The sequence below is a fragment of the Schistocerca cancellata genome, chromosome 9, assembly GCF_023864275.1.
Source record: "Schistocerca cancellata isolate TAMUIC-IGC-003103 chromosome 9, iqSchCanc2.1, whole genome shotgun sequence".
NCBI lineage: Eukaryota > Metazoa > Arthropoda > Insecta > Orthoptera > Acrididae > Schistocerca > Schistocerca cancellata.
This window is the reverse complement of record NC_064634.1, coordinates 219,680,677-219,752,765: the sequence shown is the minus strand read 5'-3', so window position 1 is coordinate 219,752,765 and position 72,089 is coordinate 219,680,677.

Sequence of the window (72,089 nt, the reverse complement as noted above, 5' to 3'; positions counted from 1 at the left end):
AACTGAAAAGCATTCTGTGACAAATGTAATTTATAGAATACGTTGTCATTTTGGGCTTAGTTTTCACGCTAATTTATTCTCCAAAATTGAGCTGCCAAATTTGGAAATTAATGTATGTAAAAATATGATTGCTTTTACTGAAACGTGTTTCTGTTTTGTGAATGGGAGACGGATGGCATGACTACATGACCACTATGATGTCCCTCGCCCCCCTCCCCCTTGGATCCGTGTCTTATTAAACTGTATACGCACAATTCATACAATTTCATTGTAGACGAAATATTCGGTGCGAGCGAATTCAGCAATGATGCTGATACTTAAATATTTTTATATGTCTTTTAATACATCAGGAAATGACTTCCATGGTACTAGAGTACAAGAACGGTAGAGGCAGACAGAGATTAGAATACTTACAGCAAATATTTGAGGACGTAGATTGGGAGTGGTACTCTCAGATGAAGAGGTTGGCACAGGAGAGGAATCCGTGGCGGGCCGCATCAAACCAGTCAGAAGGCTGATGACAAAAAAAGGTCGTTTATTTTTCCATATCAGTTGCACATTTTTACGGTACGACTAGTTTTGATTTGCATTCAAGTTTAACGTGGCTACGTCAGCATCCTGTCGTGTCTATAAATGAGCCACACATCAGAACACTTTTGTTCAACAGTTGTGGTGTGTATTCGTTTCGTCAAAACAAAAATCATTCGTGCACTGACGACTGAGTATCATTTTGTCCGCCGCTCGTGGTCTCGCGGTAGCGTTCTCGCTTCCCGAACCCGGGGTCCCGGGTTCGATTCCCGGCGGGGTCAGGGATTTTCACCTGCCTCGAGATGACTGGGTGTTTGCGTTGTCCTCATCATTTCATCATCATCCAGGAAAGTGGCGAAATTGGACTGAGCAAAGGTTGAGAAATTGTACGGGCGCTGATAACCACGCAGTTGAGCGCCCCACAAACCAAACATCATCATCATCATCAGTATCATTTTGGTGAAAAGGACTTTCGTAGACGCTGCACCACAATCTCACTACTGTCAACATCTGAAGTTAATGCTTTACGTTCAGTAGTAACTCGACCTCTCCACAGTCGTTGTAACCTTCTTGTTGCCCTTATGATTTACGCGACTTCGAAACTAGGAATACTTTAAAATCACGCCCTCGCTATAAAAGTGGTCCCAAATCGAACAAATTTGTTGGTTTAGAAGTATATAGAGTTAAATGTAATGAATGGAACCAACATTGGCTAGACAGACCGTTCGTTTGAAAGGTGTGCTAGGGAGCACACATACTTTCAGAATAAGACTGTCTTCGGTGAGCACATTGCTACAGAGATATTAATCATATTGTGGAAGTGTTGAACACCTCACCCAATGGGAGACTGTTCGATGTAGTGAAAAAAACAGAAATTTATAATAAAAAGAAAAATTCTCTGGAAGAAACACTCAATGAGCAACATGAGTTCAGTCAGAACTATTATTTTAATATTTTCGAAGAACTATTTAAAACAATGCAAATTTAGTGTTTTAATATAAGTGATACTCCGATTGACAAATCTTTCATGTGCTCTACATGGAAAACTGCGAACACAGACTCGCTGTCTTCCCCACGGCTCACTGTGTTCGCGCTTGGACATCTCTGCTTAATATTTATTCAAAATATGGAAATTACTCTTAATGATTTGGACTTCCCACTCTTGCATTTACCGTATTTCCAGTTAAAAATTATTGGACATAAAGTCCACCTGTTACGTAAAACACTGTTTTTTCATGTGACTCAAACCTGTCCCAGCGCCTCTGTGCCATCATCAGTAGGTATTCTTTATGCGAACCTGAGTAATGTGAAAATATTTGAAGTGATAGCTAATCCACGAAAATTAGACCTATGGAAAATTCTTGTTCGTTTTTTTATCACCTCAGTTTTACGTTTCACGTTTTTTCAGGACCATTTGTACATTACCCCTTAGTGATAGCTTGCCATCTGCAACCAAAGATGTGAATGTGAAATTTTTTGGCTAGTTAGAACATCACTTAATGTTTAAACGTAATTTTGTTGTGTCAAGATATTTCGCATATATATTTGCTAGTGATTACGTTTTGCTGTGACAGATTCTTTTTCTTTTGCGCTCTGGTGAGTTTTTGAGAACAACACACAAATACCGCACATGTTTTGCAGAGTTTTGGTTGTGACGAACGTTTCTCACTTCACCAAAATAAAGTGAAATGTACTGTGTGTCCCAATCCAGTCGGCATTCATTTGTTCTCAGGTGAGTATTGCTTTCTGTATGTGGAAGTATTCTTTTGTTGTTAGTTTACGACATAGCTTGTGGCTGGATTTCAGTATTTTGAAACACATTTCTGTTGTACAAGGGGCAGTCAATTGAAAATGGAAAAGGTGAAAAAAGTAACTAAATTGCCTTTTGTTTCAAAATTAATAGCCGTAACTGTTAATAAATTTATCCCACTGTGAGACAAGACCGATAATGCCTTCACAAAAAGATGTTTGCGGTTGCCTGCGAAATCACGATTCAAAAAAAATGGTTCAAATGGCTCTGAGTACTGTAGCACTTAACATCTGAGGTCATCAGTCCCATTGAACTTAGAACTACTTAAACCTAACTAACGTAAGGACATCACACACATCCATGCCCGAGGCAGGATCCGTACCTGCGACCATAGCGGTCGCGCGGTTCCAGACTGAAGCGCCTAGAACCTCTCGGCCAGACCGACCGGCCGAAATCACGGTTATACCAGGCTTGTACCTCTACGTCTAAAGCATATCGGCGGCCACTAATATCTTAATTCAGGACTCCAACACCATAGAAATCACGTAGGGAGAGATACGGATTGTATGGAAGATGTGTAAGGGCCTCTCCCCAGAAAAACTGCTGCACCGTAGTCGCAACAACATCGGCAACATGTGGGCGGTTGTTATCCTGCGTCCGTTAACATTCCTGTGCGTTTGGACTTGATGGCGCGCTTAAATATTAGCCTAGTGTTCATGTACAGATGTGCGTTAATTGTAGCACCATGTTCCATGAAGTCAATGAGCAGCTCCAAGGAAAGAAAAATGTCATCATGACTTTCCAGAAACCGGCGTGCCTCTTGTTTCGGCCACGCTGCGGGAGTTTCGCTGGGAAGCCCTTACACATTCTCTTTGCAGTCCAAGTATTTCTCCGTGCCATTTCAATATTTTTGGAGTACTAAAGAGAGACTTACGGGGTCGTCAATTTGCTTCAGGCGAAGAGGTGTACGCCTGGGTACAGTCGTGCTTCCGTTCACATCCACAAACATTTTCCCGTGAAAGCATTGACTACCTTGTCCCACAGTGGGATAAGTGTATCAACAGTTACGACGATTGCTTTTGAAATAGTAAACAGTTTACTTACTTTTTTTTCCATCTGTCTCTTGTACATTTGATTGACCTTACAGTTGGGTAGTGGTTGCGGGCTATTAGGCGGTCATAAATGTGTTGTGGGAGCAGTTACCTTTTAGAGTCTGAGGTGTTCTGAATATCTTGTTTTAAAGTTCCTGCATGTTTCTTCCTATGTATACTGATTGAAAAGTGTTGCATGTGATTTTAAATATTCCTGATCTGTTGAATTTATCTGTGGCTATTTCTTGTGTTCCGAGATTTTTCTATGTTATGTTGTTTGTCCAGTAACCTACCCGCAATTCCTATTTCTGTAATACGTTGCCTATTCTGTGAAATATTTGGTTGTTATAAATGAGTATGTGCCATTTAGTTGTGTGTGTGTTTGTGTGTCTGCGTGTGTGTGTTGTTGCTCTGTTGTGTCATGCACGTAGTGATTGTGTATTCTGATGTGTAGACTGTTCCGTGTGTGTGGCCTATTCATTCCTTCTCCACTTACATATTTTTGGTTTAGTTTATCATATGGGCATCTTAACCGTTTTCCGCTGCCATTTGTTTTATTGTGTTTAGCTCCTGCTCTAGTTCTGCTTATTAGCTTTTAGTTTAATCTGTGGAGCATGAATCTGAAGCGTACTTGGTTGTGTTCCATCGGGTGGTTGTCGGTTTGCTGAATATTATGAAGTCATGGTTGTTATTTATTTTTTGTGTGGTGAGATCCAGAAAATTTAGAGTCTTGTTTGTTTCTCTTTTTAATGTGAACTGCATATCTGCGGTTAAGCTATTTATTTTACTATTTAGGTGTTCTATTTGTGTATGCAGTTCGTCGATTTTATGCCATCGACATAGCAATACCAGTATATAATGCTGTATATTTTTGATTTTATTATTTGTCTGAAGGTCTCTTCCTCTAAACTGTTCATGAATATGTTATCTAGGAGGTCACTAATCAGTGATGCTAATGGCAGTCCTACATATTGGGATTAAAATTCTTTGTTGAACACAAAGTAATTTTGTACTGTTGTGACCCCGTGTATGGTTGCCATTTACTCAATGTGCGTGGCTGGTATGTTTCCTTATGGCTGTTTGTTTACTGCCATTCTATAAACATGATATTTCCATTTCATTCTATTCTCGTGTATCTCACCGTTAACTGAAAAGATTTTTAAATCTGATCTTATTGCTCCATCTGTAACACCATATTTCTAATACTCTACTGATTTATTTTGCCTTTTGCTTTGGTTTAATGTTACATCGTTGAGCTTCTGTAAATGTGTGTGATTGAATCGATAACATAAAACTCCTTTCTTTGTACAAACTTTGATGTCATGGTTTGGTTGTATGCAAAGTAGTGTATCTGTCATTTAAATTCTTTGTCCCATTTGGAGGGAACAAAACTTACTGTATATCATTGTAATTTTGTCTGAATAATGTTTGGTAGAAATGTCAATACGTGCAAATGTTCTGTCTTATTTAATGTATTTGGTTGCTGTTATGTATACTGCTGATCCTCACTTAGGGTTCTTAGTTAATTTGTATGTAAAAGGTGTAGTGGTTCCCCTCGGGAACGGAACTGTGTAGCGCGCGCAAATTGTGGTTAGCCTAGGTAGGAAAGGTGGAACAAGAGTCAGTCGGGGACGAGCTACGAGTCGGGGACGAGCTACCAAACTGTGCACTGCCATGTAAAAGATGCAATTGTGCTGGTTCCGAGAGAGGCTTTTTCTGCTACTTTCCAATGCCTCGGATGGATGGATAAATAGCTGGTACTATTCTGGACTTTGTATCTATCATCGCCACCAAGAAATGACAGAGTCCAGCAATTCTACCTGCAATTCCACCGACCAACATGCAATCGCCATCTCATTGCGCAATCACTGAAATTGAGCACTGTAGTAATGTACAGTGAAGGATCAGCTTAATGGATGTGTTAGTGTGCTCAAATATAAGGTAATTTATAACTGAATTTATGTACCTACCTTGATTTTTTCCTTATCATAACACCTCTCAGGTTCCTCTCCGTTTGAGCTAAAGTGATATCCGAGTGTCCTTACTGAAAGAACATTAAAGCCCAGTGTTTTGCTAATTGATGCCTCTTGAACATAGTAAAAAGAAAGTTAAAGTTAATGTGGCTTGCTGAAAATAATTTTCCTAGTAAAACTGCTTATTAATGTTGTTGCCAACTTCAAAATTAAAAGTTCTTAAGATTGAGGCTTATAAAGTTTTGCTTAGTGAATGATCATATTACTGCCTGTTGTAAATCGCAGAAGGTGAGTCAGTATTTTACATTTATGTTAATTTTGTGTCTCACGGTAGTAAAAGTGGAAAACTGCAGTTGTGAAACGTTATATACTCATGTTTGCTAAGTGTTTGTCTCTCTTGTGTATTAGAAGTGCATATTAATAGTATAACAGGATCCACAGTTTGTCTATTGTGTTAATGCTCGGTAACAAGTAATGGAAAGACCACTAATTAGGAAAACCATAGTATCTTTATTCAAATGATAGTGAGAAGCAACCTGTTAGTAGATTCCAATTAACTTTCATTTTAAATTGTAAAGTATTTGAGAGAGACTTAACCTATATCCAATTAATGATTCTGCATTGAATAGTAATAACGTTATAAAGACCATTCAGTTTGTGTAAGCCCTGAAAGTAATAGTGTGTTTCGGTACCTGTTAAAATTTTGCAAATAGTTTCTGTTGCTCTAACTGTTAGTTTCAATCTCACTGTAAACATATGTATGTGTCAGAGTTCGCTGCACTCGCGGTTGACAAAGTATAGCTTGTGTTTATCCATTAAAGTTACTAATAACTATTTTCTTGGACGAGAATGTTAATCATTCTCTTGCCTAGTTAGGCTGGCGACCGTTTTCTTTATCAGTTAAACAGTGTAGATAGGCAAAATTTTGTTTGTACTGTTCAAATATTTACGTAATTCTGACTTTCATTTCCGATAAGCTACCTCCGTTAGGTACAACACGGTCAACATAACAAAATCCTCTCAGAGGGTAACACTGCTCTGTTGCTTTACACCATAATTGTTTTAACTAGATAATTATATTTCGCCACCTGCCTCCTACTTTAAGGTTATGGTATAGCAGTAGCAGTTAGGAGTGTTATACATCCTTATTTTATCCATTTTATAATACCCTCTTACATATCTCCTTAACTTCGTCTCTGTTACTTGCATTCGTGATTTTTCTTTTTTTCTTTTTTGTTACTATCCATGATTCACACCAAGTACAGTAGGTAGAGACATAACTTTATAGAATTATGGTTTCTGCCTCTTTACTTATTTTTATTCCCAAAGTTCTTCGAATTGTTCCGCAGATAGCTTGAAACGTATTAACGTTCTTCTCAACGTCTTTGTCATAGATAAAACTAATATCACATCTAGATAACTGAAGTAGGATACTTGTTCTAAAGTTTTCTCATTTTTTGTTATTTTCTATTTGGCTGGATTCTTTCCTTTGAAGGTCATTATCTTAGTCTTCTTTGCAGATATAGTTAAGTTGTAATATATCGCGTTTTGGCTCGATCTATGTAATGTTCTGTGTAAATTATCCTCTGTTTCTTCTATAATTATCTGGTTATCAACATATAACAGATTGTTTAGTGGTACGTTAGATCCTATTTTAATTCCTAACTTTATAACTGGGTCGTCAATATACAAATTAAGTAAAGTGGGTGACTGACTTCACCCTTCTTGAACTCCTTGGTTTATAAAAATTTCGTCTGACATTTTCGAACCTGAACATCTAACTGTTGTTGTACATACATGTAGACTCTTTACGATATTAATAAGGTGTGTAGGAGAATATTTAACAACCATGATTTTCCACAAAAGGGGTCCTTTTATTAAAAAAAATGCTAAATGTATTTCTAAGCACAGTTGCCGATGTATTTCAATAATTTGCCGTGTTATAAAGGTATTATCATTACACAAACGTCCCTTTCTGAAGCCTGACTGTTCTTCAGAGATTGTTGTTTCATCCTTAGTTTATCCATTTGCAATCTTTGACTAAGAATTATATGTTGCATCTAGTAAAGTTATTCCTTTATAATTTCCTGCTTCTTTCCTACTGCCTTTTTTAAAGATAGAAATAACAGAGATATCAAATGCTATAAGACTAGCTGTGTCTCGTATAGCTATGTGCTTGATTCTATTAATTCCTTTGAGTTTTTCACGTTCCTGTTGTTTTCAAAAGTGTCCATTTTGGGTGTGTTTTGTAATTAATGACTGGTCTTAATGAAAGATTTTCTATGTGCACTAATGGTAGGCAATTTAGAGTGGGAGTCTTTCGATTCGTCTGTAATTATTTTTATTTGAGCTTTTGTCAATGTACTTTTGATGTTTATCAGTGTTGGTTGAATGTTTTTCTGGTATCTTGCTGTTGGATCACTGGTAAATTTTATGTTGTTGTCATTCAGAAAATCTAGTGTTCTATCTATGTATTTCTTGGTTTCACCCTTAGTTTTAATAGCCACCGTCCGATTATTTATTTCTGTTCTTAAGCAGTTTTTATAAATTTCATAATCATATTTGGATTACCACCAATTTTTTAAAAGTTACAAAGTTGTAACTGTGCGTCCTCGTATGCCACCTGTGAGTTCTAACCAGTGGACCCGGCATACACAGCCAGGCACTTGAGGTGGTTAGTCTGCTGCTGACGTCATGCATTGTGCTGCTGTGACTAACCTTTTGACGTTGACAAGGTAGACTTAGTAACGATGTTGTTGTAGTCAACACAACAATTACGTATCAACTGTGGTTTAGGCGCGGTAGGTTTTTTACTATTTTTTATTCATACCTTTATAGAAGTGTATGTTTTTTAAGCAATATTCTTAGATTACCGAAAGACGATTCTTTTTTTCTAAAAATATCAGGACTACTGCCAGTAAACCAAAACCGACAGTCACCAAGTTGTGATTAAATTCATCTTGATCAAGAATATTGTAACGTATAATCTATAAATTTCATAGACTTGTCTTTTAACTGTTTGTGTATCTTATAATCTGAGGCGGAAATTGAGGAACAGCCCAGCATTTGCAAAAACGAGCATGGGAAACCATCTAAAAACCACAATCCGGTCAGCGCACCAGCTACAGCCGTTAGCTCGCTGTGTATATTCGATCCTGGTCTGGATCAGTTTCCTGTCTTGCAAGCTAGCGAGTCCATTTACATGCAAATTACGCTCTTTTCTCAGAATATTACTTTAAAGATGTGTTCTGGGTGCTATTTTTCATTGGCGCCATCTCCGTGTTCTCTAAGAAAACTTGTTTGTGTAATATGTATTATTTATGAGGTACAATCTATCTTGGACAAATTACATTTAGTTTTAATCCACTGGAGGAAACACTGTTCGTCGTTTGTTGATGCCTGGTAAATGTAAGCCCAAGCTCGTTCGTCTCCCATTTCATGTGTGGAAGTCTTTTGTGATGTGCAAAACAGATTCGTGGATGAACTCACAAGTCCAGTAAGGATATCCTATTTTTAGAAATATCTTCTTATAATGACCCGACCTATATTACACTGATACTCATCAAAGTGGCGATTTGAGCGTACGCAGGGAGTGAGGTTTAATTCACAGAGCTGACACCTCTGGCAGGAACATTGGCTGCAAACCTGCTGGTCCTCGCGTCTTACCTTCTATTACATATATAGCTACGTCATTTCATGCTGCTTCAACTCTGTACCGGAGCTGGTTGTAATGGCTGGTGAGTAGTGGCGACAGCCCATGATCACATGTTTTTAGTAGGAGAGAGCTGCAGAATTAGCTGGCAGCGGCAAAATTCTAACACTCTCTACTGAAATAGGTCAGGAAAGCACGGGCATTACGTGACCTCGCACTATGTCCTTAGAAGATAATGTCACGGTGATCTCGGCTTTAGGGCACAGGCACCGGCGTTAACACATAAGAAATGTAGCAGCAGGTGTCAGAATTATCACCTATGCGAACTGTTTCACGTTTTGTACTCAACGGTACTCCATACCATTACATTTGGGGCTGTGGACAGTTGACGAGGAGTGTAGTCTGGCATTGTTCGTTCTCCTCGAAGCCTCTACACACGTTTATAGCCATCGTGATGCTGTAGGCTGTTTTAGTCGTTTTTCTGATGGTCTGTGGTCTCCAGGGGATTCACACTATGAGTTTGTATATTGTCTTGGTGCAAGCTAGCCTATCTCATGATTTTAGATATGTGACGGCCGGGCGGACAATATGTCTATATCGTGCGGTAGCTACGTGGGGCTAATTCTCTGCTGAACGCACCGGTTCCATATTCGAATGGCTTGGGACTACAATCAACTTGAGCAGCACTATCGCGGATCGATTAACCGCAATTTCGATAGTCTACGATACTAACGCTATCGAATTCCGATACGTGCTGGTAGATGAAATATTACACGATCTTCTCATAAGCAACGAACATTCAAACGTTATTTATGAACTCGAAACCCAGTGCATTAGCTTTCTTTACACTATTTGCAGTAAATAAGTTTTGAGACTGACGCCTGAACAGTAGGGACGCTGAATGTCTCACAAGATGCTACATAATACGGCTCCATTTTTTTTTTCAAGTTTCTAATTGGCTTTTGGTCTGTAGGCCATACGGCAACGGCGTACTCTTAAACAGGTCGACATTCTCAAATTGTTCGAATTTGGCCTCTATGCATGTGTGCCAATATCCGTATAGCTGCAGGAAGCATCGCTGATACTGGCAGGAAAGTCCCGTAGGGCTTCCGTTCCGGCAGTCGTGACCTCTTCGGCCTAATAAAATGTACAGCCACTCAGAAGTGCTTTCATACGAGGAAAGAGAGAGAAATCGCAAGGTGAGAGAGCAGGTGAGCTTGGAGGGTGTGGCAAAACGGTGACCCGTTGCCCTGCAACTTCCTCCTGGACGAGGAGAGAGCGATGTGCAGGGGCGTTGTCGATAGCAGCAGCCAATTCCGCCCGTGCCAAAGCTCAGGACGTTTACGAAGAACTGAATTGCGTAAGCGGGCAAGGATGTCTTTTATCGGGTGTGTTTTACTGCTGCAACGTCTTGGACGAGTTCCAGGTGAACACCTCCATTTGAATAAAAAGAAACACTAATTTTTATCTGCCTTATCGCCGTTTTTCCTGTGGTGGCGATATTATCGTTTTCCTCGTGGCGAATTGTCGCTTCATTTGCGGATAGTACAGGAAACATCATATTTCGTCTCGAGTTATGATCCGGCTGAGAAATGACGAATCATCGTCCGCACTTCTCATCAGGTCCCCGCAAATTGTCATGCGATCATCACGTTGGTCTTGCGTCAGTTCGCATGCCACAGCTTGCTGGGTAACAGGTGACATGTTAATGTCATCAGTCAGAATTTTGTAGCACTTACATTGCCTCACCGCTGCCTTTCCCGTGAGATCATTTACCGTTTCGTAGCGACTGGCACGCTCCAACACTGCAACCTCTTCAATTTTCTCTTCATTTAGAACCATTTGTTGCCGACCACTAAGCACATAACCCTCCAAACTGTGTCTCTCTTGTGAAATACGTCTTTGCCACCTAAACTCAACAATAAGAGTCGATGAGTTGCCACCGTAAACTTTCTATATCATTTTAAATGTTGCGGTAGCGGTTTTTCCTAATTTATGATAGAACTTGACATTTGTCCGTTGTAGCGACTGCGACAAGCTCGAGTTCCGAAATGCGTGGTCAGATCATCGTCACAACAGCAAGCATAGTCCTGCTTGCAGCACATGCACTCAACTGTCACTTGCTGGGACGATAGGCTAACTGACGAGGTACCATATCACGGTGCCACCTAGGCGCTCTGGTGCACCTGACCGCCACTAGAACCTAACGACGGTGCTACATATATCCAATTCCAAACAAAATGCGGCACACTCAAGAGCAAGGCCATTTTACTAACAAGTGTTGAGGCATGCAGTTCATCATAGTAGGAGTATATAATAACAGATGCAAACCAAATGAAAAACGTATGTAACAGTAAGAAGTATCCAAACACTCGCATCAGTGAACATTGTACCTCACGCTGACGAGAACGCAATGCCTGCATCTCGTGGTCGTGCGGTAGCGTTCTCGCTTCCCACGCTCGGGTTCCCGGGTTCGATTCCCGGCGGGGTCAGGGATTTTCTCTGCCTCGTGATGGCTCGGTGTTGTGTGCTGTCCTACGGTTCGTTAGGTTTAAGTAGTTCTAGGGGACTGATGACCATAGGTGTTAAGTCCCATAGTGCTCAGAGCCATTTGAACCATTTTTTTGACGAGAACGCAGGCCCGTATTCTAGCACGAAACCATTGTAAATCTGCCCAGTGGCCTCTTGGCGATAAACTGGCTCAAGCACCTTGCACCTTTTGTTCGGTAGTCGTTTCTTGCAGGCACTGGAGAACGCGTAAGTTCCAGTTGACCATATCCCATACGTGTTCGCTTGGCGGGAGATCTGCTGATCTTTATCCGCTGATCTTTACGCTGGATCGCATCAGCTGTATTCGGCACTGTCCTGATGAAAAAGCACATCGGTTTCCTGCCGAAGAAGTGGCAGTAGCACGGGGATAGCACTGTATGCAATGTAGCGGCACTGGTTGCTTTACACCGCAGAAACACCATATGTTGTAACCGAGCACCTCCACACCAAGAGGCATACAGTGGGACCTTCGTATGGTATGACAAATACTCTCCGGACTGGCCGCTCACCAGGTCTACTCCGTACGCTATGAACATCCATCATTCACATTTAGACAGAACCGACTCTTGTCATTGAAGACAACATTGTCATTCTACCCTCCAGTCGACTCCACGATGCCACAGAACCCATGGTAGTGGTAGCATGGCCAGAAGCAGATGTGATCTTAGTCATGCTGCAAGCAGTGGCTAAATTTCTTCCCTGGATGATGATCGGTCGGCCACTGCTGATCTCACAGTGCCTCGATCTTAATGACCGTCTGCACTATGCCGACATCCAGAACCTGGTCTGCAGGTGTGAGAATGTTCCACGGGCCACTGCTTAAAGCAGCAAGACACCACCGATACTTTGTGCTCAACATGTGCAACCACCCGTCGAAACGTCCATCCGGGTTCCCGAGAACCTATAATTCGACCTTTTTCAAATGGTTCATAAGGAGTGCGTACTCATCGGTGGGGCTGGGTTGTACACACTATTCAGCTCCAAACTCAGCACAATTACTACTGTCAAACTAGAGGGCACCAGAGCGCCATCTGACCGCCGAGAACGTCACGAATGAATCACTAACACAACACTTCAGTATGCACATACACTACTGGCCACTAAAATTGCTACACCATGGAGATGACGTGCTACAGACGCGAAATTTAACCGACAGGAAGAAGATGCTGTATTATGCAAATGATTAGCTTTTCAGTTCATTCACATAAGGTTGGCGCCGGTGGCGACACCTACAACGAGCTGACATGAGGATAGTTTCGAACCGATTTCTCATACACAAACAGCAGTTGACCGGCGTTGCTTGGTGAAACGTTGATGTGATGCCTCGCGTAAGGAGGAGAAATTCCTACCATCACGTTTCCGACTTTGATAAAGGTCGGATTGTAGCCTATCGCGATTGCGGTTTATCGTATCGCGACATTGCTGCTAGCGTTGGTCGAGATCCAATAACTGTTAGCAGTATAAGGAATCGGTGGGTTCAAGAGGGTCATACGGAACGCCGTGCTGGATCCCAACGGCCTCGTATCACTAGCAGTCGAGATGACAGACATGTTATTCGCTTGGCTATAACGGATCGTGCAGCCACGTCTCGATCCCTGAGTCAACATAGACTATCAGCTCGGAGACCATGGCTGCGGTTACCCTTGACGCTCCATCATAGACAGGAGCGCCTGCGATGGTGTACTCAACAACGAACCTGGGTGCACGAATGGCAAAACGTCATTTTTTCGGATGAATCCAGGTTCTGTTTACAGCATTATGATGGTGGCATCCGTGTTTGGCGACATCGCGGTGAACGCACATTGGAAACGTGTATTCGTCATCGCCATACTGGCGTATCACCGGGCGTGATGCTATGGGGTGCCATTGGTTACACGTCTCGGTCACCTCTTGTTCTCATTGACGGCACTTTGAACAGTGAACATTACATTTCAGATGTGTTACGACCCGTGGCTCTACCCTTCATTCGATCCCTGCGAAACCCTACATTTCAGCAGGACAATGCACGACCGCATACTGCAGGTCCTGTACGGGCCTTTCTGGATACAGAAAATGTTCGACTGCTGCCCTGGCCAGCAAATTCTCCAGATCTCTCACCAGTTCAAAATGTCTGGTCAATGGTGGCCGAGCAACTGGCTCATCACAATACGCCAGTCACTACTCTTGATGAACTGTGGTATCGTGTTGAAGCTGCATGGGCAGCTGTACCTGTACACGCCATCCAAGGTCTGTTTGAGTCAATGCCCAGGCGTATCAAGGCCGTTATTACGGCCAGAGGTGGTTGTTCTGGGTACTGATTTCTTAGGATCTATGCACCCAAATTGCGTGAAAATGTAATCACATGTCAGTTCTAGTATAAAATATTTGTCCAATGAATACCCGTTTATCATATGCATTTCTTCTTGGTGTAGCAATTTTAATGGCCAGTAGTGTATTATACCCTGGTGCACTGAACTCGTGAGGACGTGTAGAATCTAGATGAACTGCTCCTACCTACATTGTGGGGGCTGTATTGTGATACAAATCATTTGGATATGCGAGCGGTACACTTCATACCAATCGGACGTTTCCCGCCAGCGACCTTCCCGGTGTTTCAGTTTTAACAGCTAGTAGTGTAGTTATTTTTGTTTTGCCATTTTCTGCAATTTTATGATTAGGTTAAATGGCTAAAATATTGTTGAATGAGAGTGCACCTGATAAAATATCAGGACCCATAAATGAAAGGAGTTGGAAAGACATAAACGGAAATGCTGCCAGCTAAGAGTACGACGTCCTAACTGTGCCACCATAAGTCGAACCCAGCAGGTAAAAGGTATTGAGGATAGTGGGAAGACTGTGGAGGCTTGCTCCTAGTGGAGGACGGTACCGGGAACACGGGCCAGTGGCGCAGCTTAACCGGTCTCTCGGTCGGAACGGCCGCAGCCTCCGTCCATTCGGCGCGCCGCCACACCCACGCTTTCTCGCCGGCCGCATGCCTGTGCCCCTACTTGTAGGCGGTGTTATGTGGAGAGCCGCCAGCAAGTGCCGCGTAATGTTCGTTAACGACCGGTGGCTGCTCTGCCTCCCAACCGATACGTCCCCTTACGTAACAGCGCGCCTAGACTGAATGCAGCTGTTTCTGGAGTGTACACTTCCCTCGCCACGGTTTGAAAGTAAGACGGGCGGTTCACTCTGCAATTACCGTGCCTGAAAAAAAAAAGTGAATCGCTCGAATCGCATGGTCGGATGTAAGTTTACCTTCGTTCCAGTACACACTGTCGTCGGGCATGTAAATGATTTGAGTTGCAATCCTCTTCGACAGACAGAACCGTCACCAAAATGCACTAACGTTGTTCGTGTTTGGTGTTGTTATGACGCCTAGTAGAGTATATAAGGGGCATGAAAGGCGTCAAATGTTGAGTGACACTGTTTACGACACGGAGATGCTCAGCATACTTGTGAGACAGCGTTATCAGTACCTCAGTCTCCTGCCAGGTAGTCAGAAACACCACAGTAAATTTAGAAGAGGAATTTATGCCGTAAATGACAACAGATTTAAGAAATTAACATGAAAGGAATCCAACAGAGACCTTTCAATGGATTCCGAAAGGGGCCTTATTGTGAGTCTCCATTTGCCTAAGTGGTCGAATCCCGCAATATCAAATTTGTGGAGCATTCGGATGTTGTACTGCAGGTGTGATCGTGGTCAAGCTTTCGGTCAGTCACACCTGACCACGACAAGGGGTACACCGTATTGTACATCAGGTACATCGTAACCCCTCACAACTGCAGCTGCCATCCGAGAATATGTAATGGATACTTTACAACGTTCTGTGTCATCTTCCAACAATTTTCGGAGACTAGAGACTAATTGCAAACAGACTAAGAAATGTACATCCCGTGTGTAAGTTGCAGTTAACATTCCAATGAAAAAATCTGCGTTTGGAGTGGTGCCATGTGACTGGGAAGTATGTCCTAGTGTTGGATGGTGTCTCATTCTGCTCTTCGACATATCGTGATTTAGCGCTACGCCAGATGACAATCGTCGGTGAATTTGGAGGCGACCTGAGCAGAAGTCCATTCTTATAGCACTTTGCAAAGGCACATTGGTGTTATTTCTGGCGTAATGCTGTGGGGAAGAATCGATTACGACTTAAGGTCACAACTGGTAGTGATCGAGGGAGCTCTGACTACACAATGGCACGTCACGGACATTCTGCTTCCTCAACCTCTAAAGCAACAGTATCATGGCGCAATTTTTCAACAGAATAATACTCTTTCATATATTAGATGTGTCTCTCTTAAGCGTGTGCTTGATGTTGAAGAAGAATTCCCGTGGCCAACAAAACCTCCAGGCCTGTTTCCGGTAGAGCGTGTGTGGGGTCTACTCCGATGTCAAATCCGCCCCATTGCCAATATCCAGCATAACGAGGACCAGTTACAGTAGGCCAGCTAGGTTTAGAACTGAATACAACGGATTTATGACATCCTTCCCAGTTGAAACAGTGCACGCATCCAGGACAAAGTGAGCGCAGCGTTGCACTGATAAGCGGACTCTCACTGCCAAGTTCTTTGTAAATTTGAGTCGATAATGTAATCACTGAAATAACATCTCATACCCTTTCACCCCCTGAAATCCCAGTTTGTCTCCGACTCTCTTTCAGGGTACCCCACTTCTTCTTCCCCCCCCCCCTTTTTTTTTTGAGGCTGTGTACTACAGACTCTGCATGCAAAGTATTGCAGGTTTGCGAAGTATATTGCCTTATATGGTGTCCTTCTCGATATTTTTATATTTTTCTAATCTTAAGGATACGGGGAGGAGCTGAAGCGCATGAAGAGTTGAGTTGGAAAGATGGATGAAGGAGTAAGTACGGGGGGGGGGGGGGGGCGGGGGGGGCATACGAGGTTAGAGAAAACCACGCTACCCAGTACACATGAAAAACAACTGTTGCCCTATTCATCTTGTGCATGAAGCTCACTTTTGTACATATTTGCTTTCAGATACGTAATTATAGAAGCAGGGTTCTGATTTTCAATTTGTGATTGCTAAAGGCTGAACCATCTTTCCGTTAATGTGCGTTTAATCTCGCTAAGCTAAGTCTGCGATCGGTGTGGTAGCGACGGAACAAAAGATTGAATTATGTTAATGTCACGTAGCACAGACCTACTACAGAATATTAAAGATACACACATCAGTTGTCTTCTATGTTAGAAGGCCTTTAGCATCTCCATTTCTGATAGCCCATCGCTTCCTGCTTAATGCTGCGGTGCTGCAGTATGTCCTACATTCCAGAACATTGTCCAGGATCTGTATTCTCTTCCTCCCTCACCTCTCCTATTATATACTCTTCTAAAATGGTTTTAGTAAGCTCCTCCTTCTCTCTTAATGAATGTCCTGTCCATTTTCTTCTCCCACTTTTTATTTTCAGCAACTGCATAGCTAATTGTTTAGCTCTCCCACTCATCTTAGTACATCCTCATTTTCCACTTTGTGTATCAAACTTATTTTTTCCCGCGCTCTGCCACGTCCAGCCTTAGCTTAGCTTTCGTTATTGTCCCATTTTCAGCATCATACTGAAGGGCACTCCTTACAAAACAATTTACCAGTCGTTTCTTCAAATCTTTGACCCTATTCAAAATGCTGCCCTGGTTTCACAATACTAATTAAAATTAGAATCTAGAAAAAATCCAGCATGGAGAATAAAAAATACGAAATTTACGTGAAGCGCCGGTATAATTTGGTTGTGAATCATACACCGTCACTAAAAGAGACCTTAAGGTCTGGTTTTCTTCCTCTCTTGCTGTGTGTGGCCCTGATCGTTCTCAAGTTATTAATTTTGCTCCTGATCATTCTCAAGTTAGCATACATGTAACGTCTCTTCGTTCGATGTAACAAACTTAAAAAAAAGGTCTGAATAGACATTATTGTCTGTTTGACCGATTGAAAACAATTACATTAAGACAGAAATCAGTCTCTAAATTTATAACGTCTTTTCGATTGCTGCCATCATCGCGCTTGTAGTTAAGACTAAAGAAGGATAAGAATAAGAATTGTTTATCATACAAAAGCAGGCTGTACAAGATACAGACTGCATTATTCACAAAATATGCCCTATTAGCGCAGACTAATTCTGGAAATTTATTTCCTTTGTTAACAATAAATCACCTTTGCTCGCGATACTTGCAATTCGATCCCAGTTTGCATTTCTGCTCTTCGGGCAATGGGGATTCAACCAGGCCCAGAAGACGAATGGCAAACCACGCAGCTTGATCATTCGGTCGCAGCAGAAACGTGCCACCAGAGATAAGACTAGTGCCACTTACGCCTCAAAGAAGTCGGTACACACGAACAACCTACAAAATATTTGCCTCGTAGCATAGCAAGAAGGTAAGACATCAGGACTCTGTGCACGCATAGTGTACAGATTTACAGGTTGGCAAAAAGAGAGAAAAATGGACCAGATACCTATTAGTTGTAGCTGTAGGCCTTACTAGTGGCTTCACCAGAAAAACGCGGGGATTTAAAGTTTATCCTTCCGTTAACACAGAGGTCACTAGAGGTGTAATAGGAGCTGATTTGGATACTGTTGAGCCAGGAAACCTCATGACACTGAACTCGCGTTGCGGAAAGAAATATTTTAACCAGTCTCATTACAGATGTTCTGTAAGTTCTGTGCCACAATTACAACAAGAGGACTTGGGGTCTGTAGAGGTCGCACAGACAGTATCAAAGTCTGATGGAATGCTAAACATATACTTTTATGGTTCAAATGGCTCTGAGCACTATGGGACTTAACAGCTGTGGTCATCAGTCCCCTAGAAGTTAGAACTACTTAAACCTAACTAACCTAAGGACGTCACACACATCCATGCCCGAGGCAGGATTCGAACCTGCGACCGTAGCAGTCGCGCGGTTCCGGACTGCGCGCCTAGAACCGCTAGACCACCGCGGCCGGCATATACTTTTAAAGAATACGCTTGTATGACTATAAAATCCTGTTTAAGATCATACAATACAGGGTTTCACGACTGGTATTTGCATCCGTGGTGAATTTTTTAATGGGTAACAGGTCGTAGTCCGAGGTATTTGCTTCGTCATTGTGTTTGCGATACTTGGGAAAAGATCGATTGTTTAAGGTACCGAACCATGAAAGTAGATTCTACGGCATCAGTTGGTAAAAGAGGGAGAAATTCGACAGTTTACCTAAGAAGAGAGTCACTTTCTTGTCTTCGTCAGGAGCTCGTGGTTATGTGGTTAGCGTTGTTGACTTGATCACGGGGCCCCAAGGTTTTCCCAGCCGGGTCGGGGATTTTCTCCACTCGTGTGTTATGTTGTGTGTGTGTGTGTGTGTGTGTGTGTGTGTGTGTGCGTGTGTGTCTGTTGTCCTCATCATCATTTCATCATCAGCGACTCGCGAGTCGCCGAAGTGGCGTGAAATAAAAATACCTGATACCAGGTGGACGAAGAACTCTCTGAAAGGGGACTTCCGCCCAAAACTGTCATCCGCACATTTAAAATTTTTTTCTTAGTTGCAGATATGATCACATTGTTATTAATAGATACTAGAAGTGAGTTCAGTCTAAGAATGAAATTCGTGTGCATGCCAACAGGAGAAACCTTACAACTGCGCATTCTAGAATATCAACAGACGATATTGCGGCTAGCATTGTAGCTGTAATATCTTTTTACCTAAACCAGCTGCAGATCAAATACGCACGGAATCAGCCAGAATACTGCTTAGGAGCAGACCACCTACAAGCAACTTAAGGAATGGTGAGATGAAAGGTCTTCGAGATTTAAATTCTGATAAACTTAAATTCTTCCAGCCGGAAAGGGCAATGATAGAGTGGTAGTGAGGAAAGAAGTCTACCGCAGAAAAAATCGATACATCTTAAAACCAGGAAGAGAAAGAGAAGTTAAGAAAGAGACCACGGATTACGTCATTAGGGTGACGGACAAGGTAATAAAAGCCTCTTTCAACTTCTCCGATTAACAAAAAGTGTCTCATCAAACAAAAAGCTTTGTCACCAACATAGTATGGCTTAATAAAAATTGAAAAACCTGATATTCCATTAAAATCTGCTGTTAGCACTATTGACTCTCCGACTTATTGGACTGCAAAACACTTGGATACTCTGTTGCAGACATGTGCAGCAAAACTTAAACTAAAGCTCTGACCATTTTATGTGTACAATAAGGCCTTCGACCAAGGCCTAGTACCCATAAAACAAATCTGACGTATTTTCAATGTTTCTGCAAACGACATATGTGATGACACAGGAAAAATATGTGAGCAGAGTAACAAGGAAATTGAGAAATTAGATGCAAAGCAAAAGAAAAAAAATTGGATTAGCAAAGAAGAAGTGCAGCTGACATCAGAAATAAAATTTACGTTGTTGAACCACTGAATGCAAAATTTCGATGAAAAATGTCCAAGGACACAAGCTATTAATGGGCCTAATAGCCGGCCGGTGTGGCCAAGCGGTTAAGGGCGCTACAGTCTGGAACCGCGTGACCACTACGGTCGCAGGTTCGAATCCTGCCTCGGGCATGGATGTGTGTGATGTCCTTAGGTTAGTTAGGTTTGAGTAGTTCTAAGTTCTAGGGGACTGATGACCTTATAAGTTAAGTCCCATAGTGCTCAGAGCCATTTGAACCATTTTTTGGGCCTAATATTCCAGCAAGGTAATTTTGACTATCAAGGGGCAAGGGCAGAAAGCAAAAGCAAACACCGCAAATTTGCAGAGCTGGCTTCGTAGCTTTCTCCTTCCTCACTGAATTTTTTTTGTCTTTGTGCCCTGATGGTCACGGAACCATTTAATTTCTTCAGTAATAGGCACGTCACGATTCAGTTTGAAATCCCTGTTGGCGCTGCCGAGGGAGGCAACTGGGCTCTGTGTGTTATCGCCGCCTTGGTCGAAGTACAGCTGCTTCTGTGGAAAGCCTACCACTCGATTTCTACTGGACGGCAAACCGGCAAGCCAGCGTGATCGAGGCGCACGGACTGATATGACACAGCGGATCTCCGAGTGTCGCGTGATATTTTTATAACGTCTGGAATGAAGCTATTGCCCTACCTAATCGTCTGCATGAGGTTATGTTGCAGTTATGAAAGACTAATTCTCATTTTGTAAAGCAGTGATGCAATATTGTACTCCGTATGTTTTATTTTAAATCTTACAAAGTTAATTTTGAATCTCAGAATGGTTTCAGTGGCATAGAATTTATTAATAGTAAATGAGGTTTATGACATCCTCAGTGTTACATATTATAGTTTATTCACATATTGAATTCTTAGTTTGAATAAAATAAAGCCGATCAGCATAATTGCTTTAATCATCTTTTATTGAGTTAATGTTTAATAAATCAGCTGTGAAAATGTATAGCTCGCCATAATCCCTGCTGGCCTACTCACCTTCTGCCCAGAAACGGCTGTTTAGTCCCTTACCCTCCAGGCAACCAGTCCTTCTGCCCTCTAACTTCAATGTTGTGTTTTTGGAGCCACAATTACCTCTGCTATCGCTTTGTTTTTGTTTTGATCTTCCGTCAGATCGGATATCAAGTATTTCCAGCGAGGAAAATCTTCAAAGTCCATTTCACTGCTGCAATCGTGACAACAGTCGCAATGTGGTAGGTGTATCTGGAGCTGCTGAAAAACTAGAAAACTGAAGCGCGGTGAGGGAAGACCTGCAGAGGATCAACGCATTGCAGTGATCGGCAGTTGAACTTTAACACAAACAAGTGTAACAAATTGTGCATAAATAGGCAGAAAGACCGATTATGATTATATGATAGAAGATCCATCACTGAAAAACATCACATCCGCAAAATATCTAGGAGTATGCGTACAGGGCGATTTATAGTGAAACGACCACACAAAGCTAATCGTGTATAAGGCAAATGCCAGGCTGACATTCAGTGGAAGAATCTTCAGCAAGTGTAGGCCGCCTACATAGGAGGTAGCATACGAAACCTTAGTTCGACCAATACTGAAACGTTGCTCGACAGTCGTCGATCAGTATCAGATGGTAATGACAAGGAAAATAGAAAAGATCTAAAGAAAAGCAGCTCGTTTCGTTGTAGGCTGATTTAGTAAGCTCGAGAAAGTCACCGACGTTATCAGGCAACTCCAGTGGGGGTGCTACAACACAGGCGTCCTGCATCACAGTGTGGTTACAATCAAAACTAAGAGAGCGTGTGCTACTCTTGAGAAAAGCTCATCAAGATAAAATTGGAGAGATTCGAGCTCCCAAGGAGGCTTAGTGATGAGCGTTCTCCTCACGGAGCTTTCGCGACCGCCCGACTGCAACAAGGAAGGAGGGAACTGACAATAGTACGCACCCTCCAACGCACTCCATAATGTAGTTTTCAGAGTACAGAAGTTTATTTAACTCGGTTGCAGTTGCTCATAATGAGACTTTTTTATGTCCAAGATTGCGTTTAAAGCTATTTTTATTGGCCGGTTTCCACAGGTGAGACTGTCTGTCATCTTGAGATCTTCAAAATCCGTTTTGGTTGGACGTCATGTTCCATTATGCGTTCGTTACTCATGCCACTGTACCGATATACTGTACAAAATATTAAAACGTGCACCGAAAAGTCAGACACAAAACAAAGTAAAATGAAAATAGTAAAAAACGCTGAAAATGCGAATCTATTAGCTCTCATAAAGGTAATTTATAATAAAATGAAATAATAATGGAACAGACAGACCCCATAAGATAGCTGTATAGGATCGCTGTACTAATTATTCTTTTACTTGCTGACGAAAGAAACGAAAAAGACCAGCGTCATTACTCACTCTTTGTTCTAGTCTCGAAGCTAACACACGCTACGGCGGCCATTACGCATTATAAGTTGCAAATTTTAAATAATATCTGATAATTTATGCTAATTGTGTATTTTTTCGTTCATATGCCAAGTGACCTTCATGCAGAAATAAATATTATTTGTAAGGTTTTCAGCGCACTGGATGAACGACAAGAACGGTCGAACAATCGATCATTCTTGGCAGACATCTTGCGTAGGAAAAATTTCATTGTAAATTTTATTGCGTTCCGTCATCAACGGACGCTTTAGAAGACTTGCACCATAATTATTAAGGAAAAGAAAGTGAATACACTATTTTATGTTGTATAAGAACTACGAACATTCTATTAAGTTCAGATATTGGTCGCTTCTCGGCAAGACGAAGATTATTACGTTAAGAAAAAGGGAAATACTTTCTTTCAGTACAAGATTTCTTTTAATTAAATTTCACTACAGTGAAGATATCCTGTAGCAATATTTTAATGTGATAACACGTAACACAGTCCCTGAGATTAGGTTTACGTTTTTTTGTCAGTATGAAAGCTTCACGTAGACCTCTGAACTACTTCTAAAAGCACCTCATGCAATCCTATATTAACAATGCGGTGAGTCGCTTGCTGTTGAATAATCAGAGATCAGAGAACTATCGTACGAAAGTATAGATTCGAATCCCATACATTTTCATGATTTTTTCTTGTGTCAGCTCCGTCAAATAAGTGCTCTATTCACGCTCTTGCCGAACGTAAAGTTAAGTGGTAAAATCTTACACTCTTTTCGTCACATTCGTTGAATACACCGTAAGTACACTTAAGACGGTGTACGGACCTCAGCGGTAGCGATACACCACCTTTACATTTTATTGGAGAGTGTTTTGCAAATACCGGACAGGTTTGTTAAAAATCAAATTACAAACAGGTTAGTCACAAGTAAAAATGTGCGCAGCTAAAATGCACCATGTGGAATTCAGCATGTCGTCACATGTAGCACTCCTTTGATGGTTGTCAGTTGTTAAAATGTACAAGATTTAGTATGGGTGCACCTTTCTGCCAGTGTTTACACTTACATGACGAGTGAAACATGTCTTGGAACCTTCACAATCGAAAAAAATATTGCGTAGTGTGCATTATGAATTTCTTTTAAGTCATCAGTCTTCTGTCTGGTTTGATGCGGCCTCCACGAATCTCTCTCCCTTGTCAACCTTCTCATCTCAGAGTAGCACGGCCAACCTGCGTTATTAATTATTTACTGGATCTGTTCGACAGTCTCTGCCATCCTCTACAGTTTTTACCCTCTACAGCTCCCTCTAGTTTCAAAAAGGTGACCCCCTCATGTCTAAACAGATGTCCTATTATCCTGTCTCTTCTTATTGTCAGTGTTTTCCATATGTTACTTTCTTCGCCGATTCTGCGGAGGACTTGCTCGTTCCTTACCTTACCACTCCACCTGATTTTCTACATTCTTCTGTAGCACAACATCTCCAAGGCTTCGATTATTTTCTGTACCGGTTTTCCCACAGTCCGGGTCTCACTGCCGTACAACGCTGTCCTCCAAACGTAAGTTCTCTGAAATTTCTTCCTAAGATGAGGGAGTATGTTTGATTCTATTAGACTTCTCTTCGCCAGGAATGCCTCTTTTGCCTGTGGTAAGTTCTCCGAAATTTCTTCCTAAGATGAGGGAGTATGTTTGATTCTATTAGACTTCTCTTCGCCAGGAATGCCTCTTCTGCCTGTGCTAGTGTGCTTTGTTATGTCCGCATTGCTTCGTTCGGGGTGGGGTATTTCGCTGCCTAGGTAACAGAATTCCTTAACTTAGTATCTTTTGTGAGCCCCAGTTCTGATGATAAGTTTCACATTGTTCTCATTTCTGGCACTTCCCATTACTTCGTCTTTCTTCGATTTACTCTCAATCCACATTCTGTACTCATTAGACTGTTCATTCCATTCTGTTCAGTAATTCTTCTTCACTTGCACAGAGGGTAGCAACGTTATCAGCGAATGTTGTCATTGATATCCTTTCACCCTCAATTTTAATCTCACTCTTGACCCTTATTTGATTTCCATCTTTGAACAGTAGGGACGAAAGATTACACTCTTGCCTTGCACCCTTTTTAATCCGAGCACTTGGTTCATGGTCTTCGACTCTTGCTTTTCCCTCTTGGATGATGTGTATCACCCGACTATACCGCACTTCTTTCTTTTCAGAATTTCAAATATCTTGCACCATTTTACATTGTCTAGGTCTTTTTCCATGTCGTCATATCTTATGAATGTGTCTTTCATTAGGAAGAATACATCGTTACGTTTCTAAGTAAGTAGGTGATATGCAGAGTGTGAAATTTAGTTCACGTCGTAGCTGCAGCTAACCATGCTTGGCTGACAGATACGGATATGTCATTTCACGTTGCTCTATCTCTGTGCCAGAGTTCTTCAGTCGTAGTGGCTGGAAAGTGAGGGCATGCCAATGTCGGCACCGTATAAGCAGTTGTTTTCAGTGGCTGAGGTACATGGAAAAGTTGCTGACAGCGCAACAATAGAATGCCGTCTGTATCAATCTAGGACCAAAAAAAAAAATGGTTCAAATGGCTCTGAGCACTATGGGACTTAACATCTATGGTCATCAGTCCCCTAGAACTTAGAACTACGTAAACCTAACTAACCTAACGACATCACACAACACCCAGTCATCACAAGGCAGAGAAAATCCCTGACCCCGCTGGGAATCGAACCCGGGAACCCGGGCGTGGGAAGTGAGAACGCTACCGCACGACCACGAGCTGCGGACAATCTAGGACAGAGCAGCAACGACTACATACAGTCTTGCGCTCTCTTGTTAAAAGATGACATCGGGAGGACTTCGCAGATGCAGGCTCAACTCGTTAGAAATGTAACGGCAGCTGTCCGAGTTACGGGCTGCACGAACAAGAGATAATCGTGTCGTGTACCCAGTATCTCATTTCTTCACGCCAGTTGCCGGACCAGTATGACGATGATGAATAAAGTCTAGCAACTTTCGTTCTTCTGAGCCTACACACACGGATACATCCTTCGTAATAGTGTATACAAGATTCGTCTGAAGACGTGGCTGTGCTCAACACCGTTGGTGAACCTCTCTCTCCTGAACAGTAGGGAAAGACACAAAGGTTGTAGGTGTCCTGGCATTCTTGGTGCTCCAGCTACCCGTCTTGCTGCAAACAAGCCAGTTTCCTTACTCAAGGTACGAGACGTTTCAGCACGAGACTGCAGGCCCGAATGAGCAACCCGTCTCTCCTCCAGTCTGGCCACTTAGATGCTGCCTTGTGCTATGACCCAAATATAGGGTAGAACAAATAAAAGTGGCCCCGACGAGTGAATACGATTCGGTGTGAATGTTGGTTTACCATCACACCGAGCGACGCTTACACCACGTGTACGCCCGCCAGTGATCCAAACCGGTCAAGAGTATAGTGGGGATCCCTCAAGTATAAGGTGTATGGTAACATAGTCTTCAAGAACTACAGCAGAGCGTTGCGGATGACACTGCAGAAATTCCAGCTGTCCAGCTTCGATCTACCTTTAGTAACATGCTGACCAGTGTCCAAAAGTGCCAACAGATGAGTAGTGGTCACTTTCAAGATCTGCCATAGGCAGGTTAATACTGCATTTCCTTTCCTCTGCTGTGTTTCTTTGTATCCTAGAGCCGGCCGCGGTGGTCTCGCGGTTCTAGGCGCTCAGTCCGGAACCGCGCGACTGCTACGGTCGCAGGTTCGAATCCTGCCTCGGGCATGGATGTGTGTGATGTCCTTAGGCTAGTTAGGTGTAAGTAGTTCTAAGTTCTAGGGGACTGATGACCACAGAAGTTAAGTCCCATAGTGCTCAGACCCATTTGAACCATTTGTATCCTAGAACTCTCCGGGCCAGATTTATTTGTCCCAACTTGTACACTGATTCAAAATTCACATGACAGTCACAGGGACACAACAATTTCTGTTAGCAATATTGCAGAATAAAAAAATCACAGTATTATTAGGCCACGGTCTTGTCGCTGTGTAATTCCGCTCCTAAATATGACTTATTACTCGTAGTCAGCCGTCTTGCCGCTGCGTAATTCCGCTACTATATGTGGCTGTATACCTTGCAAGATTCGGTTTCTTCAAGCACTTGTAGGAAGCCTAAATCAAGTGATTCCAGAACCACCATAAAGAGATCTTATATAAGTGCTCAAAAAGTGAAAACCACGGTCATACTAGGAACTACAGTGTGAACAGCGAGCTTAATTGAAATCTCACAGCCTGTAGATTAACAGACAACCTCCTCTTCACCCCAACCCCGCCCTCTCATGTGCACCACTCACTCAGCCCGTTTGTCTCAGTCCCTATCCCGATAACTCCTGTATTTCCTTTTTGTCGTGTGCATTATGTAGTCTGTTTCGTGGTGTGGGATCAACAGGCTGAAGTCGTTCAACTGTTCTCGCTTCTGGAAGGGTCAAGTACGTTCTAGTTCGTTTGCACTCGACAACTCTAAAATACAAAGGATTATGAACACGGCAATATAAATAACGATACGTTTGACTGACATAACTACACATCAAAGATTTGGCATGCTACAATGGGGACAGGTGTCCTGTTACAAAACTGCTCGTCACCACTAACTCTAAGAGTCTGTTTCAGTTAAAACCATAATCTATTGAAATCAAAAAACTTTGAAGCTGTGCAGTGGTCTTAAAAGAGGACTGGTTACGTTCGAGCATTGTGTATACGAATAGATACGAAAACGAAGCTATCCAACGTATGTATTCCAGCCAAGTTAGATGAGGAACTTTTCACGTGATCGTGGTAGCCGTGGAAGCTTTGATACCTGGCATTCTTACCGTCAGCTAAGATGATTCCGTCGTCAGTGAAGTGATTTCTTAGTAAACTTATCAAATGCGGTTCGCTGTAAAAAAAAAAAAAACCATATTTTTCTTGTATGGTCCACAAGGTTCGAGAATATCGTATCAGTCCTAGTGAATGTGGGGGCTAGGTTAAAGTGAATGTGAGATATTCCTTTAAAACGCATTGCCTTTATTAATATTTGAACATCTAGGAAACAAATTTTTTTGAAATTATTTTAAAGTCTCCACTACCGATTCAAGTCGCGAAATCCCAGTGAATGTTGGTTACAATGATTTCTCACACACTTATAACAAGATAGAATTTTAAAACACTTAATTGTAATTGATGGCTCTAGTATAACCTTATGACTTGGTTACCCAAGGTAGAAACACAACAGCAATGCTTTAAGAGGATGCACATTTTTAACTATGAAATATTTTAACTGCTCAGCATATTGCAATACATTCAACTAACGAAATATTATGCATGTCTGGAATAACTAGTTCTGCCAGCAGCACAGATATTATTACTTGTGTGAATATTACCATTCGACACAGTTCTACACTGAGGAGCCAAAGAGACTCGTACACCTGCCTCATATCGTGCAGGGCCCGCGCGAGTACGGAGAAGTGCCGCAGCACGACGTGGCTTGGACTCGACTAATGTCTGGAACAGTGCTGGAGGGAATCCTGCAGAGTACGAGGGGGGTGGAGATCTCTTCTGAACAGCACGTTGCAAGGCGTCTCAGATATGCTCAATTATGTTCATGTCTTGGGAGTTTGATGGCCAGCGGAAGTGTTTAAACTCAATGATGGTCGTATGCGTGTTTGGCGCCGTGCAGGTGAGCGCCACAATCAGGACTGCATACGACTGAGGCACACAGGGCCAACACCTGGCATCATGGTGTGGGGAGCGATCTCCTACACTGGCCGTACACCACTGGTGATCGTCGAGGGGACACTGAATAGTGCACGGTACATCCAAACCGTCATCGAACCCATCGTTCTACCATTCCTAGACCGGCAAGGGAACTTGCTGTTCCAACAGGACAATGCACGTCCGCATGTATCCCGTGCCACCCAACGTACTCTAGAAGGTGTAAGTCAACTACCCTGGCTAGCAGGATCTCCGGATCTGTCCCCCATTGAGCATGTTTGGGACTGGATGAAGCGTCGTCTCACGCGGTCTGCACGTCCAGCACGAACGCTGGTCCAACTGAGGCGCCACGTTGTAGCAATTCTGCATGAGTGGGGTGTCTCATTGCCCTGCTGGAATTGCTCAAGTTAGTCGGAATGCACAATGGACATGAATGGATGCGGGTGATCAGAAAGGATTCTCACGTACGTGTCACCTGTCAGAGTCGCATCCAGTCCCTCATATGAGGGATCCCATATCACTCCAGCTGCATACGCCCCACGCGATTATAGAGCCTGCACCAGCTTGAACAGTCCCCTGCTGACATGTAGGGTCCATGGATTCATGAGTTTGTGTTCATATCCGTACAAGTCCATCCTCTCCATACAATTTGAAACGTGGCTTGTCCGACCAGGTGACATTTTTCCAGTTATCAACAGTCCAATGTCGATGTTGATTGGTCAAGGCGAGGCGTAAAGCTTTGTGTCGTGTAGTCATCAAGGGTACATGAGAGGGCCATCTGCTCCGAAAGCCCATATTTCTTTGAATGGTTCGCACGCTGACACTTGTTGATGGCCCACCGTTGAAATCTGCTGCAATTTGTAGAAGAGATGGATTTCTGTCACATTGAACGATTATCATCAGTCGTCGACGGCCCCGTTCTTTCAGGATCTTTTCCCGGCCGCAGCGATGTCGGAAATTTGATATTAGACCGGATTCCTGATATTCGCCGTACACTTGTGAAATGGTGGTACAGGAAAATCGCCTCTTCATCGCTACCTCGGAGATGCTGTGCACCATCGCTCTTGCGCCGACTACAACACATCACTTAAATCTTGATAATTTGCTATTGTAGCACCAGAACCGACCTAGCAACTGTGCCAGACACTTACTGTCTTACACAGGCGTTGCCGACCGCAGAGCCGTATTCTGCCTGTTTACATATTTCTGTATTTTAATACGCAGGACTATACCAATTTCTTTGGTCCTTCATTGTAGTTTTCAAATGGGTTACTCCTCAGAAACTTCGGGCAGATACAACCCATTTAACGTTTCTTGCACTAAGATTCCACTGACCTCTATTTAATTACATTAACCTGCTATAGAGGCCTAACGGAAACATCAGCCAAGCCATTCAGTGGCTCCCAACAAATTCGGACACCTAATGCAAGACGGCAGGCTCGCTGACCTCTTCTTACTGTTACGGCTCGGAATAGTAAGGAGGAGAAATTAGACAAAATTTTATTAAAACTCTATCACATAGCCTGAAGAAAAGACAAGTCACGCCAGAGACAGAGGCGGAAGCTGGAGGCGAGCCATTATGTGGCAACGGAGTCAGGTCGACGACACTTCCTCCGAGTAAGAAATAAACATTCAACGGAAAAGAGGATGGAAACCAGAAGAAGTGAGACAAGTAGATCTGTCAGCTTCTAAGGCGTGTTGCCAGAGATGGCATCTATTTCAAAAGAGTACATAGCGACGGAACGATACAGTCTATTAAATGATTATAAGAGAATAAGGAGGACACATTCGGTCATTACGAACCGAGCTTTGCATCGTAGTCTCACGCTAGCTCCCTTGGTAGCGATGGCATTCGCAGTAACAGCATTCGATTCCATAATTACAATATTGTAGTTAATCTGTGTGCTATATGCTCCAGCACAGTCAATGAACTAGTCGAAGCTGTACTCAACATGATAGCCTTCATTGGCTGAAATTCATGCTGTACGCCGCCTGCTGCCTACTGATGGAGAAATTGACTGTCTTCCGAAAACACCACGTCGCTGAGTGCTGCCAATATCGAACCTCAACGTGGAAGTCAGCAGCAGGGCCTCTTGGGGTCCGCGTTCCAGTTACACATTGAGGCGTGCGGAAACCCACAAGGCGTAGGAAGGAAATTAAACACCCACATGTCTACCGATTCCAGGTACATCGCGCATGGATTATCAGGGATCATCACAGAGTTCGGTGTGAGTCCGAGTACAATCCGCAGTCGGCGCAAGAACCATTTCGCGCTGGGCAGTCCACATCCCGCTCACCGGCAGCGGCCGTGCGCCTTTGCCGCTGACACCACCTCCTGGGAGGCGCAAACACTGCGCTGACTCGAAGACCGTCAGCTAGAATCCAACTGGCAGCTGAATTAGCAACAGCGGAGGCTGCTGCAGAACAACGACGACATGTAAATATTGTGAATAAATAACTGGCGTCATTGACACTTCACAGCTTCCCAACAGCTATCCCGACTTCAAGCGGAGGTCTCTTCACTCATCTCTCCCATCTTATTAAGGGCATTAAACCAGCCTCTCTTGCGTTTCTAAAAGCTGAATTTGCATACATCCAAATTAATGTCATTTCGCTACCATGCAGAGTAGACGATCGGATGCCATGTAGTGGTTTGTACGTGATCGGTATTAGGTTGCCTACATATCCAATGCCGTTCATTCACGTTGGACTCTAGGGACAGCTTTTGGGCTCTGAGGAGGCTACCTGTTCACAATGGCAGCGAGCGGTCAGTCACTGGAAACTACGGAGGGGGTCTCGTCCGGCTCACGGCTAGTGGCTTTCTGTTTTGACGACGGGCCTCAGGGGTGAGGGCGACGGACGCACGCTACTTTTACAGTGGCTGGGGAACTTTTCTCTCGAAATCATCATGTCTGGCCAGGAATGGGCCAGCCCGGAGCCATGGTTCTGCTACTGTTTGGGACGTTTTGGAGAAATTGTGGTCGAACTCCACAGCATAGCTGACAGAATGGCGCCATGCGTAGCACCCCAGTTATCATACTCCGTTGGCGCCTGTCGCTAGAAAGCTACATGCTGGAGGAGGCTGTCACAGCCTGCTTGGCCATCACGTCAGCACATGTTTGCAGTCACCATAGAGACCTGGTGGAAAGGAATAGTATTGGCGCCTTGGTTGACAGAGTACAGTAGTGGGAGTCTAGACCAATTTGCTGTAAGGCCACAATTAGCGGAAACCTCCTTTATCGGCGACGACTGGCCGAGTTCTGGCACTGCGGAGCGGACGCTCTATGGGCGCGGGACGCAAGGAAATTTGAGGTGGTTGGTTCCTGACTACCGCAGCAGTCGGTCGCGTATTTTTCGGCCCTTGTTGCAGAGTGGTTTCATTCGCAGTTTCACTTGTCCGGACACCCCAACAAATACCTAGAGTTCTTTCGCGCTAGCGCCTTTATCGGTCCCCAAGGAGGAGCCCATCTCCAAGTAGCGAGCACGGGTAGCAGCCATCATCAGCACGCCACCTTGCAACGTAATGTCGGTAATATACGCAACTCAGGCCTGTATGATTTCGGTGGATTTTTCAGAATTTGAGTTGATGTTTCTCAGCGGTTTCACCCATAGAACTACACTGACCTCCTAAGGTGATATCGTGGAACTGCGTTGATTACCCACTTGTCTGTCGAACTCTTAGATCCTCCTTCTCGTAATACAGAAGCACGCTAGATTCCACGCACTATCGCTTCTAATAGTTCCTTGCCTACATCGATATCAGATGAGGACTATTTACATGCATGACTGTTCCTTGCACAAATTCATGATCAATTTTGTGTTTCATTTCAAGAAAATAAATGTATTTATAAATTTTCCGGGTGGCATTTACCTGTCAAATAGTCACACTCATCAGAATCCTTTCCCATCACCATTTTCGGAGGGAACTTTGACCAATTAATTTCATGAACAAAATTATATGTGAGGCTAGCCACTCAACGAAGAATTTATATCATGGTGATTATAAGAATCCGTTGTGTATCTTACGCACATTCAATACAAATCTACTTGGGTGTGATTTGCGTAACATCGTGATTCTGTTCCCCAACTTGCATATCAGTTCAGAGTCCCACGATGACATATATGTGGCTAGTTTCCACAACATACAAGCTTTCTTAAACACCTCTAGTACATAAATAACACAAATGTTTGATGGTAACCGTCACAGTCTCTAATACAGACCGAGCAGACGACTCTGTAGGGGTACGACGAGCGGCGTCCTGCAGAAAGAGCGAGCCCAATAGTCGACACTTCCATGCTGAAGGCTGAATCCAGAAGGCCATTCCACCCCATGCGTCCTGAAAAAGGAGTTGCAACCAAGCGGTGGCCGGCTGATGTGGCCGAGTGGTTCTAGGCGCTTCAGTCTGGAACCGCGCGACCGCTACGGTCGCAGGTTCGAATCCTGCCTCGGACATGGATGTGTGTGATGTCCTTAGGTTAGTTAGGTTTAAGTAGTTCTAAGTTCTAGGGGACTGATGACCACGGATGTTAAGTCCCATAGTGCTCACAGCCATTTTTTGAACAAAGCGGTGCGGCCACACATGCTGCTCGGAGCGCCGTGCTCTAGCGAGACCGGGAGAGGGATGCACGGGAATTCAAGTCGATGCAGCTTGTCACAGTTTAATGTCATCCAAAATACATCTCAGTTGTTGATACACCGAGCACTTCGGAAATTTTCGCTCCCTTATCGCACGTAACCGCTACAAAAAGAACTCTAACAAATTGCTTGTCACTGTCACGTCAAAATCGTAATACATGGGTATTGGCTGCTTCCATTTTGAATGTAAATTTCGCATCATGGATATTTGAACGTTCTTGTGTATGTATGTACTTATGTCATAATTCTTGTAACACTGATGTATTGTTATTTCGTTTCTTTTGTAAAGCCCATATTACTACAAATGTTATCTGTATTATTATGTTTTTAATGATGTTTTCTGTACATTTGTTATTGTATTCTCATGTTATAAAATTGTAATTGACACCAGTTCATCAAATTAAGTAACTTGTAAGCATTCATTTCACTGCACATATTTGTGTTGGTCATAGTATATGCACAATATGTGAAAAAAAGAGGACTGTACATACATAAGTACATACATAAAAGATCAGAATAGCTTTCGAAACATCAAATTCACACATGAGCATTATAACAAAACAGAATAAATAATGTCTAAACATCTTTACAAAGTAAATATCATATTATCAGAAACATTCTACAACGTAATTCTCATCAGAAAACACATAAAGACATGAAGAACACAAATACCCAAGGGTACACAAACACATAGTGGGATGACACAAGGAAAGGACAGGGTTTGTTTTACTGCAGTATTTTGCAAACAAAACTTTCTTTACTTCTCGGAGATCTCCCTTCGTTCTTCATTATTTCCAAAAAGTCCTATCTATACCTGCTTTCTGTACTTTTTTCATATAACTTCTCAATGCATTTCTTCCAATTCATCGCAACTCATTCTCTTATATAGTCTACCCCCTATAAAGCTAACTTAAATCTACTGAGCTCAGATGCATAAACTAAGGGACGAGGCAATGCAGCAGCACAAAACAATTAATACAAACAGCAAAAAATGCAAATTGGCAAAGCAAGCAGCAGCATAAATAAATCATCAAAGCAATTGCAATATTACAACTAATATAAGGCAATGAGCAGCAAACAAGAAAAATAAAACAGTAGTAAAACTGGCTTAACAGAGTAATGCAAAGTGAAATTTAGTAGCACTATGCCTGGCAAACAGCAGCAGCAAATGCAATAACTTATACCTAAACATGACATAGCTCAAGCAGAAAAAATAGTACAAATGGTTCAAATGGCTCTGAGCACTATGGGACTCAACTGCTGAGGTCATTAGTCCCCTAGAACTTAGAACTAGTTAAACCTAACTAACCTAAGAACATCACAAACATCCATGCCCGAGGCAGGATTCGAACCTGCGACCGTAGCGGTCTTGCGGTGCCAGACTGCAGCGCCTTTAACCGCACGGCCACTTCGGACGGCAAATAGTACACTAAAGACAACAATGCAGATAAGGGAAATGTATATTCACATCATAATGACTATGTAATTAAAGTGGTGCACTACAAAAACTTATTCTACAAAAAATTGCCAAGTACTTGAAAAGAAAATTCTGTATGCAATTCCTGTGAACGGAAATGTCTTTTTGTGCTCCTTCGTTTTTTTGAAGTACATCATAAAGTTATTATTTGCTGGATCTGTAGGCATAAAATATTTATATTAGTACATCTATAAAATTTTATTTTAACCAATGCTGCAGTGCAGCTAGAAACTAGATATTAAACAAAATAGGCAAAGCAAGGTGTGAAACGTCATTCACTACCCATATGGCATTTCATAATGCAGTAAACAATCTTTCAACTAGCAAGTCAATAGACGTGAAATGTTTCTCATCATTTCATTTCAGCAAATATCATAAATTAAGAGCTCCACAGTGTAATCATATGTTTTCAAGTTTGAGCGTGTCGTATTTGCGATGCTTTCTACAAAGAAATGTCAATAGCGAGGATAATGGCCTCTTTCTTTTTCTCCACCTGTGCCTCTGAAAGGCACACACTAATGGCTTTTTTCCAGGTGACTGTCTCGCAGCTGGGTGCCCACGACGCATTACGTGCAGGTGGTCACTTAACTTTCTTACCAAAATATTTACGACACCAGTTTGCACTACAGTGACAGTCTCATATAAAACATCACAGGTCGAGAATTTGCGTTGCAAATCTGTAGAAACAAAATCCTATAAATATAACAGTGTCCAAAAATTTTCGCCGGCATTGCGATACATTCACGCATTTACACACATTTCATAACTCTTAAAGTACGATTCTTGGTTTCCAACATCCTTTTTCACAAACCAGAGTCCCTAACCACAAACATTACTCCTTACCTTATTACACATATACATATTCGTAGACACGTCAATCTTGCGTCGACACTTCAATATTTCATCATAATAAATACATAGCATAATCTAATTCCTCATATAGCATCAGCTTATTGATCATAAACATACCTCAACAGCATAATACACATAGTCATCGTAATAATAACATCATAACACCTCAGTCAAATCTCAAAATCGTCATAGCTTTCTGCAGTAATTTCAAAACCTAAAAAGAATTCTCTGCTCATTTCAATAGTGTCATCTACCTCAAACGTACTTTAAAAATCATGATCCAATACCAAATACATCATTTAAAGCTCTCATAGTATCACAATGGTTCCGAAAATATATGAACAGTTCACAAAGTACAGACAAAATACAGTTTCATAAGTGTGAAGTTATCCAACTGTGTAATTGCGTAAACATTTCTCGCTGAAGTAGTAAAAAGATCTTTGTTTCTCTGTCAAATAATCAGATAGCTGTGCAATTCTGTTTTAGAGGAATATGGTACCGATGTGTAGAATTGTATAAGCAAATACCATATTAGCTAGGGCTCCTTGTGCTTGCCAGACACATAGTACACAATGTAGGCATGTACCCCCTGAGGATTAATGTAATTATACCCTCAGGTGTTACAGATTACAGCAATGGAATGAAATTTATCACGGAAAACTTTCTTTGTTATTCAAAAATCTTGTAAAATAAATGGTTTAAGTACAAAATTAATCTCTCAAATGCGTGTCCTGTAGTGCTAAATGTGCGTCTTGCTGTAAGATAATTCTGTGGAAGTGTCGTAATTATCGTCCTCTGTAAGCAAAGTTCTGCTGAAGTCAATGTACTTATCTCATAATAAACAAAAGTGAAAAGCTTTGCCTATAGGTATCGTAGTTATTACACTTATTGCCATGATGAAGTAAGTACTGTACTGTAACGCATTGTTGTGCTATGGAAAAGGTTGTCTCATTGTAGCGATACCACAAAGTTACTACTAAAACGTGTTTTACTTTCCAGAATAATTCAGAAAAACTGAGCAGATATAAAGCAGATACAGCACAAAAGCAACAATGTAAATTGTGTCACACATTAGTAATGTCGTGATACAGTCGTGTAGCTGTCAAATAAACTAAGCACTGTGTCATTTGGTATCTCGCAGAAAGCAATTTAAATCCATAATGTATTTTCAAGTAAACCAAAATGTTGCAGTAATATCTCATTAGCAGTACTGGTATATGTTCTAAGTACGTAAGCCTTATAGTTGTTACATAATCGTGCAACTAACAAGCAAGAATGTACACACACAATAACACTGTGTCGTCTGTTCACTATAACAATGCATTCGTAATTACCGTCTAAATATGTTCCCTAGGTTGTCTGGATAGTTAATTTTAAAACATAGTTGCATCTTAACAGTTTCTAAGTGTGAAAAATTGTACTAGTAGCGTGAAGTGAAAAAATTGTATGGCAAAAACTAAGTTAAAAAGCAGATTATCTCTCAATAAACAGTTTTACATGTGAAATGTGGTGCAATCCTTTACTCTTCCTAGTACGCAGAGTTTCAGCTTGAACGCAGTTATCATGCGGTATAAATCTGAAAAGAATACTGGAATTTTTCTCAAGGTTAGCGTCTATGTTATTTTTCTCTGAGCCAGCCGGCACATGTGGCTACCTGCGGTGCAAGTCATTGTCTGCTATCTCTTTGTTGGCGTGCATCGTTATTGGGATTTGGAGGTCTAACTTCTACAAATTCACCTAGCCGAGAGGGCCCTGCCCTGTTTGAATCCCGCCAGTTCAGGCCTGTCGTTATGATTATATCGTCTGTCGTCATGTCGGTAGTTCCTGTAGTTTCTTTCTTGTCAGTTAAGTAGTGGAGAATTTCTCCCAGAATTATCACTGCAAGGTGGACCGTTGCATCTGAAGTTATTCTGTCTCCTGTGATAATAATAGTTCTGGTTGCCATATTGTCTGTTTCTATGATTGTCTCTGTCATATTCATTACTACGGAAATGCGATCTTTCTCTGTAACTATTACTCTGCCAGTGGTTGTCATACGGGTGGTGTCTGTTTTGGTCACGATTTACGTCGCAAGAGTAGCCTTGTCGGTCCAGTTATTATTTCTGTCATCGCGGAATTGTGACGGATGGGACCCGTAATTGTTGTGCTCCTGTTTTCGCGTTCCGCGATTGTCAGTGCCAATTTCCAATTCTTGTAACAGTCCCTGAAAAGCTTCAGTGTCGTCTTTGCAACGTCCTGCCAAAATAATATGTCTTAAATGTTCAGGCAATTTGATTAAGCAAATTTGGATGAGTTCTGAGGGGCTGTATGGGTTTGAAAGATACTGATTCTTATGTAATATATCTTCGAAATATTTGACAAGACTGGAAAATTCAGATTGTTCTAGATGTTTCATCATTTTGATGCTATGTTTTATTCAGTCTTGTGTAGCTTGAGACCAATATGCTGAGAGGAAGGCATGATAAAATTCTCCTTCACTGTGACAATTGTGAATGACCGATCGCATTCTTACAGCTGGTTCATTCTCTAAGTAGCCACACATAAATTCTAACCTGTGCTCCAATGACCAGTTGGGAGGAAAACAATGAGAGAATTGATGAAGCCACGCTTGTGGATGAATGTCGTTGCCAGAATTCTTAAATGTTTTCAATGTACGTGTAGTAATGAACAGCTTATAGTCAAAATCATCGTGTCGGCGAGTCGCATATCGGTCATTGTTACGTCGTTTCGGCGGTTCCATCTCAAAATTCAGTGCACCTTGCCAATTTCTTTCATAATTTCCGAAATGCCCTGTGTTATTATTTTGCGGCTTTTCCGTATTTCTAAGTCCCTCTTCCCGTGTTGGAGCGCGAGTGTCCTCTGAAGTATGTAATTTTTGTATTACTTGTGCCAACTGACCTTGTACTTCCCGGATTTCTCTTTTGTGTTGCGTATTAATTTGATTATGATTTTGTTTGAATTTCTTAATTTGTTCATACTCTTCTGTGTCAGTGATGGCTACAGGTGTTGTGTCATTCAGATCATCATCTACCTTTGCAGATAAGTTAGTGAACTGATCTGAAAGTTTGGCTACTTTCTCCGATAGTGTACTTATTTCCTCAGTATGTTTTTCTGAACCAAGTTTCAGAGCGTCCATTTGTATTGAAATCGTATCTACTGTGTCCTTTAAGTTTTCCTGAGTTTTTGCAAGTTGCGCAACCGAATCGGTAGATGCAACTGAGTCAATTTTAGCTTGCAAGGTGTTGTGATTTTGGTGAACAATAGTTTGCAGTTCCTTTATGGCTGCTTCGTGATTCTGTAATGCATTTTCATGACCCCAAAAATTAGGTTGGAAATGCTCACAAATTTGTGTTTTTGCGTTATTACAGACTTTTTGACATTTCGATTCGATTTTATGGAACTCAGTATTTAAATCTTCACGTGTTTGTTCAAGCGTGCTGTCTAACATTTGAAGATTTTGTTCCATTGTGTCTAACTTTTGTGTCTAACTTTTGAAGATTTTGTTCCATTGTGTCTAACTTTTATGTCTAACTTTGAAGATTTTGTTCCATTTTGTCTAACTTTTAAAATTTTTGTCCCATTTGTTGTATTAATCGTAATAACAATGCACTGATGTCTGAAACATGTTCCTCAGTGATATTCGGCAGCGCATTTGAACCGGCAAAATTCGCATTTTGAAAAGCAGAAAATGTGTCTTGACTTATTTGAGAAAACGGCGAGGACGTAAAACCTGAATCTACAGTATTGTGTCCTGTCATTTCGGAATCCTGAGGCGAGCTGTTGCCGACCGATCGAATGATAATGCTTCCCTGTTCACTAATTGTTTCACTGTCCACACCATTATTTGCAGCCCGCTCCATTTCCCTATGCACAATTTCCAAATTACTACTTCGAATGTCTGTTAATTCACTACACAGTGGTGCTGATAAGCTACGCTCGTCGTCACTATTATTTCTCAGTTTACTGTGGAGCCTAGTGTTACGTTTTTCACACGCCATTATTGTCACAATATTTCACACGATAACACAGAAAAGCACAATTTGAAGAGCAAAAATAAGAAAACACATTAACATAGCACTGAAAATAATATCTCGTTAATTGCAAGCGCAGCTGCTAAATACTTGGTGCAAATCTACATGCAAGCCACAACTGATTTACTGTACAACAATGAAAAACTACAACTACAAAGAAGATTCTCTCTACAAGTACGCGCTAGCAATAAACAATAGCTACAATAATTACACAAACTACAAGAAAAAATCAGAAGATTCCAGTGAGGTATCCTCGGCTAAGTGTCGACATATGAAACGTCCCCTTAGAAAAATTGTACATGACTGTGCTTAAACTGACACACAATATTTGTAGCGCAACGGAATCTGACTTTCAATAATCCCTACAAAATAATGGCCCTGACTAACATTAAACTATACCTTTCACAAATCACTTACCTCACAAAAATCTTCGTTACTCAAGCTACTGCAATACAGCGAGCGCCACTACTGCCAGCTAAATAAAAGATTCAAGCTACTGAAGGCACTAACTACTGATAGGCATAGTCAGCAAATGAAAGATTTTGATAAAAACAATGTATTTACCTTAATATTGTTCCAAAGTCATATTATACTGTATGTATGAGTTCATGACATCCAGTCTTACAAATTTACTTTCTCTGTCCACATCATCCGCTCTCACAACTCCGCCATCTCTCTCCCCACATCCACCACTTTTCGCTTCTTCTCTTTTCTATTTGTTTTGTTTTACTATTACTCGTGTAACAACTAATGTATGAGATAAAATATGTTACTACGAAAAGAGACCCGAAATACCTTTTAGTGATGCTGTGCTATGCCTTTCTTTGGATCATTAATTTGCAACAAAACAAAATATATTATGTTCTTATTGTTCTGGATCTCGCTTTATATTAAAGGAACATTTTTTCGTTACTGTTACTCGCCATAAAGTTCAACATATCTTCCTTACTTTATAGTTATTGAAAAGGTTAATGAAAATTACTTCGTTATCAATACTGATGTTACAGTACGCTATGATTGTTCAACATCATAATTTTGCAGTGGATTTTTGTTAACAGTAAAACAACAATAAATACCACGACTAACACGAGAACATGAGACTATTATCGGAGAAAAAAGATGTTTTTACTATAAGGTTGCCAGACCAGAACTACGCACAGCAAGATTTCTTTTATGTTATGAAAGTAAATTATCTTTATTCACTGTTAGTAATATATTATCAGCAGCCCGCATCAACCTGTAAAACACATCATAAAATCTGCTGCTCTGCTCTGCATCTCCGAAAGCTGAAATAAATAATTTTACTTCACCATTACCTGCCCGCTTCTTTGCGGTATGATAGATTTCATTTAATGCAATTTGAATGCGCCGCGGCAACGGCTCGTTCTTTCGTAGCGCAGCTCTGCACCACGAATAATATTTAAATAACTGAAAATGTCTTAAAGGGATGGGATAAAATACCAGGCAAGCTTATTACAAATCATAATGCAAGGTTTCACTAAGTAACTCTATTCAAAACATTTAAACAATTCAATTAATTACACACCTTTCCAAAACTTTACTTAATGGCGTCCCTCTTACAAACTTGACAAAAGAATGCTACGCTAGCGTACAATATAACGTCACAGGCTATCCTACTCACGTAACTCCAAGAAGACGACAGAGAAATTAATGTTCGTTCTGTATTATTTATACTAGTCACATATTCTCATCTTTGTTTGATATTTAATAAGTATCGTCCGTGGCGGTTTCAGTACTCGCCGACACAGATATTATCTAAAGTAAATAAAAAAAACAGTACATAATTTTATACAAGAACAAAACATGATACACAATGTTTTCTCTTTATTACATAATATGTCTTTTGCTAAGAGACGTTACACCCTGCTGGCGGCTCACCTCCAACTGCGCAATGCTACGCGCTGTTAACATCCAGCTGCCCAACACTACAATGGCAGACAACAGTGCAAACTAGCCACAGACTGCACACAGCACAGCTAGTGATTTTCATACAGAGCGCTACGTGGCATTACCAATAAGAAAACCCAAACAGCCTACTTACAAGGGAACCATCCAGACATGTGTTCGAACTAGTGTATTGAAATCACGGGTATTAAAAATCAGGATGGCTGAATTAGGATTAGAGCTTTCATCCTCCAGAATAGAAGCCAATTACGTTCAAAATGCGCAAGGAAATGGGACATGCTAATACTACGGAATGAAGAGACACACTTGGAAGTTCTTTGAAGCTACAGGCAACTACGATAATGAACAGCTCAGTAGGCAGTTCAGTTGAAGAGGAATGGACATATCTGAAAAGGGCAGTCACAGAAGTGGAAAACAAAACCGAAGGCACAAGGAATGTAAGCATGGGTACCGGAAGAAATACGTCAGTTGTTCGACGAAATATGGAAGGGGAACGATGTTCAGAGACATTCGGGAATATAGTAATACAAGTCACTTAGGAACGAAGTAAACAGGAAGTGCAGGGAAGCTAAAGCGACATGGCTGCATGAAAAGTGTGAGGACGAAAAAGAAATGATTATCCGAAGGACGGACTCAGCGCATAAAAAAGTCAAAACAACCTTCATGGAAAATAAAACAGCATTAAGATGCAATGTGATTTGCATTGTTAAGTGCAGAGGAGAGAGTAGATATGTAGAAAGAATATATTGAAGGTCTCTGTGAGGAGGAAAACTTGTTATGTGATTTGATAGAAGAAGAAACAGGAGTTGACAGGGAAGAGATAGAGGATAAGTATTAAAACCAGAATTTAAAAAGAGGTTTAGACGACTTAAGATCAAAGAGCAGTTGAACGGAATGGACAGTATCTTGAAAGGAGGATATAAGATGAACATAAGGAACAAAATAACTGATGATGGTCGAAGTAGAGAGGATATAACATGTAAACTGGCAATGGCAAGGAAAGCGTTTCTGAAGAAGTGAAATTTATTAACATCGAGTATAGATTTAAGTGTCAGGAAGTCGTTTCTGAAAGTATTTGTATGGAGTGTAGCCATGTATGGAAGTGAAACATGGACAATGAATAGTTTGGACAAGAAGAGAATAGAAGCTTCCGAAATGTGGTGCAACAGGAGAACGCTGAAGATTAGATGGGTAGATCACGTAACTAATGACGAGGTATTGAATAGAATTGGGGAGAAGAGGAGTTTGTGGCACAACTTGACAAGAAGAAGGGACCGGTTGGGAGGACATGTTCTGGGGCATCAAGGGATCACAAATTTAGAATTGGAGGGCAGCGTGGAGGATAAAAATCGTAGAGGGAGACCAAGAGATGAATACACTAAGCAGATTCAGAAGGATGTAGGTTGCAGTAAGTACTGGGAGATGAAGAAGCTTGCATAGGATAGAGTAGCATGGAGAGCTGCATCAAACCAGTCTCAGGACTGAAGACAACCATAACACACAAGATCAAATAAGGCAGGAGGGATAGATGACATTCCATCGGAATTTCTAATAATCACTGGCGGGAGAGGCTACAAAATGGCTATTCACGTTGGTATGTAGAATGTCTGAGACTGGCGATATACCATCTAACTTTCGGAAAAATATCATCCACACAATTCCGAAAATTACAAGAGCTGCCAGGAGCGAGAATTATCGCACAATCAGCTTAACATCTTATGCACTCAAGTGCTGACAAGAATCATATACAGAAGAGTTGAAAAGAAAACTGAGTATCTGTTAGATAACGTTCATTTTGTGTTTAGGAAAGAAAAATACACCAGAGAGGCGGTTCCGATATTTTGGTTGATAATGGATGCATGACTGACGAAAAATCAAGGCACGTTCGTTGGATTTATCGACCGGAAGAAACGGAGTGAGACGAATCTACTGAGACGTAGCAGACAGCATTCATGCCCGAGGGAAGTCTGCTAGTATCAAACATAGGTCTTCATTTTAGGAAAAAAATTCGGAGAATGTACGTCTGGAGCACAGCATTGTATGGTAGTGAGACGTGGACTGTGGAAAAACCAAACCAAAAGAAAATTGAAATATTTGTGATGTAGTGCTACTGAAAAAACTTGAAAATTAGGTAGAATGATAAGGTAACGAATGAGGAGGTTCTCCACAAAATCGCGAGGAAATTAACATATGGAAAACACTGACGAGACATCAGGTAGTAACTTCCATGGTACTGGACGGAGTTGGAGAGGGTAAAGAGGAAGACAAAGACTGGAATACGTCCAGCAAATAACAGTCTACGTAACTTGCAATAGCTACTCCGAGATGAAGAGGTTGGCAGAGGACAGAAATTCGTGGCGGGCAGCATCAAACCAGACGACTGATGTTGAAAAAAAGAGTAAAATCGTTTTTTAGTTCTATTGCATAAATCTGTTTTGTTTACATATTTTTTGATTAAAGTTATTTGATGATACAGATATACAGTACTACAATGTTCATCCATTTCTCAACATCAATCACCATACTCACACTGTCATCAACCGGAAAGTTGATTTGAACTCCACAGTGCTTTACAAGGTTGGTCCCATTGTAGGTCGTGTAGCCTTGTCTTCCTTCGATACAGCCGACCAGTTTTCACATTAATAAATATTTCCACAGGTGAAAGAACTGATAAGTGAGAGATACAAATTCTGGGACGGACCAGTGACCGAATTTCACATTACAAAGTTATTGTTGTTGTTCTTGTTGTGGTGCTCATTCTGAAGACTGGTTTAACGCAGATTTCGATGCTAGTCCATCCCGTGCCAGCCTCTTCATTTTGCAAAGCAACTACAACCTACGTACATTTCAACCTGCTTACTGTAATCTAGCCGCCGGCCGGAGTGTCCGTGCGGTTCTAGGCCCTACAGTCTGGAACCGAGCAACCGCTACGGTCGCAGGTTCGAATCCTGCCTCGGGCATGGATGTGTGTGATGTCCCTAGGTTAGTTAGGTTTAATTTGTTCTAAGTTCTAGGGGACTGATGACCACAGAAGTTAAGTCGCATATTGCTCAGAGCCATTTGGTATTCTAGCCTTGGTCTCCCGCTACAATTTTTATCTCCTACACTTCCATAAAAAACCCAACTGACTGTTCCTTGATGCCCTAGTATATTTCATATGAACCTATTTTCCTTTTTCGTCAAGTTGCGCCACAAATTTCTTTTTTCCCCTATTCGATTTCGAATCTATTTATTAGTTAATGTATCCACCTATCTAATTTTCAACTTCCTTCCGTAGCATCGTATTTCAAAAGCCTCTATTCTATTGTTGATTGAACTGCTTATCATCTGCCTTTAACTTGCGTATAAGGCTACATTCCATACAAATACCTGAGAAAAGCACTTCTTAAACTTATTTTCGATTTCCACAGATTTTTCGTTTTCAGAAACGCTTCTCTTGTTACTGGCAGTCTGCATTTTATATGTTCTCTGATTTGGTCATTATCTTTTATTTTCTGCTCAACTAGCTAAACTCATCTGCTACTTTTAGTCGCCCAGTTCGTAATCTGATTCTATCAGCATCAGACGATTTAATTCAACTACTTTCAATCACTCTTACTTTACCCTACAACTTCTTTTCGAGACAGTGTCTGTTACTTTCAACTGCTGTTCTAAGTTCTGTCTTGTCTCTCGACACTACTGAAATTACATCGGTAAACCACAGTTCTTCTTTTATTCTCCCTGAACTCTAATTCCCTCTCTAAATTCAAAATTTCCTTTAGTGTTTGCTCATTGTACTGACTGAATAACATCAAGAAGAGGCTACAAAACTGTTTTACTCCATCCTCAATTAGTACCTCACTTTCGCGCCCTTCGGCTCTTGCGACCGTGGTTTGCTTCCTGTGCAAGTTGTGAATAAGCTTTCGCTTCCTGTATTTTATTCCTGCTACATTTAGAGTTTCAGAGTGTGGATACCAGTCGACATTGTTAAAGGCTTTCTCTAAGGGTATAAACAGCATAAAATTATTTTTTAAGGGACATCATTTCGCCGTTTACTGTAAAACTTTTTTACTTCACAATCGCCTTTCCGGCATTCGGGCCATTTTCATTGTGGTAGAGAAGTATTCGTAGACATTTAGTAAATTTCCGTCGAAAGGGATTTTAAATGAGGCACTGTTGGGAAGAACAAATAATTCGTTGACACATGGTATACCATCATTGCAGGCAATCATTTAGGACGGAAAATCTAAATCTTCGAAGCCAAACAGGTATTTATTGGAGCTATGGTTCCTTTCGTATCTGGCGTCAGTGTCGTAAGTAGTTTGGCTAAAAGCGTATTGTGTTTAAAAATGATGTGATGTTGTATCATCAACACTTTACTACCTCATAACTCCGATATCCTGACGTGACTTCTCCGTTTGCCCACGTGTTTCTTTTGGTCTTGGGACTCACGGTAAGAGAAAAACCACTTCAACGACTGCGGACATTACAAAGGACAGAAAATTTGCTGAGTTGATATGCTTCAATTAGGTATTGAGTCCCAATCCAGTCAAATAGATGGTGAGTTTGAAAGAAGAGCAATAAATGACACAGTTGTTAACAGACAAAAAGAATACGAGACTGTGGGAGTGCGGGGTTATAGGAAAGGGAGAGTGCAAAGCGCGCCGGGCTGCGAACCCGGAAGCTCTGGCTCGAAGCCCGGGCACGCCCTGCGCTGCCAACGTCCAACGGAGACGGACGATGTATACGGAACTGTACCTGAACTTTCAAGCCTAAACATCAGGCGAGTTTTTCTGTAATGAGGAACTTCAGCAAATCTCCTGAACAACAGTACAAAAATTACAAATAAAAACAATTAATAATCCTCGAAGCAATCTTGATTTTCATTATGTTCTTTATAAACACATATATTTCCGATGACGTACCACTGCGCTTGAAAGCCAGCTAATTGATGCTTACGCATGTTATTTCCGTCCTCTGAACTGCTGTACTGTTTCAAAAAGGAAGATTAGGTCTTTATAAACCCGTCGACGGCCGGCCGATGTGGCCGTGCGGTTCTAAGCGCGTCAGATTGGAACCGCGTGACCGCTACGGTCGCAGGTTCGAATCCTGCCCCGGGCATGGATGTGTGTGATGTCCTTAGGTTAGTTGAGTTTAAGTAGTTCTAAGTTCTAGGGGACTGATGACCTCAGTAGTTAAGTCCCATAGTGCTCAGAGCCATTTTTAGCCAAACCCGTCGACGATGAAGTTATCAGATACAGAATAGTGGCTCCTGTTTGAGAGAAAGACCTTGTAAGATAAAAACCACATAGTTTATCACCTGTTTCTTTAAAATTTAGTTGGATTGGATTGTTTGGGGGAAGAGACCAAACAGCGAGGTCATCGGTCTCATCGGATTAGGGAAGGAAGTCGGCCGTGCCCTTTCAGAGGAACCATACCGGCATTTGCCTGGAGCGATTTAGGGAAATCACGGAAAACCTAAATCAGGATGGCCGGACGCGGGATTGAACCGTCGTCCTCCCGAATGCGAGTCCAGTGTGCTAACCGCTGCGCCACCTCGCTCGGTTAAAATTTAGTTTATACATTTACTAATGTCCAGTACGGTATCAGTGGCTTGCTACCAAACTGTCTCAGACGATACATTTTCATTCTAGAAAATACTCCTTAGACTAACTGATGCGCTAATAAAGATTGACAAAGTAAAATACAGCATTCGCACCCCATCTCATGGTTGTACATTTCATGGCTGTGCATGCTGGCCTCAAGAGCTTTCGGAACAAAGGATGTTAAACAAGAACTATTGGCGAACCTTCACAATAGAGATGTAACCTCACACGGCACGGGATGTGAAAGCTATAGACTAACTGAAGTAATTATGAAGGCCTGTTTGCGTTACGTCTACAACGTGTAACTGTCTGACCACGTCAGTACCTCATACACCCTATTAGGGTGTTTGCTGCAAGACAAGACACGTTAATACCGTAGACTGTGTCGGCTTCATCGACTCCTCAGGATGCAATCTCCATAGTACATTAAACTCTCGCGTCAACATGTCATTGTAATCGCAACACCTCGTATCCTAGCTGTGCCCATCGATAAAGCAGAACCATTCTCAAACTTCAACCACTTCTGCAATAAACAACCCTATGCACTACGCACAGGTCAACAACCTGTGGCTTTTAATAAAAGTTTGAAGCGTTTCCTTTAGTCATCCTCATTATTTACCTCTATAAACCAAAAATGTGTGGCTCTATATCTCTTTCAAACAACAAAGTCGAGTTATCATTACTCCTCTTGCTTACGCTATTTCTTTTTCATAGGGCCACTTAACTTCTTCTCCTCTCTTCATTACTTGTGTTCCAGCCTGCTCATCCGGCATCTTTTCTGCCAGGTGCGTAGAACTGCCACAGCCCATAGCTTACATAAACCTACGGTAGCTGCGAAGTATCTTCATTTATCTTCACAAAGACATATAAATTGTTCGTTTTTCTCTGCAACAGCAACCACTGGTTTTACTATTTCTATCGTAACTACATCATAGTTTCAGATGTCATACAATATTCTAACAGGAGTGTCACAGTGAATATAATTACGATGTAAAAAAATGCCCACTCACTCCATGAGCCATGGATCTTCCCGTTGGGAGGAGGCTTGCGTGCATCAGCGATACAGATAGCCGTATCGTAGTGAAACCAAAACGGAGGGGTATCTGTTAAGAGGCCAGAAAAACGTGTGGTTCCTGAAGGGGCGGGGGGGGCAGCAAACTTTCCAGTAGTTGCAGGAGCAACAGTGTGGATGATTGACTGATCTGGCCTTGTAACACTAACCGAAACGGCCTTGCTGTGCTGGTACTACGAACGTCAGAAAGCAAGGGGAAACTACAGCCGTAAATTTTCTCGAAGGCATGCACCTCTACTGAATGATTTAATGATGATGACATATCCGTGAGCAAAATATTCCAGAGGTAAAATGGTCCCCCATTCGAATCTCCAGGCGAGGACTGCTCAGGAGGATGTCGTTATCAGGAGAAACAAAACTGGCGCTCTATGGATCGGAGCGTGGAATGTCGGATCCCTTAATCGGGTAGGTAGGTTAGAAAATTTAAAAAGGGTAATGGATAGGTTAAATATATATATAATGGGAATTAGTGAAGTTCGGTGGCAGAAGGAACAGGACTTCGGGTCAGGCGAATACTGGACTGTAAATACAAAACCAAATACTGCTAATAAAGCACTAGGTTTAAAAATGAGTAAAAAAATAGGAATGCGGGTAAGCTACTAAAAACAGCATGGTTAACTCATTCTTGTAGCTAAGATATACACAAAACCCACAGCCACCACAGTAGTAGAAGTTAATATGCCAATAGTTCCGCAGATAAAGAAGAGATTGAGAAAATGTATGATGAGATAAGAGTAAACAGAACCACCTGTATGAATATCAAGAGCTCAGATGGAAAACCAATCCTAAGCAAAGAAGTGAAAGTAGAAAGGTGGAAGAAGTATATAGAGGGTTTGTACAAATGAGGTGTACTTGAGGGCAATATTATGGAAACGAAAGAGGATGTACAGGAAGATGAGAAGGAGATACGATACAGCGTGAAGAATTTGACAAAGCAGTGAAAGATTTAAGCCGAAACAAGGCACCGGGAGTAGACAACATTCCGTTAGAGTTACTCATAGCCTAGAGAGAGCCAGCCGTGACAAAAGTCTTCCGTCTAGTGAGGAAGATCTATAAGACAGGCGAAATACCTTCAGACATCCAATTTCCAAGAAAGCAGATACTGACAAGTGTGAAAATTACCGAACTATCAGTTTAATAAGTAACGGCTGCAAAATACTAACACGAATTCTTTACAGACGAATGGAAAAACTGGTAGAAGCCGTCCTCGGGAATTTCAGTTTGGATTCCGTAGAAATGTAGGGACACGCGAGGCAGTACTGGAAAGACAAACCTACGTTTGTAGACCTAGAGAAAGCCTTTGACAATGTTGACTGGAACACTCTATTTCAAATTCTAAAGGTGGCAGAGATAAAATACAGGGAGCAAGAGGCTGTTAACAGCTTGCACAGAAACCAGATTGTCGTTATCAGTGTCGAGGGGTAAGCACGGGAAACAGTCGTTACCAAGGTAGTGAGACAGGGTTGTAACCTACCCCCGCTGTATGTTGAGCAAGCAGTAAAGGAAAAAAAAGAAAATTTGGAGTAGAAATTGAAGTCAAAGGAGAAGAAACAACAACCTTGAGGTTTTGCAGACGGCATTGTAATTCCGTCAGAAACAGCAAAGGACTTGAAAAACAATTGACCGTAACGGACAGTATCTTGAAAGGAGGATATAAAATGAACATTAACAGAGGGAAAACGATGATAAGGGAATGTAGTCACATTAAATAAGTGATGCTGAGGGAATTAGATTAGGAAATTAGACACTTAAAGTAGTAAATGGGTTTTGTTACTTGAGAAGCAGAATAACTGATAATAGTCGAAGTAGAGAAGGTATAAAATATAAAACGGAAATGGGAAGAAAATCATTTTTGAAGAAGAGAAATTTGTTAACGTCGAGTATGGATTTAAGTATCAGAAAATCTTTTCTGAAAGTATTTGTATGGAGTGTTGCCATGTATGGAAGTGAAACATGGACGATAAACCGTTTAGACAAGGAAAGAAAAGAATACTTTGCAATGTGGTGCTACAGAAGGATGCTGAAGATTATATGGGAAGATCACGTAACTAACGAGAAGGTACTAAATAGAATTGGGGAGAAGAGAAATTTGTGGTACAACCTGACGAGAAGAAGGGATCGGTTGACAGGACAAATTCTGAGGTACCAATGGATCACCAATTTAGTACTACAGCGAAGAGTGGGGAGGAAAAATCGTAGAGGGAGGACAAGAGATGAATACAGGAAGCAGATTCAGAGGGATGTAGGTTGCAGTAATTTCTCGGAGATGAAGGAGGATAGAGTAGCATGGAGAGCTGCATCAAACCAGGCCTTGAACTGAAGCCCTTGCAGATTTGCTTCTCAATTTGGTCCTACGTAACTTGATGTGTAAATAAATAAAAACAGCAACCACCAACCATAAAAAATGCATGGCTAGATGTGGCTCGTCAGAATAAGTAAATTAATAAGGAAATGCATATTGAGACTTTAATGGCGTAAATACAAGCAATTTTTAAATCAGAAACGCTTATTTACTTTACGTAAATCCCTTGTAATGGCCTCGATGTCAACGGAACGTTAAACAATAATCTCCCTTCATTTAATTTAACATAAAATGTACATGTTGTGACCACCGCCTAAGTTCAACGTCAACGTGTAATGACGACTCACAGACGACAGATAGCAGCATTAGTGTTATAGGGTATATAAAGCAAGTCGTTGTCCTGAGGGGGAGCGGGGGGGGGGGGGGGGAGAGGGACTCGGAAAAAAGTGCAGACGTTATCGTAATGCGTAAATGTAGCGATTCATATGGTATCCGAAAGGACATGATCATTGGCTTTCAGACCAAGGAAGGAAGCATTTCCGGAATGGCTAAGATTGTAAACTACACTCCTGGAAATGGAAAAAAGAACACATTGACACCGGAGTGTCAGACCCACCATACTTGCTCCGGACACTGCGAGAGGGCTGTACAAGCAATGATCACACGCACGGCACAGCGGACACACCAGGAACCGCGGTGTTGGCCGTCGAATGGCGCTAGCTGCGCAGCATTTGTGCACCGCCGCCGTCAGTGTCAGCCAGTTTGCCGTGGCATACGGAGCTCCATCGCAGTCTTTAACACTGGTAGCATGCCGCGACAGCGTGGACGTGAACCGTATGTGCAGTTGACGGACTTTGAGCGAGGGCGTATAGTGGGCATGCGGGAGGCCGGGTGGACGTACCGCCGAATTGCTCAACACGTGGGGCGTGAGGTCTCCACAGTACATCGATGTTGTCGCCAGTGGTCGGCGGAAGGTGCACGTGCCCGTCGACCTGGGACCGGACCGCAGCGACGCACGGATGCACGCCAAGACCGTAGGATCCTACGCAGTGCCGTAGGGGACCGCACCGCCACTTCTCAGCAAATTAGGAACACTGTTGCTCCTGGGGTATCGGCGAGGACCATTCGCAACCGTCTCCATGAAGCTGGGCTACGGTCCCGCACACCGTTAGGCCGTCTTCCGCTCACGCCCCAACATCGTGCAGCCCGCCTCCAGTGGTGTCGCGACAGGCGTGAATGGAGGGACGAATGGAGACGTGTCGTCTTCAGCGATGAGAGTCGCTTCTGCCTTGGTGCCAATGATGGTCGTATGCGTGTTTGGCGCCGTGCAGGTGAGCGCCACAATCAGGACTGCATACGACCGAGGCACACAGGGCCAACACCCGGCATCATGGTGTGGGGAGCGATCTCCTACACTGGCCGTACACCACTGGTGATCGTCGAGGGGACACTGAATAGCGCACGGTACATCCAAACCGTCATCGAACCCATCGTTCTACCGTTCCTAGACCGGCAAGGGAACTTGCTGTTCCAACAGGACAATGCACATCCGCATGTATCTCGTGCCACCCAACGTGCTCTAGAAGGTGTAAGTCAACTACCCTGGCCAGCAAGATCTCCGGATCTGTCCCCCATTGAGCATGTTTGGGACTGGATGAAGCGTCGTCTCACGCGGTCTGCACGTCCAGCACGAACGCTGGTCCAACTGAGGCGCCAGGTGGAAATGGCATGGCAAGCCGTTCCACAGGACTACATCCAGCATCTCTACGATCGTCTCCATGGGAGAATAGCAGCCTGCATTGCTGCGAAAGGTGGATATACACTGTACTAGTGTCGACATTGTGCATGCTCTGTTGCCTGTGTCTATGTGCCTGTGGTTCTGTCAGTGTGATCATGTGATGTATCTGACCCCAGGAATGTGTCAATAAAGTTTCCCCTTCCTGGAACAATGAATTCACGGTGTTCTTATTTCAATTTCCAGGAGTGTATTTGCGTGCCGCTGTGGTTAAAGTGTGCCGTGCGTGCCATAATGACGCTAACCAAAACTAGCGCCTAGGCAACTGTTGTGTAACACAGCTAATAGATGACAGTGGAAAACGACGGATGCGAAGATGTGTGCAGGCTAAAAGATGCGCAATTGTTGCACAACTGCCCTCTCAGACGAACCAAGGGGTTACTAACAGTCTTTCCTCAATGACCGTTCAGCAAACTTTGCTGCATATAGCTTTTGCAGCGGGTGCCTTATTCACACATCCACGATAATTGCTGCTCATCGGCGACGAAGGCTTAAATTTGTATTCCAGTACTGCAACTGGACGTCTACAGTGTGGCGATAGGTTACCTTTCGTGGTGAATCACGTTTTATCCTCGAACGATCAAATGGAAGTTGGCTTGTATGGTGTGTAACGTCTGAAACAAAAGCGTCCAGGCCGGACGAGGGAGCGTTACGGTCTAGGGAATGTTTTCGTGGAATTCCTTGGGTGTTCTCGATATACTGGAAGGCACTCTCGATCGACAGGAGCATGCATCTGTCCGTGGGGACCATTTCCACCACTAGATGCAGTATGTTTTTCCTCGGCACTTTGGAATCTAGCAACAAGGTAAAATGGTTCAAATGGCTCTGAGCACTATGGGACTCAACTGCTGAGGTCATTAGTCCCCTAGAACTTAGAACTAGTTAAACCTAACTAACCTAAGGACATCACAAACATCCATGCCCGAGGCAGGATTCGAACCTGCGACCGTAGCGGTCTTGCGGTTCCAGACTGCAGCGCCTTTCACCGCACGGCCATTTCGGCCGGCTAACAAGGTAAAGCAACGTGTCAAACAGCCTGCAGTGTACGTACGTGGTTCGAAGAGCACCTGGATGAATGTACCACACTCTCCCCACTTAAACCGTATCGAGACACTGTAGCACCACCTCGATCGGGTTGTTTGCGCTATGGATTCTCAACCGTGAAATCTAGCGCAGCTGGCCACGGACCTGCTGTCAGCACGGCTGCACATCACTCTGTGTACCTTCCAGAACCTCACTGACTCTCTACATGCACGTCTCGCAGCGGCCCGCGCTGCAAATTGTGATTACTTAGGCTTTTGACAAGTGATCACATTAATGAGATTGGACAGTGTACTATAGATGACGCTACTTTGTGCTACAAATTATTATTTTTTAGCTGCGGAAACTACAGCTTTTCGTTAGTTTTCAAAAGTTTTCCATGTGAGGCCCTCCTGTCGTTTAACCTGGAAGCTCACGTTGCCTCATGTAATGTACCTCTCCTCAGATACACAGAGAAGATGATCAACAACCCACGGAGAACCAGATTCACCTTTGTTTCATGAAAGTGCTAGGGAAGTAAACACCAGATGTTGAGACTATGTCGAAGGCACTAATCAGATCTGTTGTTTTCAGTCATACACCATATAGTTTTTCTCGGTGTATGTGGTAATATCACAATACGGGAAAATGTCTAGTTTATAAATGAAATCCAAAGAGATTGTGCTCGTATGTGAAGTATGTTAGCGGAAAGATACAATCAAACAATCAATGCCTTCTCTGCGCGATAGCAATGGGGATACTATCGAAGACAGTGGTGCCAAAGTAGAGTTTCTAAACACAGCCTTCTGAAAGGCCTTCGCAAAGGAAGACGAAGTAAATACTCCAGAAGTCGAATCGAGAACAGCTGCCAACATGAATAACGTAGAAGTAAATATCCTCGGAGTAGAGAAGCAACTTAAATCACTTAATAAAAGCAAGTCATCTGGTCCACACTGTATACCAATTAGGTTCCTTTCGGAGTATGCTGAGGCATTTGCTCCATATTTAACAATCATATACAACCGTTCGCTTGACGAAAGATCCGTACCCAAAGACTGGAAAGCTGCACAGGTCACACCAATATTCAGCAAAGGTAGTAGGAGTAATCCACTAAATTACACTTCCATTTCGTTAACGTCGATATGCAGCAAGATTTTGGAACATATATTTTGTTCGAACATTATGAATTACCTCGAAGAAAACGGTCTACTGACACACAGTCAACATGGCTTTAGAAAACATCGTTCTTGTGAAACACAACTAGCTCTTTATTCACATGAAGTGTTGGGTGCTATTGACAAGGGATTTCAGATCGATTCCGTTCAAAAATGTTCAAATGCGTGTGAGATCTTATGCGACTTAACTGCTAAGGTCATCAGTCCCTAAGTTTACACACTATCCTAAGGACAAACACACACATCCATGCCCGAGGGAGGACTCGAACCTCCACCGGGACCAGCCGCACACATCGATTCCGTATTTCTGGATTTCCGGAAGACTTTTGATACTGTACCACACAAGCGGCTCATAGTGAAATTGCGTGCTTATGGAATATTGTCTCAGTTATGTGACTGGATTTGTGATTTCCTGTCAAAGAGATCACAGTTCGTAGTAATTGATGGAAAGTCGTCGAGTAAGACAGAAGTGATTCTGGCGTTCCCCAAGGTAGTGTTATAGGCCCTTCGCTGTTCCTTATCTATATAAACATTTTGGGAGACAATCTGAGCCTCCGTCTTAGGTTGTTTGCGCTGTCGTTTATCGACTAATAAAGTCATCAGAAGATCAAAACAAACTGAAAAACGATTTAGAAAATATATCTGAATGGTGCGAAAAGTGGCAGTTGACCATAAATAACGAGAATTGTGAGGTCATCCACATGAGTGCTAAAAGGAACTCGTTAAATTTCGATTACACGATGAATCAGTATAATCTAAAAGCCGTAAATTCAACTAAATACCTGGGTATTGCAACTACGAACAACTTAAATTAGAAGGGACACATAGAAAATGTTGTGGGGAAGGCTAACCAAAGACTGCGTTTTACTGGCAGGACACTTAGAAAATGTAACAGACCTACTCTAGGCTTGTCCGTCCTCTTGTAGAATACTGTTGCGCGGTGTGGGATCCTTACCAGATAGGACTGACGGAGTACATCGAAAAAGTTCAAAGAAAAAAAGCACGTTTTGTATTATCGCGAAATATGGGAGAGTGTGTCACAGAAATTATATATTATTTGGGCTGGACATCATTAAAAGAAAGGTGTTTTTCGTTGCGACGAAATCTTCTCACGAAATTCCAGTCACCTACTTTTTTCTTGAATGCGAAAATATTTTGTTGACACCGACCTACATAGGGAGGAACGATCACCACGATAAAGTAAGGGAAATCAGATCTCGTACGGAAAGATACAGGTGTTATTTCTTTCCGCGCGCTATACGAGATTGGAATAATAGAGAATTGTGAAAGTGGTTCCATGAACCCTCTGCCAGGCACTTAAATGTGATTTGCTGAGTATCCACGTAGATGCAGATGTAAATGTAGAAATGCTCTTCCAAGAAAGGAACCTAAAATACCAGCAGGGAAAGAAGCACAAATATGAACATCTTGAGAAATGTGAGCCAAAAGTCATACTATCTGTTATGTGGAAGTAATGAAAGCTAGAATTTGACACTAATTTTTGAAATTAATTTCTAATAAAACTTTATGGGGAAATGTATAAGACCTCAAATGGCCTTGCCAGTAAACGAGGAGGACAAAATATATAACAGGAGCTTTATAAAACACTCTCATCTATGTTGTTGTTGTTGTTGTTGTTGTTTTGTGGTCTTCAGTCCAAAGATTGGTTTGATGCAACTCTGTGTTACTCTATCCTGTGGAAGCCTCTTCATCTCCGAGTAACTATTGCAACCTACATCCCTTTGAATTTGCTTAGTGTATTCATCTCTTGGTCTCCCTCTGCGATTTTTACTCCCAACGCTTCCCTAAAGGACTAAATTGGTCATCCCTTGATGCATCAGAATGTATCCTAACAGCCACCTCCTCATTAGTTACGCGATCTACCCGTCTGATCTTCAACATTGTTCTGCAACAGCACATTTCAAAAGCTTCTATTCTTTCCTTGTATAAACTGTTTATCGGCCATGTTTCACATCTGTACACGACTACACTCCATACAAATACTTTCAGAAAAGAATTCCTGGCACTTAAATCTATACTCGATGTTAACAAATTACTCTCCTTCAGAAACACTTTCCTTGCCATTGACAGTCTACATTATATATCCTCTCTACTTCGACCATCTTCAGTTATTTTGCTGTCTAAATAGCAGAACTCATTTACTACTTTAAGTGTCTCATTTCCGAATCTAATTCCGTCAGCATCACCTGATTTAATTTGACCACATTCCATGATCCTCTGCTTGATTTTGTTGATGTTCATCTTATATCCTCTCTCCAAGACACTGGCCATTCCGTTCAATTGTTGTTCCAAGTCCTTTGCTGTCTCTGACAGAATTACAATGTTATCGGCATATCTCAAGGTTTTTATTTATTCTTCCTAAATGTTAATTCCTACTCCAAATTTTTCTTTGTTTCTCTTTACTGCTTGTTCAGTGTACAGATTGAATAACATCGGGGATAGGCTACAACCCTATCTCACTCTCTTCTCAACCATTGCTTCCCTTTCGTGATCCTCGACTCTTAAATCTGCTATCCGGTTTCTGTACAAATTGTAAATAGCTTTTCGCTCCCTGTATTTTACCCCTGCCACTTTCAGAATTTGAAAGAGAATATTCCAGTCAACACTGTCAAAAGCTTTCTCTGTGTCTATAAATGCCATATACGTAGGTTTGCTTTTCCTTAACCTAGCTTCTAAGATAAGTTGTAGAGTCAGTATTACCTCGCATGTTCCTACATTTCTATGGAATCCAAACTGAACTCCCCTAAGGTCGTCTTCTACTAGTTCTTTCATTCGTCTGTAAAGAATTCGTGTAAGTATTCTGCAACTATGACTTATTTAACTGATGGTTCGGTAATTTTCATACCTGTCAACACCTGCTTCGGAATTATTTTATACTTTTTGATGTCTGAGGATATTTCGCCTGTATCGTACATCTTTCCACCATATGGAAGAGTTTGGTCATGGCTGGCTCTCCCAAGGCAGTGAGTAGTTCTAACGGAATTCATCTATATATGCAATGAAAGAATCTATACCCACACACAAGATGTTGAATTATACAGATTCAAGAGGATTCTGATCAGAGCAGATACTTTGAGATACTGGAAGGACAGAGGGACATATTTTTTTGTTATCATAACCAACTTAATTAACATAGCCTACTTCATTAACTTAATCAACCCTCCCCCCCCCTTCAGCCCCCCAATGAACCATGGCCCTTGCCGTCGGTGGGGAGGCTTGGTTCTCTCAGCGATACAGATAGCCGTACCATAGGTGAAACCAAAACGGAGGTGTTTCTGTTGAGGGGCAAGACAAACGTGTGGTTCCTGCAGAGAGTCAGTACCCTATTCAGTAGTTTCAGGGGCAACAGTCTTGATGATTGACTGATCTGGCCTTGTAACATTATCGAAAACGGTCTTGCTGTGTCGATACTGCGAACGGTTGAAAGCAAGGGAAAACCACAGCCGTAATTTTTACAGAGGGCATGCAGCTCTACTGTATGGGTAAATGATAATGGCGTCCTCTGGAGTAAAATACTCTGGAGGTAAGATAGTCCCTCATTCGGATCTCTGGGCGGGGACTGCTCACGAGGTCGTCATCAGGAGAAAAAAAATCTAACATTCTACATATCGGAGCATGGTATGTTAGAGCCCTTTGTCGGCAGAAAAGTTAAAAAATTAAAAAAAATGGAAATGGACCGGTTGAAGTTAGATACAGTGTGAATTGTGAAATAGGACGGCGGATAAGCTGTTATGAAAATTTGGAAATTTGTGGTAAGGTCTTATGGAACCAAACTGCTGAGGTCGTCGGTCCCTAAGCCTACACACTACTTAATCTAACTTACGCTATGGACAACACACACATGCCCGAGGGAGGACTCGATCCTCCAACGGGGGGAGCCGCACGGACCGTGACAAGGCCCCCAGACCACGCGGCTACCCCTCCGCCGGCAGCTGTTATGAACAGCATAGTGAACGCATTATTGTAGCCAAGATAGACAAGAAGCTCACACCCACCACAGCAGTACAAGTTTACATGCCAGCTAGCTCGCCAGATGATAAAGAGATTGAAGAAAGGTATAAAGAAATAAAATAAACTATACAGATAGGTAAGGGAGATGAGAATTTAATTGAGATGTGGGACTGAAATTCGATAGCAGGAAAAGGAAGAGAAGGTAAAATAGTAGGTGAACATGAAATGGTGGAAAGGAATGAAAGAGGAAACCGCCTGGTAGAGTTTTGTACAGACCACAATTTAATCAACTCTTACATTTGGATTAAGAATAATAAAAGAAGGTTTTACACGTAGAAGAGACGTGGAAACATCAGAAGATTTCAAATTGATCATATAATGGTAAGACAGAGACTTAATAGACTTAGAAACGAGGTTTTAAGTTGTAAAACATTTCCGGGGCAGATGTGTACTCTGATCACAATTTACTGGTTGTGAACTGTGGATTAAAACTTAACGAATTGCAAAAGGGTAGGAAATTAAGGAGATAATATCAAAATACAGCAAATGAAGCAGGCGAAAGGGGATACAAACGTTTAAAAAATCTGATTGACAGGAAGCCCAAAATAGCTAATTAGGAATGGCTAGAGGACAAACGTAAGGATTTGGAAGCATATTTCATTTGGGCACATATAGATACCGCCTGCAGAAAAATTAGAGGATTTGGGAAAAAAGAGGAGCAACTGTACGAATACCAAGGGCGCAGATGGGAAACCAATCGTAAGCAAACAAGGAAAAGTTGAAAGGTGGAAACAGTATGTAGAGGGTAAACTTGAAGGCAATGTTATAGAAAGGGAAGTGGACGTAGATGAAGATGAGATGGGAGAAATGGTACTACAAGAAGAATTTGACAGAGCTCTGTAAGACCTAAGTCAAAGCAAGACCCCAGGAATAGATGGTATTCGGTCAGAACTACTGATAGCCTTGGGAGAGCCAGCCACGACAAAACTCTAAATCTGATATGCAAGATGTATGAAACAGGCGAAATACCCTCAGACTTGAAGAAGAATGTAATAATAGCAATTTCAAAGAAAGCAGTTGCTGACAATTGTCTAACTATCAGTTTAATAAGTCATGGTTGCAAAATACTAGCCCGAATTCTTTACAGAATAATGGAAAAATTGGTAGAAGTAAACCTCGCGGAAGATCAGTCTGAATTCTAGAGAAATGAAGCAACACACGGGGAAATACAGATCCTCCGGATAACCGGAGAAGATAGGTTAAAGAAATGCAAAGTAGGTTTGTGGCATTTGTATTCTTAGCGAAGGCGTTTGAGAATGTTGACTTGAGTACTCTCTTTAAAATTCTAAAGATAGCAGGGGTAAAATACAGGGAGCAAAAAGCTATTTACAACTTATACAGAAACCAGACTGCAGTTGCAAGAGTCGAGGTCATGAAAGGGAAGCAGTGGTTGAGAAGGGAGTGAGACTGTGTTATAGCTTATCCCTGATATTATTCAGTCTGTAGACAAAACAGGCGTTTTTTTTTTTTTTTTTTTTTTTGAGTCTTCAGTCTTCTGACTTGTTTGGTATGGCCCGCTACGAATTCCCCTCCTGTGCCATCTCACAGTATCACTTGAAACCTACGTCCCCAATTATTCGTTGATTTTATTCCAATCTCTGTCTTCCTCTACAGTTTTTGCCCTATGCAGCTCCCTCTAGAACCGTGGATGTCATTCCCTGATGTCTTAATAGAGGTCCAGTCTTCGTGTCCTTTCTCCTTGTCAGTGTTTTCAACATAAGCCTTTCTTCCCCGATTCTGTGCAAAAGTTCCTCAATCCTTACCTTATAATTCCGCCTGATTTTCAACATTCGTCTGTAGCATCACAATGCTTCGATTATCTTCTGTTCCGGTTTTCCCTCAGTCCATGTTTCAATACCATACTAGCTGTGCTCTACATGTATATTTATAGCAAAGAAAACTAAAGAAAAATTTGGTGTAGGAATTAAAATTGAGGGAAAAGAAATAAAATCTTTGAGATTTGCCGATGACATTGTAATTTTGCCAGAGACAGAAAAAGGCTTGGAAGAAAAGTTTCACGGAATGGACATTGTTTCGAAAGAAGGATATAAGAACAACACCAGTAAAAACAAAAGAAGAATAATGGAATGTAGGAGAATGAAATAAGGTGATGCTGGGGGGGGGGGGGGGGTCAGATTAGGAAACGAGACAAAGTAGTACATGACTTTTTCTGTTTGGGCAGTCAAATAACTGACGATGGCCGAAGTAGAGAAGATATAAAATGTAGACTGGTAACGGGAAGGAAAGCATTTCTGAAAAACAGAAATTTTTGACATCGAATATAGATTGTTAGGAATTCTTTCCTTAAATTATTTGTCTTTAGTGTAGCCATCTATGGAAGTGAAACATGGACGATAAACAGTTTAGAATAGAAGATAATAGGAGCTTTTGAAACGTGGTGCTACAGGAGAATGCTGAAGATTATATTGGTAGGCCACGTAACTAATGACAAAATACTCGAGAGAATTGGGGAGACAAGAAATTTGTGGTACAACTTGACCAAAAGAAGGGATCGGTTAATAGGACACATTTTAAGACAACAAGGAATCACCAATTTAGTATTGGAGGTAAGTGTGTAGGGTAAAAATCGTAGAGGGAGACTAAGAGATGAATACTATAAGCAGAATAAGAAGGGTTTCGGAAACGAAAGAGTATAGAGTAGCATGGAGAGTCTTCGGACTGAATAGCACAACAACAGCTTCTAGCGACAATATTCACAGCAACCATTCCAAGTGATGACCTCAAATGACAGATGTGAGTCGTAGTGTGGATTTCGTTGACTGCGTCTCCAAAGTGATAGCTTGTTTCGTGGACAGTGGGAAGCTGTTTAGTTTAATAAAGCCAAAGCTGTGTAATCCTGGTTACCCTCTTACATACACGGTGTTTGCTTTAACTTGAGACACCTAATATTTCAAAAAAGATGCATCGTACGGAAAAACAGTTCTAGGTGAAAAGTGTATATTAGTAAAGGGATCATCTGTCTGTTCTACAACTGGCCATTTGATAAGCAACCCTCCTGCGTGGGTGGATCAAATTCTTATTTTCAAATGGGCTTCCCCATTTTTATTGCATATTTGGATTCAACGTTAAAGACATACGAACGGTCTTTTCAAACCATTGTCTCCCATTCGTAGTAAGTGGGGCTGTGGTCAATAAATATCAAGCGTGCCTGTATTGCAATTAAGAACCGACGCATTTGATTCAACATTTCATTTGCAATCTAGTGCGATCAACACCCAACTCACGTCTTACAGGATGTTACAGAAACGACTACTGAAGACTACTGTTTGAAAAATGTCCAGTGCAAGAAAATGAAGTACGACACATCGAATGAAAGTATAGAGATCACGTCACATTCCTTGAATACCAAACTCAAACAACTACAAATCTGACAAACATGAAAATTCTAACATTGCTCTCAATAGCCTGCAGGATTTTTATGAGAGGACAACTGAATGTTATAAAAGAGGCAATGTGTGCTTTACAAGAATAAGAAGTTTGTCGTGAAAAATTCGGAATATCAATTAGTAGATAAATATCTATTCTCTAAACGAGACATACCATGAAGAACTGACAAAATGTAACACGTGAAATTTCTGTACAATTTATACTTTATTGTTCGACAGGTTTCGGTAAAGCATTATTTTCACATATATGTTTCACTCACGTCATCGATTCAGCAGAATTTTCGGAAGAGAGCATAATACAACCAATACTTATAACTTTTTAATAAGTGGAGTTACATCAAAATGTGATATTTATGAATAATATTTTGTCACGCAGAGGTAGATGCACTAAATGTGCTGTTTGTATTTCAACATTCTTTCCCAACATTCCTTTGCCAGAAAATTCTCTGTGTCTATGACGTGCTTACAACAGATACTGGAAAATGCCTCTGACTAAAAATACTGAATAGCGACAGGCAGGCTTCCGGGATGTATTACATTCTATGCTCTATCGGACAGATGGCTGTTGGCGTCAACTGCGTGAAACGTCTGAAAGCGAATACCCTGCAACAATCGTCCGAAAGGTCCAGGCCGGAGGGCTTTCGCTGAGTGATCGCGTCACCTGGAAGGCACAACGGATCAACACAACTATGTATCTACCCGGGAGAGAGTATCACTCCTACATGGATGACATCCACCTGCATACCTACCGTATGACCACAGCCACCGAGAAAGACTACCTTGTATGGCTAAAGAATACTCATCTGGTGAGACGCTTCTGATTTCAACATAATGTCTCAACATCTGGTCTACGCTTCTCTAGCAATGAAATAATTGCGAATCATGTGCACAGTTATGCTCTTGACATCATCTTCTCTGTGTATCGGAGCAGCAGTACATTATGTGAAGCTGGCCAGATTAACCGACAGGCCAGTATCACATGGAAAACTTTTGAAACCGAGCGAGGTGGCCCAGTGGTTAGACACTGGACTCGCATTCGGGAGGACGACGGTTCAATCCCGCGTCCGGCCATCCTGATTTAGGTTTTCCGTGATTTCCCTAAATCGCTCCAGGCAAATGCCAGGATGGTTCCTTTCAAAGGGCACGGCCGACTTCCTTCCCCGTCCTTCAATAATCCGATGAGACCGATGACCTCGCTGTCTGGTCTCCTTCCCCAAACCAACCAACCAACCAAAACTTTTGAAAATTAACAAAAAGCTGTAATTTCCGTTATCTAGCTGTCCCTATGATATATCTTAGAAGATAGATTAAGAAAAGGCAAACGTACATTTCAAGCATTTGTAGACATAGAGAAAGCTTTTGACAGTGATGACTGGAACACTCTCTTTCAGATTCTGAAGGTGGCAAGGGTAAAATACAGGGATAAAAAGTCTATCTGCAATTTTTACAGAAACCAGATGGCAATTATAAGAGTGGCGTGAAAGGGAAAGCAGTGGTTGAGAAGTGAGTGAGTGAGTCAGAGTTGGCGCATATTCCTGATGTCATTCAATCTGTATATTGAGCAAGCAGTAAAGGAAACAAAAGGAAAATTTTGAGTAGGAATTAAAATCCAAGAAGAAGAAATAAAAACTTTGAGGTTCGCCGATGACATTCTAATTTTGTGAGAGGAAGCAAAGGACCTGGAAGAGCAGTTGAAACGAATGGCCAGTGTCTTGAAAGAATGATATAAGATGAACATTTTCAAAAGCAAAACGAAAGTACTGGAATGTTGTCGAATTATATCAGGTGATGCTGAGCGAATTAGATTAGGAAATGAGACACTTAAAGCAGTAAATGTGTTGTGCTATTTGGGGAGCAAAATAACTGATGGTGGTCGAAGTAGAGATGATATAAAATGTAGACTGGCTATGGCAAGGAAAGTGCTTCTGAAGAAGAGAAATTTTTTAACATCAAGTGTTGATTTAAATTTCAAGAACGCTTTCCTGAAAGTATTTCTATGGAGTGTAGCCATGTATGGAGGTGAAACACCGCCGATAAATAGTTTAGACAAGAAATGTGGTGCTACAGAAAAATGCTGAAGATTATATGAGTAGATCACGTAACTAATGGGGAGTTACTGAATATAATTGGGGAGAAGAGGGATTTGTGGCAAAACTGACTAAAACAAAACATCGGTTACCAGGACACGTTCTCAGGCATCAACGGATCACCAATTTAGTATTGGATGGAAGCGTGGAGGGTGAAAAACGTTGAGGGAGACCAAGAGATGAATACACTAAGCAGATTTAGAAGGATGTAGGTTGCAGTAGTTACTTGGAGATGGAGAAGCTTGCACAGGATAGACTGTCATGGATAGATGCATCAAACCAGTCTCTAGACTGAATACCACCACCACCACAACAATAACAACAACGACAACAGCAATTCATATTTTGTAGCAGAGAGTGGCGTCATATATAATACTCTGTCCAGTCACATTAATGTGACCACTTGTCAAAAGTCTGAGTAAGCACGTTTTGCAGCGCAGGTACCGAGATGGATATGGAACCATGCCGACTCCAGTGTCGTGGCCATCTGCGCTAGATTTCACGGATGAGAATGCATGGCGCAAACAACCGATCGAGGTTGTGCTACAGATTCTCGATAGGGTTTAAATCGGGGGAGTGTGATACATTCAGCCAGGTGCTCTTCGAACCACGCAGGTACATTACGAGCTGTGTGACACGTTGCATTGTCCTGCAGGTAGATGTGACTTGAGTCGACGAAAAACAAGGAGGCCTAAAGAGCAACGTTCACACTGAAGAGTCATTGAGGAGACACTGTCGGTGCCGGCCGGAGTGGCCGAGCGGTTCTAGGCGCTTCAGTCTGGAACCGCGCGACAGCTACGGTCGCAGGTTCGAATCCTGCCTCGGGCATGGATGTGTGTGATGTCCTTACGTTAGTTGGGTTTAAGTAGTTCTAAGTTCTAGAAGTTAAGTCCCATAGTGCTCAGAGCCATTTGAACCATTTGAACACTGTCGGTAGCCCTTGTTTCATCTGCGCGACTGTCCTTAACACCTGTTAGCTACGGCCCGTGGTTCACTAAAGTTGCCTCGGCACCTGTTTTGGATTGCGCCATTTTTCCATCCACTTTATACTTTAACCACGATGAGACGCGAGCAGATTATAAAAACAGCCGTTTCGGAGATGCTTCTACCCTCTCCCCGAAAGCCAATGATCATGCCCTTTTGGACGTCAGATAAATCGCTTCGTTTCCAAATTGCTACGTCTGCACTGTTCCCGGCGTGCCCCGAAACTATTTATATATCCTCCACTGCCAGTGCTGCCAACTGCCGTCTGAGTGGTTATTGCACGTTGACGCCGAGCATAGGCAGCCCTCACACAGCTGTGTTTGGACTGTGTAATTTTTCACAAAGTCTTAGACTGTAAATTGTCATTCATCTTCATTTGCTACAAATGCTCATAAATGAAACTGATCCAAGCATATACCTCATCATCTTTTGGCTGTCCAACGCTACTGTAAGTCGCAACATCGGATTAGAAAAACCGTTGTGCATAATCATCATGGCATTTACCCTCAACAACAGGAAGGTCTCATCATGGCATTTACCCTCAACAACAGGAAGGTCTTCAATATGACCTACTCGATATGTTACTTGAGGTTCCTAGTCACTATTTCGTTTTGTGAAGGATCCCCTGTCGATTTTGAAAATGTGTTTGTAACGTCACGAAAAACTCTTTTTTTTAAATCGGTTTGTTTACTTCGTTTTTCACGTAATCCTATGATGCGTCCTCCCCTACAGAACAAACAGTTTGTTTTACTGTCGAATTTTTGAACTGACGATCGTTAAATGTGTGATTCATATCCATTGCATTCGTTCTAGCGTAATCACCCTTCTAATAAAATTTCCTCCACTTTTCATGAACATCGGCAGTACAGTTCACCAAAACATGTTTACCACACTCTCTCGTCTTAACCATCTCAATAAACGTTTTTATGTCTTTTTCTTCACCGTGGCAGACCTACACCGTCCACAACATTTTCAATACAAATAATACATTCACACCTCGCGCTGACTTCCACTGACGAACGTAACCAAACAATTATGACTTGATGACTGATGCCTCCTCCACTGCGAAATATAGCACTGGTCCATGAAAGACTCGATTTAAAGCACACCTTTTTCTATAGTGGGGCAGCAAAATACTGTTAAATAAATGAAAAATACAGAGCGAATAACTGAAAAAAAAACCTGGTGAATGGAAATTAAAAAATTGATGGTCATCGACCAAGCGATGTCCATAAAATTGACAAATGGTGATATTTACTCGCCAACTATGTTTTTCAACAGTTTCTTTGACTTATTGCAAACTGACTTTATTGCTCTTTACCTTTCTTCTAGAAATTTTTTGTTTAAGTTGTCGAACTCTCGGATAGTGGGTTTTATGGCGAGGAAACAAGCGTTTATCTAAAAGCGAAAAACTGACGCTTTCTTATGTATCGTGGTAATAATAATGCTTCATAAAAGCGTATTATACATACGTGGATATTCAAATGTGGTGCTTATTTATAGTAATATTGACGAAATTAAATTAATCCTGTTCCAACAGAATTATTTATTTGATTGTCAAGGTTGGCAGTGACCTCAAACAGAACACAAACGGCACGACGACTTCTGACTTTTGCCGAGAAGCACCAATCAGAAAGAGGGATCGAAACTGCCAAGAAAACCTTTACAAGCTATATTTGAAATCTGTAGGCTCATGTGTAGGCAAAAGTCGGGAACCTTCGTGCAGTAGCCGACCATTACCATCTTTAGCGATCTAAAATTGTTACAACACGCTTAATTTAACTTCATATCCATCCCGAGTAACCCGTGGATGCGTGGGTAGCTGGACTCGAGAAATGCATGAAAGGGATCTGCAAGACACGTACCTCAGAACAAGCACAAAACAGCTATCTGTGACAATACTATCACAGTTTTGTGGTTTTGGAGACACTGAATGTTTAGTGTTTATTATAATACTGTGATCTTCACTCCAACACATGAAATATAATATCATAAACTGCTTTATAATTTTTCTGAGACCACGCAACAAAATTTCAATTTTTCTGGAATTTTATCAGAAGCTTTGCTCAGAAAAAGTACCCAGTTTCCAAATAGGTAATCTAAGTTTTTTCAAATACATTTTGCACATTTTCTGCGTATTTGATCATTTTCTTCTGCTTATCTATATAGACACACAGAACTTCTTCTTCATGGTGATTTTCCACTATGTGCCATCTTCCACAGGTGGTGAGTAAAATCACAATATCTGTTTATGGCTTGTGGAACATTCTTCTGGAGACATGCGGTGTTGACTCTCTTCTCCATGCGGGGACGTATCATTTGTTGCGCCAATTCGTTGAGAAAAATTCTCATTTTATCAAATTTTCCTTTTTTGTAATAGGGATGCTGCTGTGAAAGAAAACAGAGGGTATTTGTGGTTGCTACCTCCATTATGTTTGTCCATAAGTCAAAAGACTATATTCTTAGCTGTCTTTTGCATTTGTGTGTACATGGTTCCTGATCAAGAGAATCAACTCTTGATTTAATTTTATTATTGAACTATGGTTCCATTTTATGGGCTTTCCCTAATGCAGCACTGTGGTGCGGGGAACTTAGAAGCATAATTCTTTTGTTATCTTTGGGCACGTAACCTACATGTTCCAAATTGTCTTCAAAGGCATGTGATGAGGACAAGGCGTCTCTCCATATGGGAGCCCATATGTCTGATGGAATTTCCATGGTGTTTTCCATCAAACTTCCCACACCTACAATCTTTTCGTGCAATAGTTCTTCACATAATTGAATTCCCGTGGAAAAATATCCTTTGTAGTATCTGTTGAGGTTCCTCCCAAACTCTTTTTAAGTATCTTTCTAGAGCAGAAGCAACAGTGCCTAATTTTTATCTGACCAGGACCCAAAACATGCTATCGTCTCCTTAGATGTAACATCTTGCAAATTTTTTTCTTGATACTAGCTGTTGTGTGCCAGATACAAACTAACAAATGGAAAGTCGGCATAATTACAGCTCAGAATATGTATTCTGAGAAAAAGGCCAAACATAACTCAACGTGACCAGGTCCGTAGCCATAGTTCATCTCCCTTAAACGCTATCCCAGTAACAGCGTCGCGACTGAGAGGGGACCTGCTGCATACTTGTGGAGGCCCAGCAGACGGCTCCCCCATCCGAGCCGCGACGACGTGGGGCTGCATCCTAGTGGCTCCGTCGACTGCTGGATCTCTTGTGGCGCCAACACTGTGAGCACTTTGAAGTATGCCGCGCTGATGCCACTGCAGCGTTGGCACTCGGTGCTCGAGAAGGCGGCGGCCGCGTCTTACGTGCGGCGACCGCGCTGCATGAACGCACGGCACAACACTAGCAATGTGTCCACCTTCTAAATTTGCGCAGTGTATGACCTCCTCTAATATAAAATAGTCCCAGGAGTTACAGTGGCTATTATAATAGCGATTACTGGTTCAGGTGGTTTTCACGATATTGTGTGGTCTAAATCTGCCGCATGGTGGCGGTGTGTTAATCCATTGACTTCCAACACGACCAATTAAGGATGAACACTTCCGTAGTCAGACTTCACTCTAAGTGCTGGAGGATGTGGATTCATTATCTTGGGAACCATCAGTGACTAATCACTCTTATCTCTCTGATCAAAGGGAGCTTCATCATCAAGCCATTTAGGAGTTGTTAATTAAATTTCTGGTCACTTGTTTTCTTTTGCGCCTAAGAGATATAATGGAATCTATGCTGTAAGCAAAGGATAAAGGTGTCTTGTGTAATTACTCAGTTCATGAAACTAAAGTAATGCACACCTGAAACAATTTTGGCGTGAAGAAATACACTTACGTTGCAAAATAATCTTCACTTGTAGCTTCTGCAGCTCGGAACCGCGTGACCGCTACGGTCGCAGGTTCGAATCCTGCCTCGGGCATGGATGTGTGTGATGTCCTTAGGTTAGTTAGGTTTAAGTAGTTCTAAATTCTAGGGGACTGATGATCTTAGATGTTAAGTCCCATAGTGCTCAGAGCCATTTGAACCAGCTCTTCTGACTTCCCAACAACGAGTGTCGACTTGTCTAGTCGTTGTCATTAATCTTGCCAAGATAATGTGCAATTCAAACCAAAGATAAATAAACTATTTCAAAGACGGCTTGTTCACGAGGGGTCTAAAGGAACCTGCCATGCAACCGAAGTACTCCATTAAAATGTCATATTGAAATAGTTCATTTAATTTTCACCAATTAACGTTTTCTCTAAAGAAATACAATTGTATTTCCAAGGGTTACCCAGATTTTAAATTAAAATAAACAGCTTTAAGACATTTTATTGATAAAGCGGAAGGTTGCTAGGTTCGAAAGACCACTGTTATGCATCCAAGGGTTAATAAGTACCACAATTGAACATAAACGTTCCTATTCTGCGCTTTCGCCAAACCTTGCAATTTACGTCTGTCATTTCTACCATAGCACTGAGGAATGGCGCAGTGCTCAGTCTCCTAGCATTCGGAACTTCCTAGTTTAACCCCAGACCTACCCACCAAGATTTAGGTTTACCGTAGGTTTTCCCAGTTCACTCTAGGCGAATGCTAGGGCTGTTCCTTGCAAAGTCCACAGTACTTCCTTCCCATCCAAATATAAGAAAATCCGAGCAAAGCTCCGTCTCTAATATCCTTAGCTGGCGAACATATCTGAAATACTACATTTACTTCTTCACTTCTACCGTAGCAGATGACAGATGGGTCAACAAAGTGGAAATAGTGCGCGTGTTGTCAGCATTGAGCAAGATGGAAATTCTTTTCCACGTACTTCTCCCCTCTTCGTGATCGGCATTGTGCTGCTTCCCCCGCTTACTAACTCATTATTGCCTGAAGCTAAACCACTCTTTGGACAGACATGGACAAGCATTAGAAGCAACCTTCAGCAGCCGATGGGGTAGTCAGTCACCGGTTGATCTTGTATTTTTATACGTGAAAAGATAGGTCCTTTACTGTCGCTATTCCTCTTCTCTATCTCGTTCACATTGGCTTACATGGACCAAAACCGCGATCGATTTTTAGTTGAAACCCTTCCTGAAATCATATCATGACTACGTCTATGACACTCGCCTATTAATTTAGAGCGTTTTAATTTCGTGTCTTAATTTCTTGCACTTTATTTTTTTGTTTGCATCGTTAGCCTACGTTTCAAACCCTTTCAGATTGTTTCTGTCCAGACTGCAAACTGCAGTTGCAAAAATACTTTTTGCAGTATCCTGAACCGACTGAAAAATGTTGAAGCTTTTGTGACATAGATCAAACTTGAAGTGTATTTGTAACCTCTGGCTTGTTTCCATCCCATGTCGATGCCACTCGTATTCCTGGCCGAACAATGTCGACCAGTTGCTTAGTGAGCAGTCTTTTTCTTCGTGAGAACAAGCATTCCAAGCAACCTTCAGCAGCCGATCGGGTAGTCACCGTTGGATCTTGTATTTTTATGCGTGAAAAGATAGATCCTTTACTGTCGCTATTCCTCTTTTCTATCTCGTTCACATTGACTTACATGGACCAAAACCGCTATCGATAGCAGCAGAAATGTTCACACATACAAGACTCCACGTGTATTCTGTCTAGGGTGAAGAATTGGTTTTGAGTGTATTTCCCGTATTTTCGATGAAGCAATATTTTTGTCTTTTACAGCAGGCTCATGCTATATATTTCATAAATGGAACTGTACTTACTTACAACGTACTTTCAGGTTTATGATTCCATCAATATTGGAAAACTGTAGCTCTCCTTATAGCATTCTTAATTTTTCAAGGTATTATAAATATATTACTTATATGCCACAAAGGTTTCTTATGTTTAAGACTTGCAGACGAAATTTGAAGACTGTCTGCACACTCTCTGCACTTGCCTGACACTCAGATATCACACTTTCCTTGTCTACGTGTAAATGTTAAATAAGACTTCAGCATAAATATGGAGTCACAGAAGTACCTTAAAAGTCTTTCGAATTTTTTTTTTTTTTTTTATAACGCGTCAACGTCAACGAAACTTGGTGTTGCGACTTCAGTAAGTAAAGTGGCCGATAGCAACGCCTGCCATCTCTGAACGGCTCTTGGAACTGTCAGAACCTTTAGTCGCGGTTCACCTTCTCGCCGCTAGGTATCGCTCATCGCAGAAGCCTGCAGCAGCGCTTCAATCAGAAGTTCAAAGCTTCAGCCACTCATTTAACAGATTTAAGCATACCTCAACTTAACAGAAAAAAGTTGTTAATTTTCTTGGTGGTACAAATTGACGTTTGCGCGTTATGTTAATTGCAATTTGTTAAATCTAATTCGTTAGATGAATGTGGTCTTCCTCCCTGTGTATATTTATCGAATGCGTCCGTATATTATACAATGTTTAGTTAAAGCTGTCACAATTCATGGACTGCTGCATTCAATAGGGTTGAACATGTAACATTTCTCTAGAAATCGTCTTCAACGTGATCATCTTTCATGCAGGGTTTTACCGTCTAATTGCTCTGACTCCACAAATTTTACGCACACCGTTTACTTGATCGACTTATGGCTGTCCTTTTCGAATTTTAGGTGAAAGTTCTAAGCTCTTTAAACATTTATCCACATTTCTCTGTAGTCAGTTATTTTCTCATCAATAGAACCTGAATTCAACTCAGAATGAACTCCGTATGTCTTTTCTTCAGAAGTCACAGTTTTCTCAGAAATTTCATCTCTGCTGCTTGTATTTTGATGTTATCTTTCTCGTTGGTCATGTAATTCACATTTTTATACAGCATTAATTGTATCGCAATAGTCTTACAAAATTTATTTTTGTAATTTTTTTAGCAACATGTTCTGTCTATGGTTTAACAAACTGCATGAAGTTTTTGCATAATCGTAACTGGTCTCAGAACCCAGACGTCTGAAATTGCGACAAACGTGTTTCTTCACTGTGCATCAGTATTATTTAGGAACGTACTGAGTATTTACCTTTTATTTAAAGTAATGAAATAGTCTTCCTTTCGTATTTGGCAGAGCTGATTTACTGCTTTCTGGATCTCTTCCCTATTTTCTTATATTATCATTTATCATGTATTTGTCTGCTGATGATGTACTCAGATTTACATAAATATTCAACTTACCTCGTGTAAAATTTTCTGATCCACAGTTTTTAAGCTCATTCTCGATGCAAATGTTGACAATAGGTGCTGAAATGGAACATCTCTCCCTTATTTATTGATTTTTACCTCATCTATCCTCATCATTTTTCTTTTACATTATTAGTTTTTGCTTGTCCGAATGAGATGTTTTGGGTAGCCGCTGTCACTCATTAATGAAAATATTTTTATTTTGATCAATTCGATCGAAATTTTCCTTAAAACCTAGAAAATCAGATGGAATGTGAAGTTTAAATTCTCTTCATTTTTATGCAAGTCATTCCTTTGCAAAAAACGTAGTCGTTACACGAACATCCTTTTCTAAGTTCACTTTCTTCTTTTTAGAGCAATATCTCAGCTCAAACTATTTTGTATAGTTCAAGATATTTATGAGTATATTATACTTGTCATTAAACAAACTAATGCCGCTGTAATTTTCGCGTTCCCTTTAATTGCTCTGTTCGAACGAAAAGACAACTTCTGCGGTTTTCCATGAACCTGGATTTGTACTCCTGCCCATATTAAA